General features: G+C 46.7%; 2 long non-coding RNA genes across 3 annotated transcripts; both read right to left on the bottom strand.

Moving 5' to 3' along the window:
• Positions 1 to 33,048: 33,048 nt before the first annotated feature.
• LOC123167649 (uncharacterized) lies at positions 33,049 to 38,041 on the bottom strand. Of its 2 annotated transcripts, XR_006484023.1 has the most exons (4): positions 37,733 to 38,041; positions 37,197 to 37,268; positions 36,938 to 37,119; positions 33,049 to 33,141 (listed from the first exon to the last, which is right to left on the bottom strand). It is a non-coding gene; the product is annotated as an uncharacterized lncRNA (long non-coding RNA). The 2 variants fall into 2 exon arrangements; XR_006484022.1 differs by lacking the exon at positions 33,049 to 33,141 and having other exon boundaries at positions 35,865 to 37,119; positions 37,733 to 38,040.
• A 1,537-nt stretch (positions 38,042 to 39,578) lies between these two features.
• LOC123165351 (uncharacterized) lies at positions 39,579 to 41,008 on the bottom strand. Its single transcript, XR_006482936.1, has 2 exons — positions 40,384 to 41,008; positions 39,579 to 40,296 (listed from the first exon to the last, which is right to left on the bottom strand). It is a non-coding gene; the product is annotated as an uncharacterized lncRNA (long non-coding RNA).
• Positions 41,009 to 72,089: the final 31,081 nt, after the last annotated feature.

The following is a 72,089-nucleotide window of genomic DNA, read 5'->3' as shown; positions in this document are numbered from 1 at the left end:
TCATTGTCAAACCAAGTAAGGATCTCCTTCAACCTGGCTAACTTTGCCTGGTCGCCACCGGCGATCTGCCTGATTCGCTGCTGCATCCCCTCCATAGATGTCCTTCTGAGTGGTCCGGTGCTAGCTTTGGAAGATGGGAGGAGAGACGATGGTCTTGCAATAGAGAAGAGGGAGAGGCGAGACGGTGGTTTTGGAATGGAGATGATGGAGAGGAGAGGGGGTGGTTTTGAAATGGAGAAGAGGGAGAGGCGAGACGGTGGTTTTGGAATGGAGATGATGGAGAGGAGAGGTTCCCCTGCCTTTTGGTCGCTGACAGGTGGGCCCAGCGCTTGGTGGGACCCATGTGTCAGTGTCTCAATGGCAGGATGGGCTACGTCAGGAGATCCTCGTCCGAGGGGAGAGGAGGTGGATTTGCAATGGAGAAGAGGGAGAGGCGAGACGGTGGTTTTGGAATGGAGATGATGGAGAGGAGAGGAGGTGGTTTTGCAATGGAGAAGAGGGAGAGGAGCGTGCGGTGGGGATTTAGGATTGGACGAGAGGGCCGGCGTGCTGTGACTGGATCAGAATCAAAATCAATTTACCCTTCAATTAAGAAAGCGACCCCACATTAACTAGTCTCCCTTTTATTCTGGGTCATAATTGACCATGATTTTCGCAAATAAAATACATGTTATACGTTGCAAAAATAATATAATTTGAAAGTACATTCAGATACGAACCAAACGATACAATTTTTGGTGACATGCATTCACATTTTGCTTGTCAAATACAGTACATGGTCAAACTTTGACCCAAAATACGCAAAACAAAAAAAATACTTCCAAGACCAGCGCCGCTCTTCTGCTCTTCTCCTCTTACACCGCCGCCACTCCCCTCCTGTTCCAATCTAAATCCAGCGCCGCTCCTCTCCTCTTCCATTTCAAAACCACCGCCCCTCCTCTCCTGTCCCAATCCAAAACCAGCGTCGCTCCTCTCTCGTTCTAAACCAAAACCAGCGCTGCTCCTCTCCTCTTCCATTAAAAAACCACCGCCGGCGAGTGAAGGTGCTGTGGAGAAGTAGATCGATGGAGGAGTACAACCGATACGTGAGGATCACAAACGATGACCCTGTGAAGCTAGCTAGGATGTTGGAGATACAGTCTTGGTTTGACAACAAGGACCAACTAGCGGCGACGGCGACATCCATGGCCAAATATCTGCAACAGAGCGAAAAGGTGGCGATACTCCCAGAGGGAGTCGTGCGGGAGTACATAGAGCTGTTCCTCTGGGCCATGGAGCAAACAGATTCACAGAATCCGACCGTGAGGGAGCGGTGGTGGGAGTATCGATCCCAGATGGAGCATCCACCAGAGATTGAAGGATCGCGCATCTACAGGGTGCCGTTTGTGAGGGTGTCGTGCCAGAGCGACCGGTGGAGTCTTCGTCGACCAAACCCAACTGCAAGAGGAGAAAAACAGTTGGCCCGACGACACTTCCCCGCCATCCTCTCCCTCGCCGTTCACATAGTCTCACGGGGTGGCCGTCTGCTGCCGAGGAATAGGAGGGATTGCCCCCCCCCCCCAGACCAATAGTCGGGCAGGTTGTGAATTGTCAGGAGGAGCATAGGGTTGATAGTATTTTCAGGTTGTGAATTGTGAATTGTGTTGTGTATTTTGAGAGTACTTTCAGATATGAATGTCTTTTGAATTTCAGATTTGTAGTATTGAGCATATGAAGTATTTTATGAATTCTAGAGATCTATTTTTAGCACTTAAAAAAATGTAGTTTCATAGGAGTATAAAAGTGCAGACAATGTGATTCTCAGAGAAGAAAATGCAAGTTTCAGTTTCAGATAAGAAACTCCAAGTTCAGTTTCAGATAAGAAACTGCAACTTTCAGAGGCAGAGCATTTATATTAACACGGCCTTTTCAAACAGTGTTAACATCATGCTGGAAGTTTTATTCATGGTCAAAACTAGAACCACCAGCCAGTTAACATCATGCTGATCAACATTCATGCATAGCACATCTTCATATGATGCACAGTCAAAAAGATATGCTATTTTCAAGATGCCCACACAATGTCGAGTGTGCGAAAAACAGAGAAAACGAGGGATGAAGTTTTGGCAAGTGTTGGACGTGGTGTGCGTAGATGACAATTGGGACCCACATGTCAATAAAGGCAGAGGCAAAAAATTTGGAGATATTTTCTCTGCACAGGTGGAATCGAACTCGGGCGGAACAGCTGTCGGGTAGTGTCACTCGGCCACTAGGCTAGTTCAGTTGTTTCGTTACTAATAAGGCACTTCCTCAGGTGGTCGGATATCCTCCTGCGCCTTTGTGCGCTCGCCGCGATGCCGCTGTCTGCCGTTGTGAACATGCAGAACAAACAAGAGGAATCTGGAGAGGACTGTACGTGGAGAGGCGGACAGTCGGGTCCACCAGGTCTATGGCCATACGCAAGCAAGTGCCTCATCGAAAAAATACTTCCTCCTAATGCTATACTGACGTTGGGGCCCACGGGTTTGTCAACATAGTTACATTTTTAGGTGCTTCAACGTAGTTACTATAGGAGATAAATTCACAACGAAGCCGGGGAGCTGGCAGGTATCATTTATTATCACTAGCAAGTATCAGCTGCTGCCCCGTCTAGGCTTTCTTTTTTAACATGCGCTGCCCACGACCTCGGATGGGAGGTCCATAGGCCTGTTTGTATTTTCTTGAGGGCCGTCATGTATCGACCGGCCTATGGACCTCCCATCCGAGGTTTTATTTTTCCCGAAACATCGGCAGCCCAATTTATGTATTTTTTTGAAGAAAACACAGAGGTCTGTTCTATTTTTCTATATAAGAATAGGAACGCCTGGTCCAACTTATGTTTCCCTTCTAACTATATTATATATATTTAAATAATTTTATATGTTATTATGTATTATTGTTATTGTCATCATATATTTAACAAATACTTACATATGTAAGAAAACAATATCCCACATCTTATTAACTTATGAAATAATTTCTTAACAATAAAATCCTGGATTTTTTTGGCAACGAAAATCCTGGTGATTGTGTACAAAAGCTTGGTAAGATTTAAGGACCAATGTAATAATAAATCACTTATTATTTAAATATATAAATATATATATATAACAAAATGCTCAGCCCATGTTTATTTTTTGATAACATTGCTGCGCCCACCCCAACATTATAATTAGAATAAGCCCAACAAAATCGTGTATTTCGAGAAAGTGCAAATGGCCTGTAATTTTTTAGGAAAAACATAAATGGGCCGCATGGACGCTACATTATTTGTTCACCCAGCCCAGCCCAGCCTCGCCGTCGTCCACCACCTTGGATGTGCTCGGCGCGGAGTGGTCAATGAACGACACCATCGAAAGTAGACTGTGCATGGAGAGGCTGACAGCTAGGTCCACGGCCGCACGCAAGGAAATGCCTCCTTATTACGTGCAAAATAATGATTCCTCCACCTGACAGCTGGGACCCACCGGAAGGGCCTCTGTATTTCGTGAATTCCCACCGCTGACAGGTTGGACCCACCAGCTATATTTTCGCACGCAAGGAAGTGCCTCCTTATTACGCACAAAAAAACGAATACCCCCTGCTAGCTGGGACCCACAATAGTGGGAGGCTGACTTGTGGGCCAACTAAGTTGACGGGGACGGAGGGCTTTGTCAACTTAGTCAATATGAATGATTCTAGCTCCAGTGACCGTACGATGTCCATCCAACGGCCGTAGTGCTTCTTCAACCTATGGTCTTCTTGCTCCAGCCGCCCAAAGCAGCGCCAGTCGTGCCTCGTGCTCCTGCCTCCCGTGGCCGGCTGCGATGCCACGGAGGCCTCACCGCCCCCTACTACTCCCACCGCTGGCCAGGCCATCCCTCTACTCACCCACACCCCCTGTTATTCTGCGGCGACGGCAGCCTCACACCACAGCAAACTAGTGAACCCTCATACTCCTCTACTCGTGGGCATCCACTGCCGCGTCTTCCCCGGCTCCATGTCGTCCCCTTCCTAGGACTCTCCGTCGTCCACCGCCCTGGTGCTCTCTGCGCAGCGTGGTCAACGTGGTCAAGGAACGGCTTCCATCGGACGTGGACTGTACGTGGAGAGGCTGACAGCTGGGTCCACGGCCGCAGCAAGGAAGTGCCTCCTTATTACGCGGAAAATAATGATTCCTCCACCTGACAGCAGGGACCACTACTAGAAAAAAGGCTTTTTGCTATTAATGGCGCACTATAGGTGCGCCATTACTAGCACGCCATTAGTAACTGTTAGTAATGGCGCACATTTGGTGCGCCATTACTATCTGACTTAGTAATGACGCACCACATAGAAGTGCGCCATTACTAACAATTTTTTTCAAAAAAAATTCAGAAATTTTTTTTCAAAATTTTTTCCAGATTTTTTTTCGTTTTTTTTCTTAATCTCGGGTCAATATGCTTAATCTCAAGTCAAATCGCACTCCGTGGTCAAACTTTTCGGAAGGTCACCCATCCTCACACTACTCCAGCCCCAGCACGCTTAACTTCTCAGTTCTATCCAACCCTAGCACCAGCTCACTTAACAGGCACTTGTTGATATATCTATCATATCAATCCTATTAAACCTTGTTAATGTCTAGGACTTTGTTCATGTTCATGAGTGTGATGAAATTTTGAAAAAATATTTCAAACTTCCCGGTCATATTACGTATCATATTTTGAACATTTTTTCCAAAAAAAATCAAAACCAATTTTTTTCTATTACTAGTGGCGCACCTAGCAAATGGTGCGCCATTCTAAGTTTGAATTTTTTCCATTCCCCCCCCTCTAGATCTTAAAAGCTCCGTATCTTTTATTCTGTTAGGTTTTTGGGGATTCTAAAAATCTTCAACGGGGTTCCCCCGATTGAATTCGGATGTAACTTTTCGAGTAGATGATTTTTCATATAAATTTTTTTTAATCCGAGTTCGTATGCAAAAGTTATGCCCGTTTTACTAAATTCCAGAGAGATTTTGCAAATAAAATCAAAATTCATATTTGTAAATTTTCACAACAACTAGACCACATATCACATGGGAAACTTATTTTCTTTTATTTTTTTTGACATTTCCATCATTTTCTTTTATTTTTTTAAAATTGAAAAGGCGGTCCACGGGCAGGGGGGGGGTGCATTTAGTAATGGCGCACCTTCACAAAGTGCGCCATTACTATGTGTATGACTTGGTCAAACCTTGGTCAAAGTTAGTAATGGCGCACTTTGTATAGGTACGCCATTACTAAGTTTGACATAGTAATGGCGCACCTATGCGAAGTGCGCCATTACTAAGTTTGACCAAGGTTTGACCCAGTCATACACATAGTTATGGCGCACTTTGTAAAGGTGCGCCATTACTATGTCAACTTAGTAATGGCGCACCTATATAAAGTGCGCCATTACTATGTGTATGACTGGGTCAAACCTTGGTCAAATTTAGTAATGGCGCACTTTTCACCTGGTGCGCCATTACTGTTTTGGTTACTAATGGCGCACCTACACATGGTGTGCCATTACTATTTAGTAATGGTGCACCACATGTATAGTGCGCCATTAGTGTCCATATTGGCTATAGCTGTTTTTCTAGTAGTGGACCCACCGGACGGGCAACCGTATTTCGTGAAAAAAACGTTCCCCCCTGACTGCTGGGACCTACCAGCGACATCTTCGCACGCAAGGAAGTGCGTCCGGGCAAAAAAAATGATTCGCCCCCCTGACTGCTGGGACCCACCAGCTACATCTTCGCACGCAAGGAAGTGCCTGACAGTCGGGACCCACCTGGTCGAAGCGTATGTAGCGTTATCATTCTGGTCACGAACGTGTACGTACATACTGGTCGATGTAGAGGCGCGCACGTGTCGTAGTAGAGGCGCGCACGTAGCATGTACACGTACGTACAGCGGCCAGGGTGCAAGAAAGTAAATACGACCACGTACGTACATACGGGCGGGGTCTCAAACGCCTACTCGCGCGTACGTACGGCCAGGGCTCGTGTTCATGGCTGGGTCGGAACGGAGAAACTGCGTCGTCGTCATGTTCATGGGGAGGCAACGGAATGCGTCATGTTCATCGGGAGGCAACAGAACGCGTGGGAGCCAACCCGGCTTGGACGGAACAGCCAATGGAAACGAGGCCTGGCATACCGCAGAACGGAGGAAACGGCCTTGTGTTCGACCGGCCACGTTCGAAACAGGATCCTGTTCATCGGGAGGGGTCTGGTGTACCGCAAAACGGAGGAAACGGACCTCCTACGGTCGAAACGGGGGTCCTGTTGATCGGGAGGGGTGTGGCGTACCGCAAAACGAAGGAAACGGACTTGTGTTGGAGCGCTACGGTCGAAACGGGGGTCCTGTTCATCGGGAGGGGTGTGGTGTACCGCAAAACGGGACTCAACGGGATACTGTTCATCTCCATCGTCGACCCCCTCCAGCCTCCACGGGCTACTGTTCATCCACCGTCGACCTCCTCCAGCCTCCACCTGCGACTGTTCATCCATGGGCTCCTGTTCATCCAGCCTCCACCGCGCGCTACTCCACCGGCTACTATTCAACCAGCCCTCTCCACGGGCTCCTGTTCAACCACCCCTCCATGGGCTACTGTTCATCCAGCCCTCCACCGTCTACTGTTCATCCAGCCCTCCACGGGGTGGTCCTGTTCATCCTACCCTCCACGGGGTCTTGTTCATCCATCTCCAACCGGCTCGATCAATCAGGGTCCTGTTCATCCAGAGGCAACACCACGGGGTCCTGTTCATCCCCCCCCCACCGGGAACTGTTCATCCAAACCCCCCCAGCAACGCTCACTTTTCATCCAGAGGCAGCATCGATCGGCTTCAGTTAGCAGCAGTAGCGAAGGAATCGCTCGATCAGGTTCCGTTAACAGCCATCGATCGATCGCTCGGGTTCAGTAACGCATAGCCTGCAGTGCAATCGCTCGGGTTCAGTTAGAGCCCAACGCCTCGCTCGGGTTCAGTTAGAGCCCAACGCCTCGCACCCACGCGCGTGCGTGTATGAGAGAAACGCGCATCGCTCGGCCCCGACCACCCACCGTAACCGGGAACACCCCAATATTTTCCTCGCCCTCGCTTCTACCACGGTTTTTTCCGTCATGGACGGCCCAAAGAATGTCATGCAGCTGCGTCTCCGGCCCGCCCAGGACGAAAAGCTCATTTTCTTTCATGATTTTTTCATAGAAGTAGGACCCCACCACATCTATGATGATACCGTGTTTTGCCACAATTATTGTCATAGAAGTGTCATAAGTATGACAGAGAAAATTTTCGTTCGGCCCAAAATGTCACGGATGTGTCTTTTTTTTGTAGTGATAGGATCCCGCATACTTCAGAGTATAATGGCCACATTCATTCGCCCCTTGAAGTGGAACCTTCACAAACGTTGGTTTCTTTGCAAAAACCTCCCATTTGGGTTGCTTGCTTGCATTGTATTGAGCATCACCATACACAGCCTTCATTACTTGGACCAACCTGGAGATCTGTAAAAAAAGAGAAGAAACCACACATTTTCAGGTCTCAGAAAAGCAGAAACAAAGATGCGGAAAAATTAATCCAGTACAGATAATAAATGTCACTCACAATCTTCTCGCAGTCTTTATGATAGGTGTTCTTTGAAGGACGATGGTTCTTCAGATAAGGTAAAGAGTTAAGGATGTCAACGCTACTTCGGTACCGATTCATGACATATAAGGAAAAGTGGTTCACTTTCTTATCCTTTGGTAAAACCGTAGGCTTGAATAGAGGCATCATGATCTAAAAAATGACCAAAAAAGAGATGTTAAATATTCAAAGTAAAAACCATCATGACAACAAACAAATAAAACCAAAAATCAGCTAGTAGATCTCACAAGGTCAGCACTGAGCAAGTCTTCCTTTTCTTTAACATAGCTCTTGAAATCTCTCGCTGCACTCTCCACATTAAACACTTTATTTTCATCACCGTAAAACGTACAGTCAAGCACAACCTGCAAAAAAGCCAAAAAAGAAATAAACAGGGGAAAAGGATCAACAAACAAAGTATTATTAAAACTCGTAAAACAATAGGCAGTCTTGTTTAACAGAAACAAAGGATTTGATTGATTACCGTGATGAAATATGGACTCAGCAATACCCTTTTTCCATACGCAAAATCAGCATTTCTCTCGGGATCTTTCTTCCAATCATCAATGAGGAAGTCCATTACATCACCCTCCATCATTTGCCCAGGTGCAAAAACTTCCCAGATGCGTTTCCTAGTGGAGCTAGTTACACTATCATCAGACTGAGGTATCATTGAGAATGTATTCCTGCAGCACACACAAGAACAAAAAGCAGGGGAAGCAAGAAAGGCATTTATAGTAGTTCAAGTTGTACAAAAAGGAACAGTTCAGGTCATATTTATTCTAGCAGTTACAAACAACAGAAGAAAAGAAGAGGAAACATAATGAGAGATACTCACTCAGCATACTTCTCACATGCTTCATCACTAAGCAACAGATTATACAACTTGCAAGCCTTGTCCAGGTGAGGGAATTTATGAGGGTGAAGTTGCTGCACAGGGGAGCAAAACTTTATAGGAGCTCTGGGCGCACGCTTCGTGCTTACAACATTGCCAGAATCCAAAGCAGGATCCTTCCTAGCACCACCAGCTCTACGAGCCACAATTCCAGCAAGTGGAGATAAACCTTTGGCAGCAGCGCTCCTGGTGACTCTTCCCATGCCAGCAATCTTGTCAAACGCACCATCATCGCTGTCTATCAATTCCACAATGGGATTCTTGGGTGTAGTGGGGCTCTCTGCACAAGCAGCTGTAGAACCTTTCAGAGCTCCCAATCGCCCCTTCATAACACCAGATCTTGTCTTTTCAGGAGAACGCCCCTGGCTAAGATCAATAGCTACGCGCTCGAGCTACGAGAACTAGCTGCCAAAGATCCTGTAGTCGTGCTCACCAAGATCCAGCCACTCACTTGCAAAAACAAAAAAGAAAAGAAAAGACCGCATCAAGGGTAAGTTCAAATACATAATTCATGACAGTACTAATCAAGAAGTACAAGCTGCAAAAAATTATAAAAGGCCATGCATACGTACAGGGTTCGATGCCAAACAAACCCTGGAAGTCAACATCAAACACATCGCTAGTTTTGCAGGTATACAGCAAAGTCTTCCTAATGTCAAGAATGTCTTCGTGGTTGTAATCCAACATTTCAATCACACCATCCTCCCGGCAATGATAATTCTTGCAGTTTTGTAGCATAAAGAAGCCACAATCATGCATGTTAACAAAAGAAAATACAAAAGGGTACATCACAAATCCGAAAAAACAGGAACACCATCCCCCCAGCAACAAAAACAACTAACAAAAATCATTAAAAACGGATACTCACGTGTTTTCCTGCTGCGGCACCCACACAAACTCGCAAGAGAAACCATCATTATGCACCGGCGAGAACGGTTTGGCCTTGTCTACGCTGGACTCCCTCCAAAGCTTCTTTATGTTATTTGTCATATTCCTTAAGAATCTAACTGCATCACCCCAGGTTTCATCATGGAGTGAATCAAGACACTCGAAACGACGGAACCTCAAATTCAGAACAATCAAGCACCAATGCCTAGATTCTTCGCTAAGCTTCATGGTAGCCGCAAATGACGGTGGATCAAAAGTAGGGAAAAAAGCTGACAAAAAAATCGTAGAGGAAAAATGAATTCAACAAATCATAATGAAACAAAAAATTCAGCCTCCAAACAATTAAATAAAAGAGGGAAATTGAAATTCAGAAGTACAAACAAAAATCAGATAATCATAAGTTCTAATTTAGTAAGCAACCCACTACAAAAAATAAATGCTACTCAAGTTTATATCCACCGCCCAAACTTGCAACAAACATATCAGTTCAATTTCCTTGCAACAATAAGTGCGGCTTTAAAAAAAGAAGCACACATCATTCATAAGTACAGGGGTAAAAGCAGGCTACCCAAGTTCATTCCCCCACCTCCCAAACTTGCAAAAAAACATGACAGTTCTAGTTCATGAGTACAAAAAGTTCAAGTTCACCTACTTGGTCAAAACCATCAGCCCCTGATCTCGTGAACCAATTTAGCACATTGGAATCAATATTTCCATCACTGATCTTGGTCTGTTGTACAAAAAGAACAACAACAGTTAGAAAATTGCAAAAATAACTTATCATCCTATCTACAAAGCAAAATACTGACCGTCACCCATCTGGGAACTATCAACTTGTCAGTGTCTTGGTACTTCTACGTAGAGAATATAAAACAACGTCAGCACTGTCTGAGTTGAGCATGCCAGTCGGGACAAACGCTTTAGCAATAGAACCAACACTGGCATCACATTCTTTATTTTGAAACATCGGCTTGTCACTGAGAAAACACAAAAGATTACATGAATTAAAACTACTGTAATAACAACAATAGTCATATGAGAGAAAGAAAAAGAGACGAAAATGATACGGGCAAAATCCCAAACTAACCGTTTTGAACGGTTCGTGCGCAACCTCGTCACAGCGAAATAAAACAAATCAACCTTAACAACATTAGCACCTTCTGCTTGCAAAAAAAGAAGAAAAATAATAAGTTCAAGCACTACAAGTGAACATGTCCAAAATGCCATAAATGAGAAGTACGCCTCATTTACAAGTCCTTACCTGCACTATCAGCGTTTGACGACGGGAGTTCCTGTGATGACACCAATATGCCTCTAGTTTCAGGGTTTGACGATGGGATATCTTGTGAGGACACCAATATCGCTGTGCTTTCAGGGTCTGAAGAAAGAAAATCCTGGGGCGACACGAGCGCCTCCTGCGTCAAGGGGCCAGAAGAAATCAACAGAAGTAAATCATCATCCTCGGATGGCACCTCCTCCACACTAGACGCATCTTCCAATGCATCACCATAATCAAGACCTCCAGGCGGGAAATTCTCTAGCGGGAAATCTTCACAATCAGAAACATTTTCATTCCCAGCAATACCAACACCAGACGATTTGGCATCAAGTATGCTCACAGCACCAACATCCTCGTCAGCAACTTTGGTACCAACATCGCGCCCACTACTCAATGGAACACCATGAGCATCATCTCCACCACTAACGACAGCCTCACGCTCAACATCAGTCATCTGAAGAAATAAAAATTCAGAAAAAGTGAATAATATGAGCAAAACTAACAATCAAAAATAAGCTAGCAAGAGGTGCATAGAAAAACAAACCTTAGCAGCATTCACAGCAACATCATCGATCTTGTTGCTACTAACATTCAAAGGAACATCACCAACGGTCGAACAAGGCTCATCGCCAACAATAGGACCCTGATTCATATGTAATGAAGCAAAAAAAAACAATGATATTATTAGCAACAATAAACACAAGGAATTAAACCACAGTAACAAAAAGGTAGGTATCACCTGCAAACTCTTAACGGTATGGGATAGAAAAATGAACAAGGAAGGCACATTGGTGCGCATGAAAAATCAAGAAATATGTATAAACACAATAAAAATAAAAATAACCATGCACTTATCAGTAGATGGATCATTAACTCCACGGTCAACAGCAGCCTCAACATTATGACTGGTCTCCTACATGAAAAGAAAAAATAATAAAAAGATGAAGATGAGGAAGTTCAACTACAATAGTAACAGCAGAACAACATAGTAAAAACATACAAACACCGAGGACTGACTCACATCAACAACAGGGCGCTCCAAGCCAACATCATTTGTATGGTGATCAGAAACATTAGCCTCAGTACCATCATCAGCCCTACTGTCGGTGGCAGCAGCCTCATCCTACTCAATCTGCATGAAAGAAAAATTAATAAACAGATGAAGATGAGGATGTTCAACTACAGTACTGACAGCAAAACAACATAGTAAAAATTGCAAACACCGAGGACTGACTCACATCAACAACAGGGCGCTCCAAGCCAACATCATTCGTATAGTGATCAGAAACATTAGCCTCGGTACCATCACCAGCCCTGCTGTCGGTGGCAGCAGCCTCATCCTGCTCAATCTACCTGATAACAACATTTGCACTTTCTTCATATGGCTTGCGGCGAGAGTCTTGCATAGTTTTGAAACGCTTCATGTTGTTCAACAGAGGAACCGAGCTCTGAACTAGATCAGCGGCACCGTCATGCATATCACCAATTAAAATTCTCTCCATCTCAATATAGTCCGCTGCTTCCTCAGCGTTAAATTGATGACCTTTAGGAAGGATACCATTGATACATCATAGACGCTCAACTGTCGTTGGGACCTTTTGCAGCTCAGAACACACATTTATAAAAATATGCTCAGCCGCGCTCCAACGCAGAAACAACAACATCAATACCAAAACCCTGCCTCTGTGAAGTACTAACATTACTAGGGCCAGGGGAACATAACAAGCACCACGGCCTCAACTCATCGTGCAGAGATGAAAACTTGGGAACCTGAGACGGCGACATCTCCAGGACTGGCCGTTTATACACTCGGAAAAAAACAACCTCCTCTTGAGTTTTCCACTACAAACAAGGGGGGGAATTTAACTAATCAATGCAACACACAGGGAAAAATAAAACATGATATTAACAGATTTAAATCAACAGCACTATCAATCTTTAACTTTCAGTGCCAATTTGTTAGTATTTACCAACAGGCCAGTTGAACAAAGATAGTCAGTTCAACCACACATGAAACAACAGTACTAAACAGGTAACTCTGCGGGACACATGTTCACTCTAGCAAAAATAGCTATACCTAAATAAAAAAAGGTCTGCAAGACACGAAACAAATAAAACTCACCGGAAGCTTCCCAAACACCCAAGTCTTTGGATCTGTGTTGCCTTTTTTATCAAATCTGCATCAACCAGATCGGAAAGCTTGACAGGATCCATGAAACATATGCGGGGGACTCGCATGTCAGGCTCCGCAGTCTTGCCACGGATAAGGCAGTCAAGGTACATTAGTATAGGCCCTATAGCACAGCCTGTGATTGCCTTCCCCATGGTAACACCATCTTGGTACTTGACAACAGCCCTTCTAAGCTCATCAACCATCGACTGACAATAATCCATATTAGCCATGTCCTCAATGACGAGACCCTCAAACATTGCTGCCTCTCTGGAAACACGCGGGGCGGCACCAGGTAAAACAACCTTCATAAACAATATAATGAAGAACACTTTCAGAGCAAGGTCATCTTTGCTAGGATCCTTGACGAGCACCTTGAGCCTATTCCTCAAATCCTTTGTCTTGATATCTTTGTTCCTGCTAATATCAAGCTCCGATCTTAACTTCATCAGAGCATCGTCATATCCGTCCTCTGACGGCCTTGGTGCAGAACGACCACCACGAGGGAACCCAAATAATTGTTGTATACCATCACTAGTGATGCTAAGCTTCTTATTAGCCTCACCCATGTCAAGAGTCATCGTATCAGGATCTATCCTCAGGTACAAAGCTCCCATCAGAGGGTGGGAAATGTTAGACTTCACCCTCCACTTGAAGATAGAACCAAAACCAGTTGCATGAACCCTAGCCACATGCCGACTCTCAAGCAATTTAGCACAAGCTTCAACCTCTCCCAACGAACATCGCACAGTTAAGTTCAATCATTGTTGGTCACCTTCATCCAAAGAAACTTTTCCGGCATTGCCTCCCACCGGCTTGACCGGACTCATAACGCTAACAGGCTGTAAATGAAAATAAAGAAGCCACAGCTTAAATAAATGAATATAGAAAACAAAACAAGCATATGAAGGCAAGTAGAAAAAAGAAAAGATTGCACAAGTTCAACTCTTAAAACAACATCAGTACCACCCTCAATTGATGCAAACCATGACCAGCCTCGCCTGGCCAGCATACCAGCCCAAACACAATTAAATCATTGCAAGTACAACTAGTTAGTCACATACAGTACAAAACACATACCACTGCAAATTCATATTCAGAATCAACTTCTTCAGATACAGCATCTTCAGCTTTGACACGAGCATGCTTCATCACACCTTTGTTCACCTTCGCAGGAGGAACTTTACGCTTCTTATTTTCTTTCAACAAAGAGCGCTCTGGAAGAGGAGACGAAGAAGGCTTCTTATTTGTCAAAACTCGTGGACTCCGACGAACAGGGGAGCCACCAAGTGTGCTTGGACCAATCTTCACAGCAACACTATCCCCATCAGCTTTGCTATTACCAGGTTGGGAACCAGCTTTCACACGTGGGCTACACCTCTGTGTGCCATCAGCATTTCGATCTGACATCTTCCTCTTCAAAACAGCTTTCTTCTCCTTAACTGCATCACGAGTAAACACTTGTGTCAAACGAGTTTGCATCAGGTTTGTCTTCACAGGCATGTCACTTCCATGAGATCCACCATCAATAGTTGGAAAGGCCGCGTCACCACCTTCATCACCTACACCTTCACGAGCTTGAGCAACATCCCCATCACTTCGTTGCACACAGGCAGCCTTTTGACGCCGTTCCAACTCCTTTCTCCTCTAGAAATCACACTTCTTCTTTCTTATCCTTTCATCCTCGAGCTGTAACTGCATAGGAACATCCTCAGCCTGAGTAAGAGGCTCAGTGCCATCAACACTCTATGACTGAGTAACAGACAACTGCAAGCTGCCATCACCATCATCAATGTTAAGAGAATACATTCCATCATTAATATCTTTGACAACATCAGAAATGTCCTCAGGAGCACCATAGCTGTCATTAACTGCATAAACCAATAACATAAGCATGCACATATAAAATTAAAACACAATTAACATTGCAGAGATAAGATAAATAAAGCACATAGCATCAGACACAAAGAAAAGGAACAACTGATGTAGCTAAGCATATTTATGTATTCAAGGCTGGTAAAAAAGAGCAAGTATAAGGGAAACACCAGCAACATTCACAAGTTCTTCTAGAGGATTTGGTGTCTCAAAAATAACATTCACAAGATCTTGAAAGTGTTCTGATTTGTCAAAATCAGGATGCACCGGCACTCCAACATCTGCAACAACATCATAATTAGCAAAAAAGTACACGAACAAACAATCAGTTCAACTATATGAACACTACAAGTGCACCCAATAAAACAATATCAACCCACCACTGGCACAACAAACTTCAGAATGACAACTCTTTCAACATCATAATAGTTCTTCACTGACTACTACAACCTATTCAAATGCCAGGACAGCAGTTCAAACTACAGATGGTGATCAGTACTACAACCTGTCTGCAGGTCACATCAACCGCCAAAACTATACACACCACACATTCCAGGGCAAAATTAACAACTATCAAAATACATACAACTTATAAAGTCGATACGACAACACCTATACAACCTAAAAACCAGATCTGTTAAAACATCATCCAAATTACAGGGAAAATCACCTGCATTCAACTTGTCCAGACTGGATGATGTACCCATTGAGATCTACAGACCTAAAATCTGCCAAACCAGATCTGCAAGACACATGAACAAAAATTAGGGATCTGACCTATTTCAGAAACGAAGCACGCCATACAAAGCAAAACTCTTACCAGCAAACACAAAATCCGCCACGGAATCCAGTATCACTGTCGCCAACCGCTCATTCAAGAGCAAAGGAACCCTAGTGAATCCAGCCTGAGACAGCAAGAGAGCAATAGCTTAGAAATAGAGGGAAAATTGTACATAAGAGGATGCAAGGGAAGTCGATGGCAGAGCAAAAGGAGCAAACAGAGCACCCAGACCTCCACCCCTAAGGTTCAACCCGCCGGCCGATGCTCCCGCGGCGAAACAGGAGAAGCAACTTCTCTGCGAGAAGAGAAGAAGAGGGGAACGAAGAAGGAATCGATTTGGGAAGGGGGCCGAGCGGAACGGGGGAGAGGGGAGGTTAAAAGGTGAGTGGGAGAAAACCGACGGCTAAAGCCCACAAACGTGGCAAAGCCCACTATCTCTAGGCAGTTACCAAAGATAATAGCAAAAATTAAACACAATAAAGAAATTAATATAGAGGGAGAAAACAAACGGCTAAAGTACAAATAATAACTCACACAGTACAATAAAAATTACCAAAAAAGTACAAATGAAATAATAATTCATAACGGTGCTGGTTTTTCCCCTAAAAAAGATAAGATAATGGGGGCAAGTCATGTTACGGACTCGCCTCCGCATGCCCCTCGGTGCGGTGCGGTGCGGGGGCAAGTCATGTTACGGACTCGCCTCCGCATGCGACGCCGCGGCACGCCGCGTCGTCGCCTGCTACGGCTCGTTCCTGGCTCGGCCTCGCCGGGATGGGGTGGGGGGTCCCAACCCCCCTCCCCCCCGGCTCGGCCTCGCGCTAACATAGCAGTGCGCTAGTTTGACAGGCGCAGTGCGGTTATTCTGTTCCCCCCACACGCACCCACACACCCCTAAGATAGATAATGGGGGCAAGTCCATACAAGGAAGATGTGTCAGTACAACTATGCCCCTCGGTGCGGTGCGGGGGCAAGTCATGTTACGGACTCGCCTCCGCATGCGACGCCGCGGCACGCCGCGTCGTCGCCTGCTACGGCTCGTACCTGGCTCGGCCTCGCCGGGATGGAGGAGGGGGGTCGACTCCCCTCCCGGCTCGGCCTCGCCCTAACGCGGCAGTGCGCTCGTTTGACAGGCGCAATGCGGTTATTCTCCCCCCCCCCACACACACACGCACCCACACACCCCTAAGATAGATAATGGGGGCAAGTCCATACAAGGAAGATGTGTCAGTACAACTATGCCCCTCAGTGCAGTGCGGTGCAGGGGCAAGTCATGTTACGGACTCGCCTCCGCGGCACGCCGCGTCGTCGCCTGCTACGGCTCGTTCCTGGCTCGGCCTCGCCGGGATGGGGGAGGGCGGTCCCTGTTGGGAATCGTAGCATAATTTTAAAATTTTCCTACGCTCACCAAGATGCATCTATGGAGTATACTAGCAAAGAGGGGAAAGGAGTGCATCTACATACCCTTGTAGATCGCGAGCGGAAGCGTTCGAATGAACGTGGATGACGGAGTCGTACTCGCCGTGATCCAAATCACCGAACGGACGACACCTCCGCGTTCAACACATGTACGGTGCAGCGACGTCTCCTCCTTCTTGATCCAGCAAGGGGGAAGGAGAGGTTGATGGAGATCCAGCAGCACGGCGGTGTGGTGGTGGATGTAGCGGGATGCCGGCAGGGCTTCACCGAGCTTCTACGAGAGAGAGAGGTGTAGCAGGGGAGGAGGGAGGCGCCCAAGGCTGTGTTCTTTCTGCCCTCCCTCCCCCCCCTTTATATAGGCCCCCTTGGGAGGGGGGCGCCGGCCAAACCCATCTAGGGTGGGGGCGGCGGCCAGGGGGGTGCCTTGCCCCCCAAGGCAAGTGGGAAGCCCCCCACCCTAGGGTTCCCAACCCTAGGCGCATGGGGGGAGGCCCATGGGGGGGCGCCCAGCCCACTAGGGGCTGGTTCCCTTCCCACTTCAGCCCACGGGGCCCTCCGGGATAGGTGGCCCCACCCGGTGGACCCCCGGGACCCTTCCGGTGGTCCCGGTACAATTCCGGTAACCCCCGAAACTTTCCCGGTGGCCGAAACTTGACTTCCTATATATAATTCTTCACCTCCGGACCATTCCGGAACTCCTCGTGACGTCCGGGATCTCATCCGGGACTCCGAACAACTTTCGGGTTTCCGCATACACATATCTCTACAACCCTAGCATCACCGAACCTTAAGTGTGTAGACCCTACGGGTTCGGGAGACATGCAGACATGACCGAGACGCCTCTCCGGTCAATAACCAACAGCGGGATATGGATACCCATGTTGGCTCCCACATGTTCCACGATGATCTCATCGGATGAACCACGATGTCGAGGATTCAATCAATCCCGTATACAATTCCCTTTGTCAATCGGTATGTTACTTGCCCGAGATTCGATCGTCGGTATCCCAATACCTTGTTCAATCTCGTTACCGGCAAGTCTCTTTACTCGTACCGCAATGCATGATCCCGTGACTAACGCCTTAGTCACATAGAGCTCATTATGAAGATGCATTACCGAGTGGGCCCAGAGATACCTCTCCGTCATACGGAGTGACAAATCCCAGTCTCGATCCGTGCCAACCCAACAGACACTTTCGGAGATACCCGTAGTGCACCTTTATAGTCACCCAGTTACGTTGTGACGTTTGGCACACCCAAAGCACTCCTACGGTATCCGGGAGTTGCACGATCTCATGGTCTAAGGAAAAGATACTTGACATTGGAAAAGCTTTAGCAAACGAAACTACACGATCTTTTATGCTATGCTTAGGATTGGGTCTTGTCCATCACATCATTCTCCTAATGATGTGATCCCGTTATCAATGACATCCAATGTCCATAGTCAGGAAACCATGACTATCTGTTGATCAACGAGCTAGTCTACTAGAGGCTTACTAGGGACACGTTGTGGTCTATGTATTCACACATGTATTACGATTTCCGGACAATACAATTATAGCATGAACAATAGACAATTACCATGAACAAAGAAATATAATAATAACCATTTATTATTGCCTCTAGGGCATATTTCCAACAGTCCCGACCCCCCCTCCCCCCACGGCTCGGCCTCGCGCTAACGCGGCAGTGCGCTCGTTTGACGGGCGCAGTGCGGTTATTCTCTCCCCCCCCCCCCCCCACACGCACCCACACACCCCTAAGATAGATAATGGGGGCAAGTCCATACAAGGAAGATGTGTCAGTACAACTATGCCCCTCGGTACGGTGCGGGGGCAAGTCATGTTACGGACTTGGCTCCGCATGCGACGTCGCGGTACGCCGCGTCGTCGCCTGCTATGACTTGTTCCTGGCTCGGCCTCGCCGGGATGGGGGAGGGGGTCCCGACCCCCCTCCCCCCGGCTCGACCTCGCGCTAACGCGGCAGTGCGCTCATGTGACATGCGCAGTGTGGTTATTTTGTTTCCCCCCACATGCACCCACACACCCCTAAGATAGATAATGGAGGCAAGTCCATACAAGGAAGATGTGTCAGTACAACTATGCCCCTCGGTGCGGTGCGGTGCGGGGGCAAGTCATGTTATGGACTCGCCTCCGCATGCGACGCCGCGGCACGCCGCGTCGTCGCCTGCTACGGCTCGTTCCTGGCTCGGCCTCACCGTCCCCCCTGGCTCGGCCTCGCGCTAACGCGACAGTGCGATTATTCTGTTTCCCCCCGCCCCCCACACGCACCCACACACCCCTAAGATAGATAATGGGGGCAAGTCTGTACAAGGAAGATGTGTCAGTACAACTGTGCCCCTCGGTGCGGTGCGGTGCGGGGGCAAGTCATGTTACGACCCCGCCTCCGCATGCGGCGCCGCGGCACGCCGCGTCATCGCCTGCTACGGCTCGTTCCTAGCTCGGCCTCGCCGGGATGAGGGAGGGGGTCCCTCCCCCCTCCCCCCGGCTCGGCCTCGCGCTAACGCGGTAGTGCGCTCGTTTGACAGGTGCAGTGCGGTTATTCTGTTCCCCCCCACACGCACCCACACACCCCTAAGATAGATAATAGGGGCAAGTCCATACAAGGAAGATGTGTCAGTACAACTATGCCCCTCGGTGCGGTGCGGTGCGGTGCGGGGGCAAGTCATGTTACGGACTCGCCTCCGCATGCGACGCCGCGGCACGCCGCGTCGTCGCCTGCTACGGCTCGTTCCTGGCTCGGCCTCGCCGGGATGGGGGAGGGGGTCGGGATCCCGGCTCAGCCTCGCGCTCACACGGCAGTGCGCTCGTTTGACAGGTGCAGTGCGGTTATTCTGTCCCCCCCACACGCACCCACACACCCCTAAGATAGATAATGGGGGCAAGTCCATACAAGGAAGGTGTGTCAGTACAACTATGCCCCTCGGTGCGATGCGGTGCGGGGGCAAGTCATGTTACGGACTCGCCTCCGCATGCGACACTGCGGCATGCCGCGTCGTCGCCTGCTATGGCTCGTTCCTGGCTCGGCCTCACGCTAACGCGGCAGTGCGCTCGTTTGACAGGCGCAATGCGGTTATTTTGTTTCCCCCTACACGCACCCACACACCCCCAAAGATAGATAATGGGGGCAAGTACTAGATTCAAACAAACAAAAACAAAAAAAGAAAAAAGTAGCAGTCCAAGTTACTAGTGGAGTCAAGTACTAAATTCAAACAAACAAAAAAAATTGACCGCCCAAGGACCGGCGCAGGCTCTGAAGATGCTAGATACTTGAACTCGAGCCCGTGGGCAAATCCCTAGTAATCCGCACAATGCAAGGCAGCCGTCGAGGGCCCACAGGTCATGAGAGAGAGCGAGCGCCATGTATAAGCGCTCAGGTATGTATTCAGATGACTTCGACCGGTGAGCCTCGGCTGCGCTTATAAACAGGTCTAGAGCCCCCTCGACTAGCGAGGTGGGACTAAACCCATAGCGCACACGCATGCCGCGCTGCACAGCCGCGCAGACGAGCTATCTGGGCCGAAAACAACGACTCAGGCGGATGGCCCAACACAGTAGTTCGCCCCATTACAAAATTCCAGCCGATCACACACGACAAAAAAAACAAAATGCAGATAATTTAAAAAAAACCTCACAAGAAATCAGTTCAAAACAAATAATGTAAAAGGTTCAAACACATGTTAATGGTAAGAACTAAAAAAAATAAAAAATATTTTTTTTTTAGAAAATCAAACGTAGAAGATTGTAAATAAAAATTTTAGAAACAATTTTATAAAAAGTTCAACTACTACAATTCATAAGGTTCAAGTAAAAAATAGTATTATGAAGCAAAGATTAAATTATTTTAATTTTAAAAATTACTAGAACTATCATTATTCAACTATAAAAAGAAAAAATGTGCTCTAAAATTCATGTAAAAAAGTAAGAAAAAATGCTATACAGCAAACAAATTTGATTGGTAATTGACAACCTAAAATAGTTCAGTACTATCATTAACAGCATGTAAGTTCAGCAAACTCAAAACCCAAAAGGGGTTCTACAAACATCATCAGCGTATAGTTCCGTCTGCTAGCTATGTACATGAAAATATCCCAGTCAAAACAAAGGATGCCCATCAGTTCAACTATAAAATGTTCCAGTACAAATATAAAGAATATATAAATAAAACAGTTATACTTGAGCAAAACAATAGGAAAAGCATTACATAAATTGTTCCAAACCATCTGGTAATACCATAGAATTCAACCATCTCACATGCAAATGTTTTAAAGAAAAAATACTGCAACATAATCAAACACACACAAATCTCACAACCGGCGTCAGTTGCCACATTAAAACCTACAGCACATAAATTCTGAACATGAGAGAGTCATCTTCCCTGGAGAACATAACCATAACCACATCACCATCCTCAAATCCAGACTCTGCCACAAACTCCTTCCACCCAGTAGTTAGGTTGATGCAACCATCAAAGTCGATGTAGTAGGCAACTTCCATCAACAGATACCCATTTTTGTCTGAAGTCTCCATCTTCAGTATCCCAGAACTAGGAGCAACAATCCTGATCCTGGGTGACATTTTCTGCAAATGGGCATGGGAGTACAAAACAAAGTGAACACTTGACATAACTGAATTTTTACACAGATCTAGGAACGGTTTGCATAACAAACTGAAAAGAGAAAAATCTGAACCAAAACAATAACACCAAACTAACTAGTCATATGAACTGACTAAACTGAAGAAATATACATATCAATACACCTACAGTAAAAACATCTGACAAAAAACAGATCAAGGATTATACAAAAATGGATAAAATACTGTTAAGTAATGAACAAATACACACAAAAATCCCTACTGTTAAATTCTGACAAAACCAAATAAAAAATATAGACAAACTATTGATAAAAGTAAACTACAGATTCAGTCCATGGGATTCAAAAAGAGACCTACAAAAAAGTAGAAAACAAAACAAATAGAAACACATACCCATGATTCCTTCAAGTCCCCAACCGTCAAGCGACAAACATAGGGTGCACGAAACCCATGGTTGCTGTACAGCAGACAAGAAAGTTGCCCACGGCGCTGAGTCTGGGTGAGCTCCAAACCAGATTCGTACACACAGCCGTCAGCTATGCGCGCCATCTTTGCCAGGCATCCGCATGAACAATCCTCCATGGAACACACAGGAACAGGGAAGAAAACAACGGAGAGAAGAGGGAGGAACCTAGATCTGATTCTGGAAGAAGGAAGAAAAAGGAGGGGGAGACTGAGCCACACACCACACATAGATGGATAGAATTTATAGCCAGGGAGACTCGCAGATTATAAAAATAATAAATAGGCAGGTGGGCAGCCAGCTGGTAGGAAATAGTTATCATACAAGTCATGCAACATTTGACCGCAAATCAGTTCAACCTCAGATAAACCAGCAGTTCCAAAGTGCACATGACAAACATATGCAGATAAAACAACACATTCAGAGGTAAACAGTTGAATTCATTTAGTCATTCAAACATCTGCTCCCTCACAACAAAATCTTAAAAACATAATATTCACTACTTCAGTCATAACGATCAAAGAAACGACGCCATTTGGCCCTGCTGGATGGATGTGGAGTCGTGGCTGCTCTCGCCCTAGCCCAACTGATGATCTGAATATGGTTCCTTCCCCTGCCCTCTAGGAAAAGAAGCTCCAATTCATTGGAGTTGCAAGTATCCATCACCTCGCGCGCAAGCCGTCTGTTGAAGTCTGCCTCCAGTTCCTCCTCGGCAGCACGTCGTGCCATCTGCCTGTGCCTGTGCCTCCTCCTCCTCCTTTGCTCAGCTACTGCAGCCCTCACATCGATGGCATCCCCCTCCTCCTTTGTGACCTCTCCCAGCTCAGGATCCATCTCGCTTTTCTTTGGTTGCAGCTGGTAGAATGAAAGCGACAGAGGGCTCGGGCTTTATACTCAAAGTGCAGAGGTATCGGTAGGTAGCCAGTAGAAAATACTTATTCCGATGTCAACGCACAGTAAGACAACTTTGACATGGAGCAGTCCAACTACACATACGGCAGCAATTCAAACAACACTGAAAAACACGCAACTTAATTACACAGTTTGACCAAATTACAAGAAATCGCAGGCTACAATCAGCCGCCATACACCACCTCCGCCGACGACAAAATAACATGGGAATCAGGGGTAAACAACTCAAAGAAGCAAAATTGACAACACAAATATTTTCATACAATCCTCATATCTCTCCCTGCAACGCCAATTCGAAAGTAAAACAACAGAAAAAGAAGAACACATTTGCATGGCGGGCATGGAAAACGACCAAGAACACCAAAACTTGTAATCAGAAATTACAGATGAAATTAATCTCCAAAAACTCTAACATACCGATAATTATCACATCCAAAACAACAAACAGGACGTAGAATGAGGCCTACGAACACCACGGTAAACACCAACGCCCAAAACACGTCCGCCGCCAAATGCCCACGCCATCACCTCCGGTGACTCCAGATCACAAAACACGACCAGGTGAGCGCGCGCACGTGCGGAACCCCTTACATGTCTCCTCTGGCAACGAATGGCCCGCGGCACCGCGCCGGAGAACGCCCGGAAGCTCCACGCTGCATCCCCTGTTTCTGCCCGTCGTACACGCAGGAAGTCAGTTCAAGTAGAAAACCACGTCAGTCCAACCTATAAACTACGTCAGTTCAAGTAGGGTAACAGAATAATATTCTGTTACGCGAAACAGAATAGCCCAGATGTGTGTGTGTCTATATATATATATATATGTGTGTGTGTGTGTGTGTGTGTGTGTGTGTGTGTGTGTGTATCACCCTGGGTGAGGAATTCTTATTCCTCACCCCAGCCATCTCCCACGACCACACCTTTAAAACATAAGAAAACAAGAGCACTTGAGGTAAGGTTACGACCTGAAGAAGGAACCGGTCTCCATTACGAAAAGCAAAAGGTATTCGGGTAATATTACTTTCTGCATGCCAACAAATTACACCCTGCATGTGAGGAACCCGTGTAGCACATCAAAATAACACTATAAAATATTAATAACGTTGTTGTAATTTTACAGTGAGTACGAGGCGTGCCTGACTTTTTTTGTACAACAAGACTGCGTTCCTATAAATTGGTCTAAGTGTAATTCCTATTTGCATTACAGTGATGGTAACAGTCCAAAAGCCCAACCGATGGTCGGAGCTGATTGAGATGACAACATTAATATCTGAAAGAACCGAACAACATATCTATCATCAAGAACACGTTACAATCAACAACCTCAAGGAACGGATGGTACCCTCACACATATTTGAACATGGTTCTTCAAAAAAAACACATATTTGAACATGGTCTTCAAGCAGCTTAACAATTTCTCACATGTTCAACAATCCCTCAATGGACTGAACCATTCTTATCCATGGCCTGGAAGCAAAATAGTATCCTAAGAATAGCACTGAAGCCTTTAGGTTCACCTCTCTTCTCAGCAGTCGTAAATTTTGCTACGGATTATTGGTAAAAGGTCTAAATTTTGAATCTACCACTACTTGTACCCACCATACACTAAAATACGGAGACATATTCCAGAAAACTCATTTCTCTCTATCCCTCATACATTTGTTGTCATTCACTTGAAGGTAGAGGCCACCAACAAACAAGAATATATCACACTTGAAGGTAGACTGAGGATTTACTACCATAATCTGAAAAAAAGATTTAAAACCGAAGTTATAACAAGCGAAGTTTGGATGTACCAATTTCAGTAAAATCACATGAACATGCTGGCTACAGGTATGAATCAAAAGTAAACAGAGAAACAAGACAGAGAGGCGAAGCTTTTCCTTCATGTAAAAATTTCTTCCATAGTCAATCTGTAAATATTGGCGAACATCCTCCAATCTTTAGAGGTAGGTCTTTCTGTCATGTGTAGCCATAAGAAGCATGTAGGTTTCTTTGTCTCCAGTTGACATGAAAAGCTTAATTACTTCATGGTAATAATCATTAAACTTCTGAATTCTGACCAAGAACAAAGGAACCTTAAACTTCTGATTTATCGTCCTAAACAAAAGTGAACATAACTCTATAAGAATATGAGCTTCAAGGCTTTACATGATAATTTAGATCCATGACAAAATTTGTATAGCAATTTTTTTGAAGATAATATCATACACAAGGTAGTTTGTAAACAGGAACTTCAGTCAGTATGAAGGGAACGCAAGCCAATAGTCTACATCTGAACAAGCTAGTAACAGCCAAAAATCAACCATAGCAAGAAGCCACAAGTCAATTGTAACGCCCACGATGCGGCTATATCTCCCACGTGTCGAGGCACGACTTAGAGGCATAACCGCATTGTAGGTATTGTCGCAAGAAGGGTCATTTTCACACAATCCCATGTAATGAACAAGAATGGGATAACGAGAGTTGGCTTACAATCGCCACTTCACACAATACATACATTAATTCATACATCATCCAAAATCCACACATAGACCGACTACGGTCAAATCCAAATGAAAATAAGATAACCCCAAATGCTAGATCCCCGATCGTCCCAACTAGGCTCCACTACTGATCATCCGGAAACGAAACATAGTAACGACCACGTTCCTCGTCGAACTCCCACTTGAGCTTGGTTGCGTCATCTGCACGGGTATCGTCGGCACCTGCAACTGTTTTGGTAGAATCTGTGAGTCACGAGGACTCAGCAATCTCACACCCGCGAGATCAAGACTATTTAAGCTTGTAGGAAGGATGGGGTAATGAGGTAGAGCTGCAGCAAGCACTAAGCATATATGGTGGCTAACATACGCAAATAAGAGCGAGAAGAGGAGCATCGCAACGGGCGCGAAGCTAGAAATGATCAAGAAGTGATCCTGAAACTACTTACGTTCATGCATAACTCAAACCGTGTTCACTTCCCGGACTCCGCCGAAAAGAGACCATCATGGCTACACACACGGTTGATGTATTTTAAATAAGTCAAGTGTCAAATTCTCTACAACCAGACATTAACAAATTCCCATCTGCCTCATAACCGCGGGCACGGCTTTCGAAAGATAATACCCTGCAGGGGTGTCCCAACTTAACCCATTATAAGCTCTCACGGTCAACGAAGGATAAACCTTCTCCCGGGAAGACCCGATCAGTCTCGGAATCCTGGTTTACAAGACATCTCGAAAATGGTAAAACAAGACCAGCAAAGCCGCCCGATGCGCCTACAAATCACGATAGGAGCTCCACATATCTCGTTCTCAGGGCACACCGGATAAGTCAAGCTACGAGTAAAAACCAGGCCTCGAGTTTCCCCGAGGTGGCCCCGCAGGCTGCTCGGTTCGGACCAACACTCTAAGGAGCACTGGCCCGGGGGGGTTAAATAAAGATGACCCTTGAGCTCGCGAAAACCCAAGGGAAAAAAGGCGTAGGTGGAAAATGGTAAAACCGAGGTTGGGCCTTGCTGGAGGAGTTTTATCAAGGCGAACTGTCAAGAGGGTCCATAAATCACCCAACCGCGTAAGAAACGCAAAATCAAGGAACATAATACCGGTATGACGGAAACTAGGGCGGCAAGAGTGGAACAAAACAACAGGCATAAGGCCGAGCCTTCCACCCTTTACCAAATATATAGATGCATTAATTAAATAAGAGATATTGTGATATTCCAAAATATCCATGTTCCAACATGGAACCAACCTCAACTTCACCTGCAACTAGCAACGCTATAAGAAGGGCTGAGTAAAAGCGGTAACTTAGCCAAACAACGGTTTGCTAGGAAAGGATGGTTAGAGGCTTGACATGGCAATATGGGAGGCATGATATAGCAAGTGGTAGGTAGCGCAGCATAGCGATAGAGCGAACAACTAGCAAAGCAAAGATACAAGTGATTTCGAGGGTATGGTCATCTTGCCTGAGATCCCGCAAGGAAGAAGAACGGGTCCATGCAGAAGACCAACGGATGAAGTCGAACGAATCCTCACAAACGCGACGTTACTGGAACTAACCCGAAGAGCAACACCGAAAAGAAGCAAACAACATGGTAAACAACCATCACATGAACATGGCATGATGCACAATCAAGTATGATGCATGTCCGGTTTAGTGAGGCATGGCAAAGTGCACAAACAACACTACAAATTAAGTGGAGCTCAATATGCAACGACTTGCATATTGACGAGACACCACATTCAAGTTATTTAGTTCGCTCTCGTTTATGTACCCAACAATATTCAATGTCATTAAACATGGCAAGGAGTGAAGTATAAGTAAACTAACTATTTAGGCAAGTTTAAATGAGGCCGGAACAACAAACAACAATTCCGGAAAATCCTCATATGCATATTTTGGAATTGGTACTGTTCTGCCCTAAACCATATTTTAATGATGTTAATCAGCAAACAAAGTGCACCATGTTAATCTATACATTTTTCTACCCCATTTACATATAAAGAACATTTAAATCTGAGCTACGGTTATTTAGTTATGAAATAAAACATTTTAGCATGGCATTTATGCAAAATTAAACAAACAGCAAGTTTAAACATTTTAACATGGATGAAAACAGCATAACATGAAACTAGACAGAAATCTAAGCATTTTTCATATATATAATGTTTTTACATATGATGCACTGTTAAAGAGTTATTATATGCATGATGTTTGAGGGTTTTTCTGTAAAACTGCAGTTCTCTGGATAATGCTAAAATCGCAGACATGAAAAAAAAACACTACGTGGGCCAAAACTGTTGGGCGGTTAGGCTGCTCACCATGGGCCAAGGCCCAGGCGGTGGAGAGGTAGGCCGGGACGGACTGGGCCGCACGGGGACGTGGCTGGCGACGCGGGACGAGCGGAAGCAGAGGAGTGGTCAACCCGGCTGCGCGACTGCAACCTCCTCTCGAACAGAGGCAGGAGCGGGACTTGGCGGCGCCAGGCGACGACGGGCGCGGGACAGGTCGATCCGGGGCGGCAACTCCAGATCCAGGCGCGAGGTAGGCCGCCGGTGGCTTGGGCTTCAGGCTCCTGTCCATGGGCATGTAAGAGAGAGAGAGAGAGAGATGTGAGGAATAGAGAGAAGCACGGGGAGGAAGGGAGAGACAGGGGAGGAGAGGAGCGGGACAAGGATGAGCGACGAGGCTCACCGGAGATGGTGGTGAGGCCGTCGAGGATGGAGGTGCCGGCAGCGAGGTTCGATGAAGGCGGCGGAGGCAAGGTGCAGGAGCTCCTCGGCTCCATGGAGGTGCTCTAGCACGAGCAGATCGAGCACTCCTCGCTCGGGGATGCGCTGCTTGAGGAGGAGAACTGCAGATGCGGCTCGGGGCAGGGGAGGAGCTTGGGCGCGGGCGCGCTGAACCGTAGGCGCAAGGAAGGTTCAGATCGGGAGCTCCTCTCCCGATCGGAGTTGGAGGAGGAGGCACCGGCGAGGTGGATCGAGTGGGGTGCTGGCTCTGGTTGGCTGGGTTTGCAAATCGAGGAGGTGGCTGGATCGACTGGATGGATGGATCGAGGGGATGGCTAGGCGCGGAAAGAGAGGAGCAGTTGGATCGGGAGGAGATCCCGAGGTTGGAGGGAGGCTGTCGGCTGGCGGCGGCGGAGGATGGGACAAGTCCCTAGAATTTAGGGTTAGGCGGTGTATATAGGTAGGGAATTAGGGTAGGGGTTAACTCGGTCCGTCCGATCGTAATCGGGCGGTCGAGAATAAATAGGTAGGGAGTCTAAATAAGAAAACGGAGATGTTTTATAGATGTTAGGAGACGATCCGGACCCACCGGTAACACAATCCGGGTCGGGTTCGGGGAAGTTTCGGACACGCACGAGGGGGTCAGTGCACTGTGCAGAAAGGGCCAAACGGCCGGACCACAAAAGAACGGCTAGACTGAGAAAGGTCAACGGAGGCGAGGAGGGACGCGGCAACTACGAACGGATGCAAACTTTATGAAAACATGCAGATGCAATGTGCATGATGCTATGATGAAATGCAACAAACAAATAAATAACAGAGCTGACACGCAAAACAGGAAAGGCATCTGGAGCGTCGGTCTCGGGGCGTTACACCACTCCACCACTACAAGAGGATCTCGTCCCGAGATCTAGGATGGCACCGGAGGGAAAACGGGGGAGGAATAGGTAAAACAAAGTTGCTTCTTTGACAAACGAGTGAAACCCACAAACCTTGAGAGGTTGAACAAATCGAAAGAAAGAATACAATGGAGGTGAACGAGATTGCAAACACTGCGTTAGCAGAGAAGAACAAAGAACATGATGAGAACCAAGAGCTTAGGGACAAGATAGATTTTGAAGCCACTCCGGTTAAAACAAGATAGAGTAGGATTAAGAATGATATAATTTGGACAACACTCCGACTGAAAATGGAAGGAATTAACATGAACTTGCGAAGATGGGATGATACTTGAGAAATCAATAACACACTGCCTCCGGAACTATTGAAAAAATGGCACAAGGGGTAAGAAAGATTTCAGACCGCACTCTGGTTGAGGAAGGAGGCAAAACTTGATAAGATGAGAGAGCTCGAATGAAAACACAACACTCCGGTTAGATGGATAAGCAAGAAAAAGAACACGATCTTTACAAAACGAGGAGATGGGTGAAGAGAGCAACATCACAAAGCCTCCGGAAACAATGCATGATAGTTAGATAGTTGGAGTGAATAGAACGAAGAATGAAACCAACATCTCCTATCATAAATGAATTTTAAAGGGCATCCTTACGAAGTAGGATTGAACGGAGTTGTTGGAAAACCAACAACGAAAAGAATAAGCTTGTAGTGGACTTATGGAAAAACTTCTCAAAGCTATGAGGTGAAATTCTGCCACTAACGGAAACAATAGATTGGATTGATATGAACAAGGAGACGAGAAACTTATTTCACCGGAGGATAAATGAAGAACTTGTGTCATTTATAAGCACCATAAATAGCAACAATCCTTGAAGAAAGCTTTAGGTGAAATATAACCCAAGATAACTCCAATGAAGAGATTGATGGATTTAAAATATCTCATTCCTGACAACATGTGAATCATGAAAAATGAATGAAACTGTCAAAATGACATAACACCACCTCAAAAGATATTGTAGAAAGAATTGCACTTTGGAATGCAAGAGGAAGAATACTTGAACTCCTCAAAACAAAACATGTGTTGAGCACCATGTTTATTTTGAAGTATGGCTTGACGGATCATAACTTCGAGAGAAATCTTGAAGAACAATTGGAGAATGAAAAGAATCCTTAACGAACCACCATGTGAACCTTCCATGAAGAACTCCGGTAAAACAAGGATGATAGAAAGAGAGAGAAGTTGAAAACACAAGGTGAAGCCTTGCAACGATTTAGATGGGGCTTCGCGACGAGATAATGCGGAAAAAACTTGGAACTCCGGAAGAAGGAATTAATCACTTGGATGAAACAAGAACAAGAATTATGTTATGCGTATCCTTCACCAAATTAGATTGATGACAAGCAACGGATTTGGCATACTACTTATTCTCGTTGAAAAAGGATTGAAGAGAGATATTGCTCAACTTGGGAAGGTCTTCAACGAACCACCGGTAGGATTTGGGAAGAATGAATGAATTGATACGGTAACAAAGGAAGAGGAATCTTTGAACGAACCACCGTAAGAACTGAAAATGAAAATAGCAAAGGCACAATTCACCGGGAAGAATTATAAAAAGAATGAAGATACTTTAGAGAATTTAGATACATAAGAACGAAGAGATCATGAACTAATTAGCGGATATTTGAACGATGCACCGGTAAGATTTGGAGAATGAGATCTGAAAGTTGAGAATGAATAATTCTGAGATGATGAGTTCCAGAGAATCAAACTGAAAAGACTCCCGAATTGCTTCGGATGGGTGAAAAGAATTCTCGCAGTCAAAAACAATTATGAGAGGATGGCAACAAGTTAGAACCACACATCTTCAAGAGAATGGACAAGATTTAAGGAAACTCTTCTTCGGTCTTCAAAATCCGAGAATGACGATGAGAAACACCACCATGAATTGTTGAGGCACTCCAGAATGAAAATTAGAAAGGTTGGACCAACAATGAAAAGAATTTGAAAGATCTTGGAGAAAGACATATGACTGATGATCACCCATTCTTACGTCAAACTTCGAAAAGAATTTGGAATAGCTCCGGGAAAATTAGAAGAGTCGGGTAAGATCCTGGGAAAAGACCTGTGGGTTAGGGCCCACTCAAAAGAAACACCGTTGAACGATTTAAAAGAGAGATTGCACTGGTTGAATTAAATGGCTTGAATGAGATAACAAACTCGAAATAGCTTGAACGGATTAGGAATGAAAACACGAATCTCCTGCAATATCTTCAGTACACCGGAACAAATAAATAGCAAGCGGGGAATGATTAAGAGATGCACCGGCATGAGAAAACATTTGAAACGAGGAAAGGATAAGATCAACAAAGCTTGAATTGAATCCACCGGAGAAGAAAAGAGAATGATGAACTTGAAGCTCCGTTAGTATCTTCCTGAGAATCAGCGGATTAGAACATTGATGGAAAAGAATGGAGAAACTTCACATCCATAAGATGGATACATGATTAAGAAATCTGAGTCCTTGAAGAAAGAGGGTGGGAGGGCGGGAAAACAAAGGCAACTTGGGGCAGATGGAATAAACACCGTTGAGAAAACTTATAATTGATCTTGCGGATGGGGAGAATGATGGGATCATCTCGAAGAGAAACGCACCGGTTGGAAATAGAGTTAAGATGGCAATCTCGATGATCAAGAAGGATTAGTATCTACATTGGAATATGAGAACACCACTTAGAAAAGGTATGGAATCCACATTTGACTTCGAAGCAACTCTAATACCACAACTTAAAACAAAACAAAGGATTTGGCTTGCGGAATAAGCCGGAACAAACATGATAGAGATTTCGCCCGAAGTTTTCGTGATGGGGCCCACACGGGCTCGATCGCACAGCACCATCATGTACAAGGCAGTGCACATGACATACGAAGCGTCCCCGAGTCGGCATAGCCAAGGACTCTTTAAGACACTACGAAACCACTGTAAAACCAACCGTGGAAAGGCGAACCACTAGACGTTGAACCCCAATCTCATATCATGCATCTGTCGGAAAGATATCCTAGAAGCTACTTGAATTCCCACTTATAAACTCCCGAAACTTTCTGGTTATGCAATCAGGTGTTGGGGATACAGGGGACACAATATATCTCACCCAAACTAACAATACCTAGATCCAGCTGTATCCATCCTTCAACACATAACCAAGAAATCTTCGAAAATCATTTACCTCAACCTTCGAAAAGCATCCGTTATACGAGTTATGGCAATACTCCCGAACTCCCGCCCCAGTACTGGGTGGCGTCGAGGTGATCTCACCAATAACTGCATAAAAGAGATTTTCGATGTCGGCGAAACTCAGGTATTCCAGAACTGCAACGATAAAATTGTGACGACAACACCTCGGAGCTCAATTCCCCGGGACACTGCCACAACCCCTAAATGTCAGGAGGCACCAAGAACAATGTTCTCGTCACAAAACCATCGGAACGATTCCAAGATACCCGCGTGATCCTAATTTTTTTATTGAAATTTGAGGAGAGGAAAGTCAAAACATCTGCGTCAGGAGGCCTCACCAGAGCGACGAAGGGACTGAGGAGTAAAAAGAATCCTACTCTCCGATATATATAATCCTAAGACTCAAAACATTTTTGTTCTAGACTCAACAACGCCAGCGATTCGATCAAGCAGGGGCTCCTAAGTCGGGGATGGCTCTGATTACCAACTTGTAACGCCCACGATGCGGATATATCTCCCACGTGTCGAGACACGACTTAGAGGCATAACCGCATTGTAGGTATTGTCGCAAGAAGGGTCATCTTCACACAATCTCATGTAATGAACAAGATTGGGATAACGAGAGTTGGCTTACAATCGCCACTTCACACAATACATAAATTAATTCATAAATCATCCAAAATCCACACATAGACCGACTACGGTCAAATCCAAATGAAAATAAGATAACCCCAAATGCTAGATCCCCGATCGTTCCAACTGGGCTCCACTACTGATCATCCGGAAACGAAACATAGTAACGACCACGTTCCTCGTCGAACTCCCACTTGAGCTCAGTTGCGTCATCTGCACGGGTATCGTCGGCACCTGCAACTGTTTTGGTAGAATCTGTGAGTCACGAGGACTCAGCAATCTCACACCCGCGAGATCAAGACTATTTAAGCTTGTAGGAAGGATGGGGCAATGAGGTAGAGCTGCAGCAAACACTAAGCATATATGGTGGCTAACATACGCAAATAAGAGCGAGAAAAGGAGCATCGCAACGGGCGCGAAGCTAGAAATGATCAAGAAGTGATCCTGAAACTACTTACGTTCATGCATAACTCAAACCGTGTTCACTTCCCGGACTCCGCCAAAAAGAGACCATCACGGCTACACACACGGTTGATGTATTTTAAATAAGTCAAGTGTCAAGTTCTCTATAATCGGACATTAACAAATTCCCATCTGCCTCATAACCACGGGCACGGCTTTCGAAAGATAATACCCTGCAGGTGTGTCCCAACTTAGCCCATTATAAGCTCTCACGGTCAACGAAGGATAAACCTTCTCCCGGGAAGACCCGATCAGTCTCGGAATCCCGATTTACAAGACATCTCGACAATGGTAAAACAAGACCAGCAAAGCCGCCCGATGCGCCGACAAATCCCGATAGGAGCTGCACATATCTCGTTCTCAAGGCACACCGGATAAGTCAAGCTACGAGTAAAACCAGGCCTCAAGTTTCCCCGAGGTGGCCCCGCAGGCTGCTCGGTTCGGACCAACACTCGAAGGAGCACTGGCCCGGGGGGTTAAATAAAGATGACCCTCGGGCTCGCGAAAACCCAAGGGAAAAAAAGGCTTAGGTGACAAATGGTAAAACCAAGGTTGGGCCTTGCTGGAGGAGTTTTATCAAGGCGAACTGTCAAGAGGGTCCATAAATCACCCAACCGCGTAAGAAACGCAAAATCAAGGAACATAATACCGGTATGACGGAAACTAGGGCGGCAAGAGTGGAACAAAACACCAGGCATAAGGCCGAGCCTTCCACCCTTTACCAAATATATAGATGCATTAATTAAATAAGAGATATTGTGATATTTCAAAATATCCATGTTCCAACATGGAACCAACCTCAACATCACCTGCAACTAGCAACGCTATAAGAAGGGCTGAGTAAAAGCGGTAACTTAGCCAAACAACGGTTTGCTAGGAAAGGATGGTTAGAGGCTTGACATGGCAATATGGGAGGCATGATATAGCAAGTGGTAGGTAGCGCAGCATAGCGATAGAGCGAACAACTAGCAAAGCAAAGATACAAGTGATTTCGAGGGTATGGTCATCTTGACTGAGATCCCGCAAGGAAGAAGAACGGGTCCATGCAGAAGACCAACGGATGAAGTCGAACGAATCCTCACAAACGCGACGTTACTGGAACTAACCCGAAGAGCAACACCGAAAAGAAGCAAACAACATGGTAAACAACCATCACATGAACATGGCATGATGCACAATCAAGTATGATGCATGTCCGGTTTAGTGAGGCATGGCAAAGTGCACAAACAACACTACAAATTAAGTGGAGCTCAATATGCAACGACTTGCATATTGACGAGACACCACATTCAAGTTATTTAGTTCGCTCTCGTTTATGTACCCAACAATATTCAATGTCATTAAACATGGCAAGGAGTGAAGTATAAGTAAACTAACTATTTAGGCAAGTTTAAATGAGGCCGGAACAACAAACAACAATTCCGGAAAATCCTCATATGCATATTTTGGAATTGGTACTGTTCTGCCCTAAACCATATTTTAATGATGTTAATCAGCAAACAAAGTGCACCATGTTAATCTATGCATTTTTCTACCCCATTTACATATAAAGAACATTTAAATCTGAGCTACGGTTATTTAGTTATGAAATAAAACATTTTAGCATGGCATTTATGCAAAATTAAACAAACAGCAAGTTTAAACATTTTAATATGGATGAAAATAGCATAACATGAAACTAGACAGAAATCTAAGCATTTTTCATATATATAATGTTTTTACATATGATGCACTGTTAAAGAGTTATTATATGCATGATGTTTGAGGGTTTTTCTGTAAAACTGCAGTTCTCTGGATAATGCTAAAATCGCAGACATGAAGAAAAAACACTACATGGGCCAAAACTGCTGGGCGGCTAGGCTGGTCACCATGGGCCAAGGCCCAGGCGGTGGAGAGGTAGGCCGGGACGGACCGGGCCGCGCGGGGACGTGGATGGCGACACGGGACGAGCCGAAGCAGAGGAGTTGTCAACCCGGCTGCGCGACTGCAGCCTCCTCTCGAACAGAGGCAGGAGCGGGACTTGGCGGCGCCAGGCGACGACGGGCGCGGGACAGGTCGATCCGGGGCGGCAACTCCAGATCCAGGCGCGAGGAAGGCCGCCGGTGGCTTGGGCTTCAGTCTCCTGTCCATGGGCATGTAAGAGAGAGAGAGATGTGAGGAACAGAGGGAAGCACGGGGAGGAAGGGAGAGACAGGGGAGGAGAGGAGCGGGACGAGGATGAGCGACGAGGCTCACCGGAGATGGTGGTGAGGCCGTCGAGGATGGAGGTGCCGGTGGCGAGTTCGATGAAGGCGGAGGAGGCAAGGTGCAGGAGCTCCTCGGCTCCATGGAGGTGCTCTAGCACGAGCAGATCGAGCACTCCTCGCTCGGGGATGCGCTGCTTGAGGAGGAGAACTGCAGATGCGGCTCGGGGCAGGGGAGGAGCTTGGGCGCGGGCGCGCTGAACCGTAGGCGCAAGGAAGGTTCAGATCGGGAGCTCCTCTCCCGATCGGAGTTGGAGGAGGAGGCACCGGCGAGGTGGATCGAGTGGGGTGCTGGCTCTGGTTGGCTGGGTTTGCAAATCGAGGAGGTGGCTGGATCGACTGGATGGATGGATCGAGGGGATGGCTAGGCGCGGAAAGAGAGGAGCAGTTGGATCGGGAGGAGATCCCGAGGTTGGAGGGAGGCTGTCGGCTGGCGGCGGCGGAGGATGGGACAAGTCCCTAGAATTTAGGGTTAGGCGGTGTATATAGGTAGGGAATTAGGGTAGGGGTTAACTCGGTCCGTCCGATCGTAATCGGGCGGTCGAGAATAAATAGGTAGGGAGTCTAAATAAGAAAACGGAGATGTTTTATAGATGTTAGGAGACGATCCGGACCCACCGGTAACACAATCCGGGTCGGGTTCGGGGAAGTTTCGGACACGCACGAGGGGGTCAGTGCACTGTGCAGAAAGGGCCAAACGGCCGGACCACAAAAGAACGGCTAGACTGAGAAAGGTCAACGGAGGCGAGGAGGGACGCGGCAACTACGAACGGATGCAAACTTTATGAAAACATGCAGATGCAATGTGCATGATGCTATGATGAAATGCAACAAACAAATAAATAACAGAGCTGACACGCAAAACAGGAAAGGCATCTGGAGCGTCGGTCTCGGGGCATTACATCAATAAAGATTGAGACTTTTCGGCAGAAAATTAAGTCACTAAGTCTTTTCAGTTTCATAATTGAAGAGCTTCATCTTTTGAGAAAGCAAATTTTTTGGGCAAGATGTGCATTCTATGTGACAGTGGTGGACACTCTACCATCAACCATGGACATGCTGGGCAAAAAGTAAACTAATAATGACACGATCTATGTACCAACTGGGCAAAAAGATATTACGGTCTTGAGTATTTAGCTTGTAGGACAGCTATAACTAATACTAACAAATTGGGGGAGGAGATAAAAATTGAAACTGCAATACCTAGTTAGCCTATGCCTGTTGGGACATGATCTATTAAATTCAATTACTATACTTCTTTGCTAAATCAAACCATATTGGGAGGATAATTAGACACATACTCCTGCGAATTTATGGAGAGAGGGCTATACTTGAGAGCTCCAGCGGCTAAGGCCTGCTTGACGACCGTCTTGCTGGGAGGAGATGCAGACCACATCAACAAGCAAGCCAACGGTCAATGTAACCTGGCCACGAGGACTACAAGAGATGTTGCACGACTGGTAAGCCTACTGCGATCGACGACCACCCACCACCGTGAAAAAATGGAGTATTCCTGAGAAAATGCAGTCAAATAGTGTTAAGTACAAGAATACAAACACAAGGAAGCTTATACTGTAAAATGAAAATAACCTTTTTTGACAAAAGCCTCGATCCCTGCTTTAACAAAAGCAACAGTCTTCTGAGTACCAGCTCTTACAAGAACTGCTTAGCATAATATACCAAGTGCCAGCGAGCAGCATGGAAGAATAAAGGAGTTTAGTGATGAACTGAGCAGAAAAGACCAAGGTGAGCTGATACAGCTTTCTTTAACTGAAATTTCATTGGTTGCTTCTGTATCTTGTTAGGTTTCCCAATTTGAACAAACAAATGATCGTATTCCTGCGTACTCTCGGCAACGACTCCCAACATCCATCAAGACGTGCAAAATAAAACCCAACATCGCCTCGAGATAACTCCAACAACATAGAAAATCTAGTATCTGAACCACTCGTCAAAAGCTAAGTAACATGACCTACCAGATTCTTCTTCCTAGTTTTATTGAGCGAACCAGGTACTAATCAGAGATCAAACTATCTACTTGGGAAGAACATGACAAAGGGCAACTTAATTAAGTGGAAGCTAATTGGAATTTTGAAATGGAAATCACTAGAATTGGGGTTGCTCACCTCCCCTCGTGCACCAAACCAAATTTCAATCCAAACAACAGTACTGCCGACGCAATTGCCTGCCACAGCTTCGCGGACAGCGCCGCACTAGACCTAGGCAGACGCCGCACACCAGGCCGCCCCAATTCGCTGAACAACCACCCTAGGTCGAGACCACCCGGCGAGCAGCACAGCGCTCCACCAGGCAGGCCGCCCCAATTCGCCGAGCACCACGCCGCCGTCACCCGTGTTGTTCGTTGTCGATAGACGCGAATCGTCGCAACCTTTTTTTTACTCAGGAAAGAGAAAGGGATGGGGAAGTGGGGTGGACAGGAACATGGGGTAGCTTCGAGTCAAGCGTTACGGAAAATTACATACATACCGATGTAATTTTACAGCGTGGAACCAAGTGTGCTGCAGTACTCATACGAGTGAACTTCCCGTCGCAAAAGATTGCACTCTGTGTTTTCTTTACCTTATTTGCTCTAATTTTTGAACAATTAGTCAAAACGGGTGTGTAATATACCGTTGAATAGCTATGGATTAGGTGCTACTTTGACATGTTGAACACTTTTCGAGATTCCACACGGTTTAAGAGCAGTTTTGAAAATGGTGCGGCCCATGACAAGTGGCAGCGAGCCTTTTTTCGTGATTTCTCTAAACCGCTCGCCGGAATGAAGCAAATGATACACCATTGGAAAGATATCGTCGGGGCGCATCTTTTTCATATCTACTATTTTCTCTAATTCGTTACGGTTCAAGAGCAATTTCAAAATTACTAAATCGCGGAATTATGTTTTTCAATTTTTTTTCAAATTTGCGGTACTGTTTTCGCTCCAGTTTTCTAATCGTTTGTCGCAATGAGGCGTATGATACGCCGTTGGAAAGCTACGGATGAGGCGCAACTTTCATGTGTTAAAATGTTTTTGAGATTCCTTACGGTTTTTAGTTAATGTTTTAAATTGTGCGGCTGACGACGAGCGGCAGCGGCCGTTTTTCGCGAAATTTTTACAAACCGCTGGTCGAAATGATCCAAGTTATACGCCGTTGGAAAGATATCAATGAGGCGCAACTTTTTTATATAGAACACTCTCTCTGATTCCTTACGATTTAGGAGCAATTTTGATTTTAACGAAATGCGGACACTGTTTTTTCGCGACACCAAAATCGTCGTATGTACTGCATCAGAAAGAAAAACACACTTCTTTAGACTAAAAAGTGCACTTCATCGGAAAAACAAGTGCACTACATGATTTCTTTTTTGTGGGACGTAAAATTTCCTAAATGAGGTGGGGTGCACTTCATGTCGAGTGTTGGTGAACCGCAAGACTATGAAAAGTGAACCTCGAGACTACCGTAAACGGGCCGTACTGCATCAGACAGAAGACCGCACTTATTTAGACTAAAAACCGCACTTCATTGGACAGACAAGTGCACTGCATGATTTCTTTTTTGTGGGACGTAAATTTACCAAACGAGATGCAGTGCACTTCTTTAGACTAAAACTCCCACTTCATCGGACAGGCAAGTACACTTCATGATTTATTTTTTTGTGGGACGTAAATTTTTCCAAACGAGGTGGAGTGCACTTCATGTCGAGCGTTGGTGAACCTCAATACTATGAAAAGTGAACCACATTATTTTTCTTTTATCGCCTCCGTAATGCTTTTTATCAATGAGTATGCACTGCAGGGACGAGGTGAGTGTACTGCATCAATTGTTCTTTTCCAATTTTCTTTCTACTGCACACAAACAACAGAGTGAGCTGCATTAAAAAAATCAACCTTTTCCAATTTGTTTTCTTCCATTTTGTTTTTGCACATGGCAACATAGTGAACCGCTCGGAGATAGAAGATCACTACAGCAATGAAACAAGTGAGCTGCACTTAATTTTTTTTACTTTTCTTCTATGCATGTTTACGAGAGCCACAAACGAAACAAAGTGCATTAGAAAAAGAAGTGAACTTCTCATGGGCAAGTGCACTGCAGAATTTTTGCTAGACGGTACATTGGCGGGTTGCGAGCTGCATGCACTGGAAATACGGACTACAGCGCGGTGAGGTGAGTACTGCACTCGGCAGAAGGAGGCACAATGGCGTTGACCCGGAGCAGCACTCGTCGCCATCCTGGCCAAAGCACCGAACCGTCTGGCACATGTTTTTGAGCTGCACCGCAGCGGCTGACCGCCTGCCCCCGTAAAGGAGAGCACCCTATAGCAGTGCACTTCCCTCCCGCCGCCAGGGAACCGCAACAAGTTGAGCAGAGAGCTACTTCCGGAGGCTCGTTGACGCCAGCATACACACATTTGAATTTCACACCGCACTGCATCGGCAAAATCTGAACATTTTCTTTCTGAACTAAAGGTCAACGCTCCACTAGCTGAAGGAATTACACGAGCTGCCTCGCCAACACAATCGTGCTGCACGCGCGCGCATGCCGGACTGCATTACCATGCTGCCCCAGCGAGGATCCATGACAGAGGGAGGGTTGAGATCCCACGGCCGAAGCCCGTGCTCACTGGGAGGCGCTCCTTGTGCTCGGCTGCAGAGAAGATCGAGAGAGGAAGGTAGGTGGCCTCCTGGTGCCTGCACATCATGGTGGTGGGTGAGATGGAGAAGGGGGCATGGGGTAGGAGGGGAGGAGGAGGAGGGGTGGCCATGGCTTAGCCTTACCGGTGATGGATCTACCCGGGAGACGCAAGGTGGAGCTCCTCCCGCTCCATCCAGCCTCGGAGAGTCACAGGGGGAAGCAGGGCGCAGCGCCTGCAACGCCTCCAGGGCGGCGCCGCGGCAAGGATTCTGGGGTTGGGGGCGCCGGTTGCGGGACTCACTGGATCCGCACGGAACGGGGACAGGGAGGCCACCGTGTCGGGAGATTACGGCTGCCCTCGGCGGCGCTGGGGCTGGGGGCGGCCGCTCGAAATCCCTCGGCTGCAGGGGAACATGGCCGGCTGGATCTGATAGGGCGACGACTGGATCCATGCGCCGAAGTGCTATACGGAGGTGGATGCACCTCCTACACCCCATCTCGCCGACGGAAGCCTGGCGGAGCACTCCCTCCCCGTGCTAGTAGGTAGCAGCGGTGGCCGGCAGGAGGAGCTGCTGCGGTGGTGCGGGGCGGGAGGTGGTGCGATGGCGCGCGTGGGAGGAGGTGCGGCGGTGCAGGGAGGGAGGGGGTCCGGCGGCACGGGGGAGGGAGGTGGTGCGGTGGCAGGGTGGGATGTGGAGGTGGTGCGGCGTGGGTCGTGGAGCAGGGAAGAGGGGAGTTGGGAGGGGACGATAGGATTCGGTGAGGGGAGTGGGGAGGGGGCGATAGGATTAGGTGGGGGTAGGGGTTTTGTTCAGTGCAGTTCTGTCATCGTTAGTGTGTAGCTACGTGTGTGGTTCGTAGGTGTTAGCAGAATAAGCGTAGGTGTTAGCAAAATAAGGTCTTAAGTGTGTTATTACAATATATTCATCCTATAGAAAACAATAATCCCCTTCTAAGTCAAATTAACCTTTCTTGTGTTGTTCAGGCAAAAAGTAGTGATGGACCAAGCGGGCCATAGATGGAAAGCATCGATATCGCTGATAACCGTTTAAGTGGGTGCGAGAGGACAACCACCACCGCTTTACATGTGGATCAAACATATATATGTTGAATACCAAAAATGCACAACTTTGATGTGTCACGTGCCTCAAAAACCATAAATCATGCACCCACATAGAGCGAGGTTCATGAAGCATACTACATATGATGGTCCCCTTCCCCCCTCTTCACCGCATACTATATGCTCTTGCCGTCATATGTACAACCCAAAAGAATCCTCATCGATGGTGAAATTAATTAACCTCTCCTGATGTAGGTCAAAGTGATGCATGCATGTATCGACGATGGTCTCGTGGGCCCACAGATGGAAGCGTCACACGTGAGTGTCCTAGCTAGGATAACCACCGCGTGCATGCATGTGGCCCAAAGAGGTGTTGTGTGATGTTTGAATAGCCAATTTCACAATTTTGATGTGGCACGTGCCTCGGAAACCGAAAAGTCCCGACTGAGTGAGGTGTACTTGTTCATGGACGTGTACGTATAGTATATATGCTAGTCCCCTCCCACCTCTTCGACGCATACTATATACCACCATAACACAAACAAAAAAGATTCTACCTTGCTGGTCAAATTAACCTCACTGCCGTCTGTTCATCAAAGTGATTGACGACGACCTCGCGGGCCCAAAGAAAGCATCACACACGAGTATCGAGTGTCGTGTAGGACAACCATCGAATGCATGTGGCCAAAACATGTATGTATGAAAGGGTTGTGTAATGTTTTAAATAACGAATTCACGACTCTGATGTGGCACCGGCCTGCCTATAAAAAAGGCCAACCCACACGGTGGCTCACAACTCGTAGTGTACTGCGAGCCACCCGCCACCCCCAGACGCACACACCCACACACACTGCGAATCCACCGCAACTACGATGCATGTTAAATTAATTATCCCGCGGTGAACATATGTTACCAAAGGAGGGACGTCTTAATTACAAAAAAATTACAGAGATCATTAAGATGTTTTAGTACATTAATTGATTGATTTTCTATGGGTATAATGTGCAAAAATCAAATTTGAGCTATATGCACACGTGACAGTGCACCTAAATGGATTGCAAAAACACATGTGTCTCACTGGGTGCATGTTCACTCCCCCTGCAACAAATTTCAAACATTGAGAATCTTAATTTTTAAATTCTACTACATCCAAAACTTATTTGAAGTTCATGAAACTTATTGTGTTGTCATATGGACACCAATACTAGACCAACAATGGATACGTGCCATGCTTCGGTTAAGCAATAAAGCGACAACATTAATTATCCAAATAGAAAAACAATATACGTGCTGCCGCGCGACCCGTGTGTCGTGCGAGCAGGCGTGAGTTGATGGGACGCAGGCGAGCAGTCCACCGCGCAGGCAGACCGGGAGGCGTGCGTGCAGGTGTGTGAATTGACGGAGGCAGGCTCGTTGCGCAGTGTCATCAGGAGGCGTGCGAGTAGCTATGTGAAACTTTGGTAGGCATGCCAGCAGTCTGGTGCGCAGGCCCACCGGCAGGCAAGCCATCAGTTTGACCATCGCCCGCCTCTCTCCCACAACTCACACTACTCCATAATAATGGTGCGCCCGAGCGGTCCCACCCCCCATCCTCGCCACACACACAATCCTCTCTCTCCGCTTGCATCCTCGACGCCGCTCTCGGTCCTCAAAGCCGTCGGTGTATGAGGATGCCACCGAAGCGCCCCATCGGAGGGAGTGGCGACGCTGGGGCTGCTAAAGCACCGGAGCACGGCATGGAGATGGAGACAGAGGTTGCCGTCACCGCCGGCGAGTTATTGCTGCACCCTGACGTCGTCGACGGCGTCGAGCTTCCACAGCCGGAGGCGGAGTTCCACACCGACTCTGGTGACGACCCCAGTGACGACTCCGACGACCACTCCGGCGACGACTCCGACGACGACGGACAACTGGTTGGTCATCTATACCCATTTATGTGTCAAATAGATCATATGGTTTCTCTGTTTACTCCTGGCTCCACTTTTTGGAATAGAAATCCTATGGTTATGTTCTCCCAATCCATGATGTAGCGATCCGACCTCAAACGGTCAAATCTCTGTGCATAAGTGTCATCCCTGGATCGGTAATGCTGACACACACGGTACTGGAAGGATTTGTAGCAGAGCGCAATCACACACTTATTACATCGAAATGTCTCAAAAGAGAACTTACTACAATAATATGGCTTAAGGCCATCTAAATAGGATAACTGCGGAAGCATCGAAGGTAAATGAGTCCATCAACTCCAACGGCATAGCTGAGTGCACGACAAGGACCTAGCGCACCTTACTCTTTGTCTGAAAAGTCTGCAACATAATACGTAGCAGCCCAGAACGGGTCAACACATGGAATATGCTGGCAAAATAACACTGTAGAGAAATGAACAAGATAAATGCTAACACTACATGCATATATGGCTGGTGGAGGCTCTATGGTTACCATGTTTTTGCGAAAAGCCAATTTTACCCTACTGCAAAGGAATATATTTTATTTAACTACAAAGTTGGTTGATAAACATTGAGAAGGTTCCTCCAACTCAATCCCAATTAAACAGTATTAATAACCCAGCAAATTAAATTAAGAGTGATGAGATCAAATCAATAATTCAAGAACCAGATATTCAATATGTCCATAACCGGGGACACGGCTAACCATGATTAGTTTGTACACTCTGCAAAGGTTTGCGCACTTTCCCCACAAGACTCGATCTCCTCTGTTATATTTCTCGCACTACATGGCGTTTGAGAAACGGATGACCGAGACATAGTCTTTCCGAAGAGGTCCCCTTAACCGATAGATAGGCCGGTACACCTACAATCCCCTACATCATCTAGCCCATCATGGAAAGGATTCCCACAACTTACTCAACTATGCCAGAGCCCATAATTGCTTGTGGCTGCACACGGAAGTTTCTAGCATGAATAATCTTATGATCCCTTTGAGCCTGGGTGGCGAACCATAGGATGATCACACGGGTACTCCGGGATATCCCAGGACAGCGCTGGATTGCTCCAGGGTGCCTCAACCAATCCACCCAGATGTGTATTAAAGTAGCCACCTTAAGTTAACCATTAATTAACAACTCTCACATCTGTCATGAATACACTCAACCAATCCACGTCTACGAGTATAGCATAGCAGTTTAAGCATAACGTAAAATAACTCCCAGCGTTTGATATAAGGACAGTAGGTTCTACCTCATCATCTACTTCCCAAACCCACATGTTAATCAGATCCTACTCATGCAATGTTTGAGGATGGGAACTAATGCATAAAAACTGGGTAATAAAGGGGTATGATCAAAGTGTTACTTGCCTTGCTGACGATCTGCAAACCCTAGAGACTCGTAGTAGCACGCTTCGCACTCCGGAAATTCTGTCGCAAACAAACAATAGCATACATAAGCACTCAAGCATAGATGCATGGGTAAAACTCAGATGAGAAAGTCCAAACTGAAAATTCAACTGAAGTGCTTCGATATGCAAAACGAATCACTCGAATCGGAGCTGCGGAACTGAAACTACGATCAAAAGAAATTAGAATTCAAATCTGCTTGAAACCAAATTTTAAATTGTCAAAATCATGTTCAAGTTGGTTAACTGGAAAGCGGGGTTCAAGGCGAAGATTTTGGCGTTGGTTTCACTGGATTTGGACGAACGGTTACAAAGTTGCGAGGGTTTGAAGATCAGGGGCTAATCTGTGATAAAAATAATTGCGGATAGGTCCCTGGCCGAAAAATAAAATAAAAAGAAAAAGACTAACGAACGGACGTTCGTTATCAGAGACGAACGAACGAACGCGTTCGCGAACAGAGGCGTTCGGGCGAACGTCCGCTAAATAGAGTCGATCGGAAAAACCGAGAAAACCCTAACCCTAAAAATAAAACCGATCTAGATCTAAAACCGAAAAAAACAGCGGCGGCGGCGGTTTTTACCGGTTCTCTGAGAAAAACCGGCGGCGGCGGCGCGGCAATGGCAAGGCGGCGGGGCTGCGGCGGCGGCGCAGTGCAGCGGCGTGGGCGGCGGCAGGCGGTGGCGGCGCGGCTCGGCGGCGGCGCGGTGCAGCGGCGCAGGCGGCGGCAAGCGGCGGCCCGGCCCGGCGGCTGCGGCTGCGGGGCTGCGGCTTGGGGTGGGAGGAGAGGCGGCGGGGGCGGCGCTGGCTTGGGGAGGGGGCCGGCCTGGGAAGGAGTTCGGCTCGGACTCCCCTCGGCATCCCTGCGCGGCACGGCGGCGGGGAAGGCGGCGGCGCGCGGGAGTGGGCCGGCTGGGCTTCGGCCCAGTCGGTCCGAGATTTTTTTTAAATAAATTCCGCCGAAACAAAAATCCTAATAAAATAAAATAAAAATCTAAAAATGCCAAAAACAATTTTCACCATCTAAATAAAATATTTAGAACAAAGTGAACATTTTTCTGGCCTAAAAATGCAATTTTGAAAAATGCATATTTTCTAATTCAAATAAAATCTCGAATAAATTCCAACTAAAATATTTATTTGATTTTAAAAAATTTCCTCCAATATTCCTTTCTTTTTGAAGAAGTCATATTATCTTCTCTCTTTTATTTTGATATTTGAATTATTCGGAGAGAACAATATTAAAACAAAATGATCCTCTTTTCAAATTTGAGAAAATTCAAATATGAAAATAAATGAAATCCTCAACTCTCTCCGTGGGTCCTTGAGTTGCTTAAGATTTCTAGGATCACAAACAAAATGCAAATAAAATATGATATGCGTATGATGACCTATGTATAACATCCAAATTGAAAATTATGGATGTTACAAACCTACCCCCTTAAGATGAATCTCGCCCTCGAGATTCGGGTTGGCTAGAAAATAGGTGCGGGTGGTCTTTCCGTAGGTCTTCCTCTTGTTCCCAGGTGGCTTCGTCCTCGGTATGGTGGCTCCACTGAACTTTGCAAAACTTGATAACCTTGCTGCGTGTAACTCGGCTGGCAAACTCGAGAATCTTGACGGGCTTCTCCTCGTAGGTTAAGTCTGTCGGGTGGTTGGTGCGACATATGCCAACGGGTGGCTTATCATTGTGGGTGCCAATAAGACGTCGCTGGTGCCTGGAAACGGGATGAGGCGAAGACATGCACGCCGGCGGATCTTACCCAGGTTCGGGGCTCTCCGAGGAGATAACACCCCTAGTCCTGCTCTGCGGGGTCTCCGCATGATCACTAGATCAGTAAAAGTAGCTACAATCGCTCCTAGAGCTGTTGGGTTCAAGGGAGAAGAAGAACAAGGCTAGCTCTCACTTCTCTCTCTCTATGGTGTGTGTGCTATGCTCAGAAGCCAACCCTTTGCATGGGTGCTCCGGGGGGTTTATATAGGCCTACCCCCCGGGGGTACAATTGTAATCCGGCTGGGCTCTGGTCCCAGCCATCAGTGTCTACGCTCGTCGGCTTCTCCGCCGGTTGTTGGGGCCCGCCGGCTAGTGGGTCCTGCCGGCTGCCGGCCTCTTGGTCGACAGGCAGGCCCCACCGCATAGGATCTTGTCGGCGGCTGCTTACTGTAGCCTCGCCCCTGATGACGAGGGCGTTGTTGAGGTAATCGTGGCTACAGTGGGCCGCCTTGAGGGTCCTCACTGTAGCCTTACCTCGTCTTGTCTCCTTAATGGGGCGCATGCTTCGAGGGAGGGGGTAGCCGGCTTCTGGGGGCCGGCTATGCCCTTGGCCGACTGGGGGAGGCCGGGCCGCCTCCGCGCTTCTCTCTGGCCGAGGGGACCCGCCGCCCGTGGGCCATACGGGAGTCTGTCGTGGATGACGTTGAGGCTAGCATGGCTACAGTGCCGAGCCGAACGGGAGACGGCCGTCCCGTACGGCCTCCTATGGCCATGCCTGCCTCGGGCTTCGGGGGTAGTGGGCCGCACTGTGGCCACACCCCGTCTTGTCACTGTTATGTGGGTGTAGCTTTGGTGGTTGTGGTCTCGGCCGGCTTCTTGGAGTCGGCGCTCTTCGAGGCCAGCTTCCTGGAGTCGGCCACCCCGCGGATATCCTGGGGGGGGGAGGTTGCTGAGGCTGGGCCGCCTCCCGTGAGTCGGCTTCGGGGGTAGCCGGCCAGGGGAGGTGGTCCAATGCTTGGAGTGCTTGGAGGCCCAAAGGCCTGATAATTTTTCAGAAGAACCAGGGGCAGTCGGTTAGGCTACCCGTGGCCATTTACTCCGACAAAGTCACTATCCAACTGAATTGCTTCCAGGGGCACTGTATCTCTCAGAGGAATATCGGCAATCTCTGCATGGCACTTCTTCAACTGGGAAACGTGAAACACATCATGAACTCCTGACAATCCTTCGGGTAACTCCAACTTGTAGGCCACTTCTCCCATACGTTCCAGAACTCGGTATGGTCCTACAAATCTCGGGGCTAACTTTCCCTTAACTCCAAATCGTTTAACTCCTCGTAGAGGTGACACACGAAGATATGCTCTGTCTCCGATCTCATAGACTACCTCCTTGCGTTTTGAGTCTGCATAACTCTTCTGCCTGGACTGACTTACTTTTAGCCTGTCGCGAATCAACTTAACCTTCTCTTCAGACTCTTTAATCAAATCTGGTCCAAACAACTGGCGGTCTCCAACCTCATCCCACATTAACGGTGTCCTGCACCTTCTTCCATACCAACCTTCGAAAGGTGCCATCTTCAGACTAGCCTGATAACTGTTGTTATATGAGAACTCTGCGTAAGGTAAATTATCATCCCAACTAGATCCATAATCTAGCGCACAAGCTCTCAACATATCCTCCAGAATCTGGTTGACTCTCTCGGTCTATTCATCTGTCTGCGGATGAAAGGATGTACTAAACTCTAGTCTGGTACCCAAAGTCTGGTGCAACTGATGCCAAAACTTCGAAGTAAACTGTGTTCCTCTATCTGATACGATGGTCCTCGGAACTCCATGCAGACATACGATCCTGGTCATATATATCTTGGCCAACTTCGCACTCGTATAGGTGGTTTTCACTGGGATAAAGTGAGCCACTTTGGTCAAACTGTCCACTACTACCCAGATAGAATCATATCCCGATCGGGTCCTGGGCAATCCGGTGATGAAATCCATGCCAAGCTTATCCCACTTCCATTCAGGTATTGGCATAGGCTACAGTAATCCTGCTGGCTTCTGGTGTTCTGCCTTCACTCTCTGACATACATCACATATGGCTACATACTCGGCAATATCCTTCTTCATACCAGGCCACCAGAAATGCTCCATCAAATCCAAGTACATCTTGGTGTTTTCGGGGTGAATTGAGTATGGCGAGTCACGAGCTTCTTGAAGTATTGACTTCCTGATCTCTGCATTATTGGGTACATATACACGGTCCTCAAACCATAAGGTTTCAAGCTCATCCTCTCAAAAACCTTTGGCTTTTCCTTTGCTCATATTCTCCTTTATCTCAACAACTTCCTTGTCATCCTTCTGAGCTTCTCGAATCTTTCCCAATAATGTTGACGGAACCTCCATTGCTGCAACAAAACCTCTAGGAACTATCTCCAAACGAAGCTCCCAGAGATCTTCGGCCAACTCCTTTGGTAATCCTCCGCGCATGAGGGTATTGACATAGCTTTTCCGGCTCAAAGCTTCTGCTACTACATTGGCCTTTCCTGGATGATAGTGTAGCCTCATATCATAATCCTTTATAAGCTCTAACCATCTCCTTTGCCTGAGATTCAGCTCCTTCTGCGTGAAAATGTACTTCAAACTCTTATGATCCGTGTACACATCACAATGGTTTCCAATAAGAAAATGTCTCCAGGTCTTGAGCACATGCACTATGGCTGCTAACTCCAAATCATGCGTGGCATAATTCAACTCATGCGGTCGAAGCTGACGTGAGGCATATGAAACAACTCTTCCGTCCTGCATAAGTACACCTCCAAGTCCTAAGCGAGAAGCATCGCAATACACTTGGAAATCCTTGTGTATATCAGGAAGAATCAGCACTGGGGTTGTAACCAAACGTTTCTTCAACTCCTGAAAACTGGCCTCACATTCTTCGGTCCACTTGAACTTGGTGTCCTTCTTCAACAACTCCGTCATGGGCTTCGCAATCTTGGGAAAATTCTCAATGAATCTCCGGTAATATCCCGCGATTCCTAGGAAACTGCGGATCTCTCCAACTGAGGTGGGTGCCAACCACTCAGTGACTGACTGAACTTTGGTAGGATCTACTGCTATACCTTCTCCTGATATAACATGTCCAAGAAATCCAACTTCCTTCAACCAAAACTCACATTTGCTGAACTTGGCATATAACTGATGTTCCCTGAGCTTCTCGAGAACTAATCGCAAATGCTCCTTGTGATCCTCTTCATTCTTCGAGTATACCAAAATATCATCAATGAACACCACTACAAACTTATCCAAAAACTGCATGAACACTCTATTCATCATACTCATGAAATAGGTAGGGGCATTTGTCAATCCAAATGACATGATCGTGTACTCATATAGCTCGTACCTTGTGGTGAAAGCTGTCTTAGGTATATCATGCTCTCGGATCTTCAACTGGTGGTATCCTGATCGCAGATCGATCTTGGAAAATACTTTAGCTCCTTGCAGCTGGTCAAACAAATCATTGATCATCGGTAGTGGGTACTTGTTCTTGATCGTCACTTCATTCAATGCATGATAATCAACAACCATTCTCAAAGATCCATCCTTCTTCTCAACCAAGAGCACTGGGGCTCCCCATGGTAACGAACTTGGTCGAATGTAACCTTTCTCCAATAACTCCTCAATTTGCTTCTTAATTTCCTCCAAATCATTTGCGGGCATCCGGCATGGTCTCTTTGATATTGGTCCGGTGTCTGGCAACAGTTCTATCAAAAATTCTATGTCTCGATCCGGCGGCATGCCTGGTAGCTCCTCTGGAAATACATCCGGGTAATCCTTCACTACAGGCTCTTCCTCCTGAACAACTCCTGAGAGGGAATTAACTTGGGTCCTCTTCGGCGCATGCTGTGACACATACTTGATCCTTTTTCCCTCCGGGGTGGTGAGCAGAATTGACTTACTGGCGGAGGCATCTGATGGGTTTTAGAGGGGAGAGATTAGAATAGAATGAGGTCTAAGGACAAGACACTACCCATATGCACATGAGACAAACACAATCATATCACACCAGTCAAATTCAAACAAGGGCATACAATCAATCTAAACTACCGTTACAAAATACTCAGACTACTAATATATACATGGGGGAATACTACTGCTAATATGGTGGTCATCTAGAAATTTTGATCGGTGGAAGACTCCATGATATCCGCTCCAGCTTCATCTTCGTAGTCATCATCACTACTGTGGGGGTCGGAGTCGGTGTCGTCGATGATGATGTAGTCCTCGGGATGGTTGTCATCTCCTCCTGGCGCGGGGTCTCCCATGAATACTCCTAGCTTCTTCGTCAGGTCTTCATTCTTCTCCAGTAGCACTACGATTTCCTCCTCATATCCATCGCGTGTAGACTTGAGTTCCTCTTCAAGCTCCATGTTCCTGGTCATCACCTTCTTCAGATCTATCATGCTTGCGAACATTTGGTTCTCCTAGCGGCGAATGTGCTAGTTTAACTCCTGGATGAAACCTGCAATGGACTTGTCCCTCCTGGTGCTGATCATCTCCCATTGCTCATCTCGGCGCCCACATATCTGTTAGATGGTGTCCTTAAGATCCTTGTGATAAACTTCGCCGATGTGTCCCATGGCGATGTGGGCTGCCATGCTCTTTCCTAGACTCCAGGTTGGTGCATCAAAGGAAAACTCTATGGGCTCAGTAACTGGCGTGAATGTCCTTCCTGTAACATGAACTCGAATCATGCAACACTCCTCTTCTGATAAGGTGGCGGTGTAGGTCCCGGTGAAACTTGGTATTCCGATGTTCAGGTACCTAGTGACTTCCTTCAAGTATCTTCCAAAAGGTGTGTCTTCATCCGGTTGAGCAAACTTGTTCCTTGGGTCCGCCATCTATAGAGTGGAAAATGGAGAGGAGTCAGAAATGAGTAGAGAAGAGTGACCTATGGCTTATCTTAGTGGTCGCGTCCTACAATCAACATGTGCTCTGATACCATCTTGTAGCGATCCGACCTCAAACGATCAAATCTCTGTGCATAAGTGTCATCCCTGGATGGGTAATGCTGACACACACGGGACTGGAAGGATTTATAACAGAGTGCAATCACACACTTATTACATCGAAATGTCTCAAAAGAGAACTTATTACAATAATATGGCTTAAGGCCATCTAAATAGGATAACCGCGGAAGCATCAAAGGTAAATGAGCCCGTCAACTCCAACGGCATAGCTGAGTGCACGACAACGACCTAGCGCACCTTACTCTTCGTCTGAAAAGTCTGCAAAATTATCTTGCAGCACGGAACGGGTCAGCGAACGGAATATGCTGGCAAAATAACACTCTAGAGCAATGAACAAGATAAATGCTAACACTACATGCATATATGGCTGGTGGAGGCTCTATCATTACCATGTTTTTGCAAAAAGCCAATTTTCCCTACTGCAAAGGAATATATTTTATTTAACTACAAAGTTGGTTGATAAACATTAAGAACGTTCCTCCAACTCAATCCCAATTAAACAGTATTAATAACCCAGCAAATTAAATTAAGAGTGATGAGATGAAATCAATAATTCAAGAACCAGATACTCAAGATGTCCATAACCGGGGACACGGCTAACCATGATTAGTTTGTACACTCTGCAGAGGTTTGCACACTTTTCCCCACAAGACTTGATCTCCTCCGTTGTATTTCTCGCACTACATGGTGTTTGGCAAACGGATGACCGAGACACAGTCTTTCCGAAGAGGTCCCCTTAACCGATAGATAGGCCGGTACACCTACAATCCCCTACATCTGCTAGCCCATCATGGAAAGGATTCCCACAACTTACTCAACTATTCCAAAGCCCATAATGGCTTGTGGCTGCACACGGAAGTTTCTAGTATGAATAATCTTATGATCCCTTTGAGCCTGGGTGGCGAACCATAGGATGATCACACGGGTACTCCGGGATATCCCAGGACAGCGCTGGATTGCTCCAGGTGCCCAGACAATCACTGGGTGCTCTAGGGTGCCTCAACCAATCCACCCAAATGTGTATTAAAGTAGCCACCTTAAGTTAACCATTAATTAACAACTCTCACATCTGTCATGAATACACTCAACCAATCCACGTCTACGAGCATAGCATAGCAGTTTAAGCATAACGTAAAAGTAACTCCCAGGGTTTGATATAAGGACAGTAGGTTCTACCTCATCATCTACTTCCCAAACCCACATGTTAGTCAGATCCTACTCATGCAATGTTTGAGGATGGGAACTAATGCATAAAAACTAGGTAATAAAGGGGTATGATCAAAGTGTTACTTGCCTTGCTGACGATCTGCAAACCCTAGAGACTCGTAGTAGCACGCTTCGCACTCCGGAAATTCTGTCGCAAACAAACAATAGCATACATAAGCACTCAAGCATAGATGCAAGGGTAAAACTCATATGAGAAAGTCCAAACTGAAAATTCAACTGAAGTGCTTCGATATGCAAAAAGAATCACTCGAATCGGAGCTGCGGAACTGAAACTACGATCAAAAGAAATTCGAATTCAAATTTTCTTGAAACCAAATTTTAAATTTTCAAAATCATGTTTAAGTTGGTTAACTGGAAAGCGGGGTTTGAGACGAAGATTTTGGCGTTGGTTTCACTGGATTTGGATGAACGGTTAAAAAGTTGCGAGGGTTTGAAGACAGGGGCTAATCTGTGATAAAAATAATCGTGGATAGGTCCCTGGCCAAAAAATAAAATAAGAAGAAAAAGACTAACGAACGAACGTTCGTTATCAGAGACGAACGAACGAACGAGTTCACGAATAGAGGCATTCGGGCGAACATCCGCTAAATAGAGTCGATCGGAAAAACCGAGAAAACCGAAAAACCCTAACCCTAAAAATAAAACCGATCTAGACCTAGAACCGAAAAAAATGGCGCCGGTGGCGGTTTTTACCGGTTTTCTGAGAAAAACCGGCGGCGGCAATGCGATCTGGCGGCGGCGCGGCAACGGTGAGGCGGCGGGGCCGCGGCGGCGGCGCGGTGCAGCGGGGCGGGCGGCGGCAGGCGGCGGCGGTACGGCTTAGCGGCTGCGGCTGCGGGGCTATGGCTCGGGGTGGGAGGAGAGGCGGCGGGGGCGGCGACTTTTAAGGGGGAGGGGGCGGCGCTGGCTTGGGAAGGGGGCCGGCCCGGGGAGGAGTCCGGCTCGGACTCCCCTCGGCGTCCGTGCGCGGCATGGCAGTGGGGAAGGCGGCGGCGCGCGGGAGTGGGCCGGCTGGGCTTCAGCCCAGTCGATCCGGGATTTTTTTAAATAAATTCCGCCAAAACAAAAATCCTAATGAAATAGAAAAAAATCTACAAATGCCAAAAACAATTTTCACCGTCTAAATAAAGTATTTAGAACAAAGTGAACATTTTTCTGGGGTAAAAACGCAATTTTGAGAAATGCATATTTTTCTAATTCAAATAAAATCTCGAATAAAATCCAACTAAAATATTTATTTGAATTTAAAAATTTTCCTCCAATATTCCTTTATTTTTGAAGAAGTCATATTATCTTCTCTCTTTTATTTTGATATTTGAAATATTCGAAGAGAAAATATTAAAACCAAAATGATCCTCTTTTCAAATTTGAAAAAATTCAAATATGAAAATAAATGAAATCCCCAACTCTCTCCGTGGGTCTTTGAGTTGCTTAGGATTTCTAGGATCACAAACAAAATGCAAATAAAGTATGATATGCGTATGATGACCTATGTATAACATCCAAATTGAAAATTTGGGATGTTACACATGAAATCTGAGTAAGTTTCGTTAGATCCGTGTAGTGTATTGATTGTTTGAATGGTACAAGTGATAAGTGATTAGTTGTTTCATCTGTACAAATGATTTCTGCTAGTAATCCGACTAGGGTTAGTGTTCGTGCTAATAATTCCTAGCCAGGACTTGACAATTGATTTTGAATGACCTACATATGTTTGTGCCATTATTTTCTTCAAGATTGGTTTGTAAATAGACGACTGTGCTTAAAAATTGAACCATAATCTCTGGATATGTATAAATAAATAGCCATAAATTCCTAATCCTACTTCACGGCATGTAATCATTGATTTGATGCCAAATTTGTTTTACTATTTTTATAGGTGTTGTCTGACGATGTGGACAGCGAGGATGAAGATGTGCAGAGGAGGTACAAGAGGCAAATCCTGAGGGAGCTTTATGCGGGAATGCATAATAGGCGTATTAGGACCTGGAACGGCGGCTATCGATCCCCATGAGTAGGCCATCCTAAATATACTACATTTGGATAAAAGGTGCCACATGCACCATATACGTGAAAGGGATTTTCCCCTCTTCTTTCTATATTAGGCAAATTAATGATGCATTGTTCTTTCGATTACTCTCATATTTCCATGACATCATGTTTACCCTATCTGTTTAATTATAAATTTTTGTCCTTCAATTTCGTCTGCTGAACAGTTCTTTCAATTTGGGCCCATATTTGCATGTTACCATATTTTCTTTAACAATCCTACCATTTTCTCTAGCGCGTCCCTTGCTATGCAATAGAATCTGTAGTGCACAATCTTTCCCTTTACGTAAATCAAGACTGCAGGGATGTCATACTGCAGACAAACCATGGATTTACAATCGTTGCTACTGTAAGACTTGATGAACGTGGTGACCCCTATTTTGGCACTGGCCTTTGGAGAGAAATTGCTAAGTTTTATGAACTGCAAGCTAGCACTGGAATTGCACTGCACATAAAAGGGCCTGGTCATGAGATATATGGTAACTTCCTGTATGATATCATCCATCCAGACTTTGTTCGAAGTAGGTTTTCTTTTCAACTATCTGCATGTTGACTTACCCAGCAATATCAAATGAATTGTGTAGTATTTAAGCAACCAACTGTTATTCCCTTTTCTTACTGTATTCCTACCTAATAACTTCTAGTTACCAATACACTTTTCTATTGCCCTATTTTAACTAAATATTCCCTGTACTCCCATTTCTATCAGAAAGTGCCGCTGACAAGGAGACTCCGGAGGTGGAGAACGGGGCTTCCAACAAGCGGAGGCGGGGCGAGATAGAACCGCAAGCGATTCCAGCAGGCCTAGACTTCATCAGCAGCCTCCGCGATGATATGTTGACAGTCATCATCTCTCACCTCCCAATCAAATATGGGGCGCGGACAACCGTCCTTTCCCGGCGGTGGCGCCCCTATGGAAGTCCAGCCCATGAGCTCTGCCATGGCTATCGCAAAAGCTTGGATGCGTTCTCCAAGATCCTCGGCAGTCACCTTGGCCCAACCAGAGGCCTTAGAATGGGCAAGTTCCATTCCAACGACAAGGACCGAGCCAAGCTTGATGACTGTTTCCGATCCCCCGCCCTATATCGGCTCGAGGAGCAAACTTTTGATGATGGGCATATGCGGTCGCTGCCAACGTCCGCACTCCACCTCGCGTCCACGCTGCGCATTGCCAAGTTCAGGAACTGCCATCCCCTAATGACGCGCCCGCTCTTATTCTACCACGACTGAAGCACCTCGAGCTCGTCGCCGTCTGCCTCTCAAACGGTGACATGGAGCACCTGCTCCGTGGCTTTACTGCACTCGAGTACCTTTGTCTTCAGGCGTTCAATGGGTTGAGTACCTTCCACATCACCTCCATGACTCTCCGGACTATTTATGTGTGTTGCTGGTGCGGCAGGAAGACATCACAAGATGTGTACCACGGTATGGTCATTGAGGACACACCTGCACTTGAGAGATTACTTGTAGTTGATCAAGAAGGTCCAACAAGAATCAATGTCATCTATGCGCCGAAATTGACAGTGGTGGGCTACTCGTCTGACAAATACTCCAAACTTGTTATTGGATCCACACCCGTTCAGGTACAATAGTCGCCTTCTACCTCTCCTTCTACAAATTAACATTATTTCTAATTTTGAAGATGTTTGTTCGTCTGTCATTCAGAAAATGATTCCGACAAGCTTGACCCCGAAACTATGCACAGTGAAGGTCTTGGCACTTGAATCTATCAGCCCCAACCTGGAGCAAGTTTTCAGTTTCCTGAGATGCTTTCCGTGCCTGGAGAAGCTATATATCGAGGTGATGTTCCTTTCCTGTTAAATGTTAACCATAAGGGAGTTCAATTTGTGACACCTTTTTCCAAGTTTACAATGACAATGTACTACGATTTCTGAAGGATTCTTTTGGAGGATTTTAGCACATACATGCCCCCCCATATTGGTTGCTTGATCCATATGGTTACAATCAATAAGCATTTCTCCTTTGGATTCATCTGTACTAGTTTTCTTAGGGAACTTTTCATCCACTCCAACCTCTTGTGAAGAAGGCTACATTTTTGTAGAATGTAATCAAATGCCCACGTTAATCATGTCAGATCGAAGATGGCATGTTAGTGCATTTTACAAATCCTGCAAACCAAATAGGCCTGTAGTAATGTTCAAAACTGCATGTAGGCACTAACACGTTTTCTTCTTTTGAAGATACAATTAGGCCCAGTGGTGGATAATGTGATACAGTATAACAATCACATCAAATGCCTAGATCTGCATCTCTCGGAAATTACTTTGAACTCCTACCGAGGGACCTTACCGGAGATTATATTCGCCAGGTTCTTTATTCTCTGAGCAAGGGTGCTGAAGGAAATGAGGTTTGCCCTACATTTATTTCACAAAAATGAGCAGTTTGTTGATCAGCGTCAGCGCCTGCGGCAGAATGGAATAGGCTCCAAAAATGCTGATTTCATTTTGGAACTTCATATGACAGAGTAATCAGAAGTCATCGTGTCAACCCCATACATGACTTCTCAGTGGCTGACCCCTTTGCAAAAATTGTGAGGTTTCGAAACCAGACTTAGAAGTGGTAATATTAGTTTGAACCTCTCTGATATCCATGTTCAACAGATCAGCGCGAGCGTTTGCAGCTAATGAGCTGAATTTCATTTCTAATATCAGTTTGAACCTTGTAATCTTCAAATTTGAGCCATATAACTCTGGAATTTGAACCTTGTAATATTTCGAGCTTTTGTGGTACAACCGTTGAAATGGCATCGTATGAGACTCGTATATTGGTAGCACTATTTTGACCTTATATGCAATGGTCTTAGATTTTATTAACCATTCTCGAATTTATTTAGCTTGTCGATCTCACAGCACACGATCTATATAGCTAACTCGACAGCGATCTTCGACATTATTGCACACAGTTGGTTTCTTCCACCGTGTGCCATGTAGAGCGCAGAATTAATTATCGCACTCGAGTGTCCATCATCACCCTTCTGTGTAACTTTGACCTCATCACCCACGGGTAAACTTATGACCGAAGTCATTCCACACACTTCGTTTTTACAAATCTTTTTGCCAATAAACGCCCATGATTTGTCCCTCTCCTAGCTGACGCCTGGCCAAACTAGCCGGGCGGGAAGCTTGCGCGGTAGCGCGGGAACAGGCTCACCGACGATACATTTGGCGCCACTTCGAGCCCACGCATGCGGTGTGGTGTTGTCAAGCGTGCACTGGAATCCTCCGCTATGAACACCGTGACAAGACGTGACGATTACAGGCTGGCCGGCCCCCATTTATTACAACGGCCATTTAACCCTTGTGTGTCTTCAACCTTTCAATCGCGCCCCATCATTGCAAGAAGCACACCCACCATGATAAATTCTTCGAGGGTATCATGTGAGGCTCCAATGGCGCTCCGAGCGGCTCCTAGTTTAGTATGCATGTAATTGCTTACTTTGGTGTGTGGAAATGTTATGTGTGTAGTCACTTGTGTAATTGTATGCTTAATTTGGTTATGCAATGTTGTCTTTTTAAGTATATATGTTGATGCACTGTAGACAGAGCGTAGATGTTGTGCGGACAAAGAAAATCACATCGCGCACGGACTAAACAATGGAACCCGTCGGTGATGTTTTCATCAATCACTCACAATTGTATACCAGCAATCGTTTGCTCACAACACACACGGATTGTTAGCAGCAATCGTCTGTGTTGTTATCGGTCTTCGCTGTGACTCCCCTGATTTGACCATACACTAATCATGCACGCAAACGTGTACGATCAAGATCAGGGACTCACGGGAAAATATCACAACACAACTCTAAAACATAAATAAGTCATACAAGCATCATAATACAAGCCAGGGGGCTTGAGGGCTCAAATATAAGTGCTCGATCATAGACGAGTCAGCGGAAGCAACAATATCTGAGTACAGACATAAGTTAAACAAGTTTGCCTTAAGAAGGCTAGCACAAAAGTAGCAACGATCGAAAAGGCAAGGCCTCCTGCCTGGGACCTCCTAACTACTCCTCGAAGCCGAACTCCATGTAGAATCATCCTCGGGATCTCTAGCTCCTGGACTCCAGCATCTGGTTGCGACAACCAGGTATAGAAAGGGGGAAAGAGGGAGAAAAGCAACCGTGAGTACTCATCCAAAGTACTCGCAAGCAAGGAGCTACACTACATATGCATGGGTATATGTGTAAAGGGACATATCAGTGCACTGAACTGCAGAATGCCAGAATAAGAGGGGGATAGCTAATCCTATCGAAGACTACGCTTCTGGCCACCTCCATCTTGCAGCATGTAGAAGAGAGTAGATGGTAAGTTCACCAAGTAGCATCACATAGCATAATCCTACCCGGCGATCCCCTCCTCGTCGCCCTGTTAGAGAGCGATCACCGGGTTATATCTGGCACTTGGAAGGGTGTGTTTTATTAAGTATCCAGTTCTAGTTGTCATAAGGTCAAGGTACAACTCTGGGTCGTCCTTTTACCGAGGGACACGGCTATTCGAATAGATAAACTTCCCTGCAGGGGTGCACCACATAACCCAACACGCTCGATCCCATTTGGCCGGACACACTTTTCTGGGTCATGCCCGGCCTCAGAAGATCAACACGTCGCAGCCCCACCTAGGCTCAACAGAGAGGTCAGCACGCCGGTCTAAACCCTATGCGCGCAGGGGTCTGGGCCCATCGCCCATTGCACACCTGCACGTTGCATACGCGGCCGGAAGCAGACCTAGCCCCCTTAATACAAGTGCGAGCTTACGGTCCAATGCGGCGCGCGCCACTCAGTCGCTGACGTCAAAAAGAGCTTCGGCTGATACCACGACGTCGAGTGCCCATAACTGTTCCCGCGTAGTTGGTTAGTGCGTATAGACCAAATGGCCAGACTCATATCAAATACCAAGATCTCGTTAAGCGTGTTAAGTATCCGCGAACGCCGACCAGGGCCAGGCCCACCTCTCTCCTAGGTGGTCTCAACCTGCCCTGTCGCTCCGCCATAAAGTAACAGTCAGGGGCCGTCAGGAACCCAGGCCCACCTCTACCGGGATGGAGCCACCTGTCCTTTCAGCCCCCTCATCAGAATCACTTGCGGGTACTCAACGAGCCTACCCGACTTTAGTCACCACATGTGTCATGTATATAAAGTATATAGTATATACCCGTGATCACCTCCCGAAGTGATCACGGCCCAGTAGTATAGCATGGTAGACGGACAAGAGTGTAGGGCCACTGATGGAACACTAGCATCCTATACTAAGCAGTAGGATGGCAGGTAAGGGTAACAACTGTAGCAACAATGACAGACTATGCAGCAGAATAGGATTAACGAAAGCAGTAACATGCTGCACTACTCTAATGCAAGCAGTAGAGAGAAGAATAGGCGATATCTGGTGATCAAGGGGGGGCTTGCCTGGTTGCTCTGGCAAGTAGGAGGGGTCGTCAACTCCGTAGTCGAACTGGGGGTCGCCGGTAGTCTCGGGGTCTACCGGAAAGAAGTAACGAAGGGGGAACACAATAAATAACAGAGCAATCAAAGCAACACAAAGCATAACATGACAATACGCGGTGCTAGGTGTGCCCTAACGCGGTAGTAGGTGATACCGACGAACGGGGGAAACATCCGGGAAGGTATTCCCGGTGTTTCGCGTTTTCGGACAAATGAACCGGTGGTGAAATGTTACAGGTTCACTATGCTAGGGACGCGTGGTGGACGAACGGGCTGCCTATCTGGATTCGTCTCGTCGTTCTGAGCAACTTTCATGTACAAAGTATTTTCATCCGAGCTACGGTTTATTTTATATGAATTTTAAAAGATTTAAATTAATTTTTGCATTTATTTAATTAATTTAATACAACATTATCCAGAACAGTGCATGCTGACGTCATCATGACGTCAACATGACGTCAGCAGTCAACAGGGCGTTGACTGGGTCAAACTGACATGCGGGACCCACCTGTTATTGACTGTTTACCTAATCAGATAATTAAGGCTAATTAACATTGTTAACTAGATTAACTAGCAGGTTTAACTAAGTTAATTAATTATCTTAATTAATTAATTATTATTTTTACTATTATATTTATTCTTTTTTTTCTCTCTTTTTTTTAAAGTTCCAGGGGGTGGGGCCTGCCTGTCATTGGCCCCGGGGGGCCTAGCGGGTTCGTCGGGTTCGGGTGCTGGAGCGGGCAACGGGCGCATGGGCGCGCACTCGCCGGCAGGGAGTGCGGCGGGGCGAGGCCACGGGCGCGAGGTGCTCGCGCGTGGGCGCGGCCTGGGGGAAGCGAGGGCGCGGCGACCATGGACGGTGCGCGACCCGACGTGGCGAGGCACGGCCCTAGCACAGCCGGGCGTGGCCACGGGCGCAAACACAGCGCGGCCGGGCGCGTCGGCGAGGCAGGGGCGGGGCACGACGGCGACGCGCGGTGAGCAGAGAAAGGGAGGAGGGGAGGTGGCGGCTCACAGGGGGCCAGACGAGGAATTGCAGCGGCTCGGGGAGGAGTTGGGGTCGGCGCGACGAGGTGGAGCAGCTCCGGTCGTGGAGGAGGACGAAGATGGGCGGCGAGGTGCCGTCTTGGTGATGCTCCTGCTCGCTGGCGTTGGCATGGAGGTCGAGGAGGTCGAGGGGCAGCCCCTCAAAGTGTCGGCCTGCTCAGGGAGGCCGGTGGCCATGGGGTTCACGGCGGCGCGGGGTCGGGCGGAGGCGCTGGAAGGCGGTTGGGCGCGGGGACGAGCATGCGTGCGGGGTCGCGTGGGAGGCCCTGGAGCCGAGCTAGCGGCGGAGAAGAGGACCAGGGGCGCGAAGGCCCAAGGCGGTCGCCGGCAGCCATGGGGATCGAGGCGAGGAGCTCCTCTCCTGTGTGGGCTTTGTGTGTGTGGTGGCGGCGGGTGAGGGAGACGAGGGGAGAGGTGGGGATTGTGCGGGGGAGTGGGGTGACCGGGCTAGGGTTCGATGGGGAGTGGGGGGTTAGGCGCAGCTGGTGGGCTGGTGGCCTGCTGGGCCGTGGCCCAGTGGGCCAGGGGGTTTGTTTGTTTTTTTAATTTGTTTTTTTCCTTTATTTTTATTTATTCTTTCCTATTTTATTTTAGTTTTAGTAAAAATTAGCACTAACACCTAAATTGGTACTTTTAAATAAACTACTGCCACATTAATTCTTACCCCAACTAAAATAGTTTTAATATTTTATAAAATTCAAAAGGCATTTATTTTATTATTTAACCTATAGTTTTAATTATTTTGAACACTTAATCATTTTATTAAATTTAGTTTTCTTCGCCACTATTACCCAGGATTTATTTAACACATTTACAACATTTTAGTTTTCACTTTTGAAAACTTTTATTGGTTGTTTGATTTTTTATTTGGACTCGAACCGGTTTCGAACTAACGCGAGATTAACAACAGTAACCGTGGTGACATGGCATCATTAACATGGGATTACTGTAGCCTAATTATCCGGGCGTTACAATTCTCCTCCACTACAAGAAATCTCGTCCCGAGATTTAAGGGGTAGAGCAAGGGGAAAGATTTGGTTACGACATCCTAATGGATCTTCTCATTCATTTTTGGTCTCCCTGAAGTAGTTGACCCGCTTCGTTGATGTCCTTATTTCTCTGCTTCAGATCATCATGATGAAGTCGGCATCCTTTCTTCGGGAACTCCATCGTACTTACGAAAGAATAAGGGTGGTTATTTCGGAATAAGGGCGGAGACGTCTTGCGTGATCATGCAAGCAAGGCATGTCAGAGGGTAGCCTGTCAATTATGTCGGCAACAACGTCGATACCAAGGGCGAGGGACGAAGAGAACCATTTTCCTGCTCGTTGAACGAGGCAGACCAATAGGCAAAGTTCTCGTCCATCGGTGGTTACCGGAATGTCATCGACAATAGTAACAGGGTCTTACTGATAGAATTGTACACCGAGGTGTTTACATAAGCAGGAGAATAGTACTGCTTAGATCATATAGATCACCAGAAAGGTTAAACCAAACAATGGAAAGGAAAATATGATTATCAGATTAAACAGAACAATGGAAAGGAAAATGTGTTTAAACACATATTTCAAGGGTATATCCTTCCCAAGGACAAGCAAAGCATGATATCCATGACAGGATATAATGTAGAAAACTCTTTCAGGTACGGGAGAGAATTTTCATGACATTACCCATACAGCGGTGTTTGGATAATTGAGCAGGAAACATTTAGCATTGGGCTTCAAATGTTCCTGTTGAAAATCGGAGTACCATAGACATGCTTCGAGATAGCATTGACATGGTCAACAGGTGAAGATCGGACTTTGGAAACAAAAAGGATCCATCAGGAACAACCTATAGAATAAGTCTTACAATTTCCTCACGGAAGAATGACTAACCTTGCCAAAAAGGAAATTATAACAAAAGGTCCTGTGGCTAGGGGTGCTAAGCAAAGACACCACCTTACCGGGTTGTATAAAGACCAACGTTATAACTCTTGGAAATATGTTCCAACCATCATATCTGACCGAGATTCAGATCTGATCGGTGTTAGGATAACTCAGATTTAGGATGCCTGAGAAGAAAGCTGCAACACAAATTGTCGAAACGACATCAAAGATTCTCGGGAGATGAACTATGGAAGGGAGTTCCGAACAAGGGTTCATCATTAAGTCAAGGAGAGGTGAGGAGGTGACTGATTGACTCAGCGACAATCCATTGAGATTTCCAAAAGATGGATTTCCACAACTATGTGAACAAGGAGATAACATTAGCTAGATCGAATGACTTAATGCTGTATGCTCGAGGAAAACATACACAATTAAACATTAGTTGAAAGGTGCACCCGAATATGGGCTTAGCTAGCATGATCAATGTTAGAATGGTGATTCGATAACCAATACACAAGGAATGAAACTATCGTTCATTAACTTACAAGCAATAGGGTTGCTGGAAGTTTTTGAATTTTACACATCCCAGTTCATTTGTGGGTACTTCGGTTAAAATCAACATGGGGACCAAGAACTAAATGTAGACAGCAAGATGTATTACTATATCAAGAATTCTTAAGAGGTGGTGAAATTCTCACGACATTCTTGATATAAAAGATGGTAATACTCCAAAGTAAAGAAGAACAAATGCTGGATAGCAAGGATCTCAAGGTATAACACAAAATATGAACAAGTTTGTGTTGGGGGAGGCAAGAATGTTGTCGATGATAACACAATTCATCGAGGGGCAAGGATGGTATTTCTCATCCTGAATTTCGACACACAACTTGGAAGAAGTCAAATTGTTGACAATGATCTCGACAAATTTGTCGAGAGGTTTTCAAGAAGATGTAATTGATCGACGATGACATCAAGTCAAAGGAATGATGTAAGCGAAAGGTTATTGGAACCACGATTAGGACACAAACTCGAAATCAAGTTTGCTGTTCAAGGAGAAGTGATATGACGAGGAAGATCGATTGTAAGATTAGCTCACCGTCGCAATTTGTGCTCCGGGAAGAAGGACCCGGTAGCACAGTTAAAATTTAGCACGATAATGATATAGCCAATCAGGCTAGGAATGACGTGATCGAGTACAAACTCGCAAGTAAAGAAGATTACTGAGAGTTGTTTAATCGCGACGCGGACTCGATTCAGTTATCAATGTCCTTGAGTGTTTAATAACTCAAAGCCCGTGAAAAACTGTAATCAGTGAGAATGTAGCACTTGATGAAGAACTCATAAGAAGTTATGCAGTTCCATGATAATCTCGAGATACTAGGGGGTAATACTCGACGACAGATCAAGGTAGAGGTTGGACTAGGGTATTGCTCTGCAGAAGACAAGTGCTCAAACTTGCACGAGAAACGGAATCAAGGAGAAACATGGTCGGGACCACGTCCACGGATACCAGATGAACTTATAACAAGGGGATAATTATTTTAAGAGAAGCTTCCATGATAAGGTATACATCGTGTCCATGCGCATGAACACAGGGTTCAAGGTCGACTCCCACTTGTTCAACGCATAACCTTTCATTCACCTCTCGTATTTCGAAAATGACATTAGTTGTTGAAAGTTTTTACCTGGTGCAATACCAGATAAGTATGACCCGTGTAATCTTTCGGGTTCACACGGATTAGGGAAGGCGTAGGTTCAACCCATCAGGGCATCTTAGGAAAATATACCACAAACTTCGGAGTAAATATTACAAGCTCGAAAGTAGAGCATTGTTCAAAAGCAGATGATACAATTTACCAAAGGCATTATATACCCATGGAAAGGCTCACAAGGTTATTCAATATGAAGGACACTGCCGGATAAAATCCAACAAAGGAACCGATGGTCCACAAGGGATCTGATGTGAGCATCGGTACTCAACCAGAGGAAGAAGAATGCAAGGAGATCTGATTATAGAAACAACTGTCTAATTCAAAGTTCAAATGCATAAGAATCATGATTTCCAAATCAGGGGATCAGGAGCAACGCTCTGATCAAGGATGGATAAGTTAAGTAGGCTTAGGGGTACAATCGATGGCAAATTGATTGGTCGAGATCCAGCTCACGTTTAAAATGACGTCTGAGCCGGAAGGATGAATTCTAGGATCTGATTGAGGATTGCGAGCATTCGCAACAAATTGAATCAACGGACTCAAAATGGTAATGCAATAGATGCCAATAAGATTATAGACTTATGGGATTAACCATAATGCAAGCAAGTAAGAATTTCAAGAGCAATAGGCTACTCAGGATTTCGGAAGTTCAAATAGTATTTTGAAGACTTTTGTGAAATACATGAATCAAATGGGGATGAGCAAATATCCGGTGAGTGCTAGAAATTATGCATAGTGGTATTCATGTGGCAAAGAACAGCAAGGCGGTAAGCTCAAAGGATTCTCGGAGCAACAAAGAGAATTTCGAGGTATCTTGTAATAACAAGATCAACTGGGAAGCATTGTATGAATGGCGAGTATACGTGGTTATCCATAGGGGTTTATCGATGGAAGGGAATTGCAAAAGCGACACCATAAAGTCTCAAGAGAACATCGAAGAGTATCTTCGGATCCTTCTGGTGTAGAAGACGATCATCTGTAATAAGGGGCTCTCCGGGAGAAAGTATTATCGAGAACCTAGAGTCAGAGTTAGTAAAATCGTTTAATCCGAATAGAAGAGATGTCACAGTCCCAGAGTATAGGTTGAGGAATAAAAGATCCTACTACCACCCAATGGCGACGTGGGCCCGTAAGCCACACAGCCATGTTAGTAAAACAGTTTTCACTGACTAGACTCAACCTCGGCCAAGGAGTTGGAAAGGGGGATTCCTACAGGCCGTCGGCTCTGATACCAACTTGTGACTCCCCCGATTTGACCATACACTAATCATGCACGCAAACGTGTACGATCAAGATCAGGGACTCACGGGAAGATATCACAACACAACTCTAAAACATAAATAAGTCATACAAGCATCATAATACAAGCCAGGGGCCTCGAGGGCTCGAATACAAGTGCTCGATCATAGACGAGTCAGCGGAAGCAACAATATCTGAGTACAGACATAAGTTAAACAAGTTTGCCTTAAGAAGGCTAGCACAAAAGTAGCAACGATCGAAAAGGCAAGGCCTCCTGCCTGGGACCTCCTAACTACTCCTCGAAGCCGAACTCCATGTAGAACCATCCTCGGGATCTCTAGCTCCTGGACTAGCATCTGGTTGCGACAACCAGGTATAGAAAGGGGAAAAGAGGGAGAAAAGCAACCGTGAGTACTCATCCAAAGTACTCTCAAGCAAGGAGCTACACTACATATGCATGGGTATATGTGTAAAGGGCCATATCAGTGCACTGAACTGTAGAATGCCAGAATAAGAGGGGGATAGCTAATCCTGTCGAAGACTATGCTTCTGGCCACCTCCATCTTGCAGCATGTAGAAGAGAGTAGATGGTAAGTTCACCAAGTAGTATCACATAGCATAATCCTACCCGGCGATCCCCTCCTCGTCGCCCTGTTAGAGAGCGATCACCGGGTTATATCTGGCACTTGGAAGGGTGTGTTTTATTAAGTATCCAGTTCTAGTTGTCATAAGGTCAAGGTACAACTCCGGGTCGTCCTTTTACCGAGGGACACGGCTATTCGAATAGATAAACTTCCCTGCAGGGGTGCACCACATAACCCAACACGCTCGATCCCATTTGGCCGGACACACTTTTCTGGGTCATGCCCGGCCTCAGAAGATCAACACGTCGCAGCCCCACCTAGGCTCAACAGAGAGGTCAGCACGCCGGTCTAAACCCTATGCGCGCAGGGGTCTGGGCCCATCGCCCATTGCACACCTACACGTTGCGTACGCGGCCGGAAGCAGACCTAGCCCCCTTAATACAAGCACGAGCTTACGGTCCAATGCGGCACGCGCCACTCAGTCGCTGACGTCAAAAAGAGCTTCGGCTGGTACCACGACGTCGAGTGCCCATAACTGTTCCCGCGTAGTTGGTTAGTGCGTATAGACCAAATGGCCAGACTCATATCAAATACCAAGATCTCGTTAAGCGTGTTAAGTATCCGCGAACGCCGACCAGGGCCAGGCCCACCTCTCTCCTAGGTGGTCTCAACCTGCCCTGTCGCTCCGCCATAAAGTAACAGTCAGGGGCCGTCAGGAACCCAGGCCCACCTCTACCGGGATGGAGCCACCTGTCCTTTCAGCCCCCTCATCAGAATCACTTGCGGGTACTCAACGAGCCTACCCGACTTTAGTCACCACATGTGTCATGTATATAAAGTATATAGTATATACCCGTGATCACCTCCCGAAGTGATCACGGCCCAGTAGTATAGCATGGTAGACGGACAAGAGTGTAGGGCCACTGATGGAACACTAGCATCCTATACTAAGCAGTAGGATGGCAGGTAAGGGTAACAACTGTAGCAACAATGACAGACTATGCAGCAGAATAGGATTAACGAAAGCAGTAACATGCTGCACTACTCTAATGCAAGCAGTAGAGAGAAGAATAGGCGATATCTGGTGATCAAGGGGGGGCTTGCCTGGTTGCTCTGGCAAGTAGGAGGGGTCGTCAACTCCGTAGTCGAACTGGGGGTCGCCGGTAGTCTCGGGGTCTACCGGAAAGAAGTAACGGAGGGGGAACATAATAAATAAAAGAGCAATCAAAGCAACACAAAGCGTAACATGACAATACGCGGTGCTAGGTGTGCCCTAACGCGGTAGTAGGTGATACCGACGAAGGGGGGAAACATCCGGGAAGGTATTCCCGGTGTTTCGCGTTTTTGGACAGATGAACCGGAGGTGAAATGTTACAGGTTCACTATGCTAGGGACGCGTGGCGGATGAACGGGCTGCGTATCTGGATTTATCTCGTCGTTCTGAGCAACTTTCATGTACAAAGTATTTTCATCCGAGCTACGGTTTATTTTATATGAATTTTAAAAGATTTAAATTAATTTTAGCATTTTTTAATTAATTTAATACAACATTATCCAGAATAGTGCATGCTGACGTCAACATGACGTCAGCAGTCAACAGGATGTTGACTGGGTCAAACTGACATGCGGGACCCACCTGTCATTGACTGTTTACCTAATCAGATAATTAAGGCTAATTAACATTGTTAACTAGATTAACTAACATGTTTAACTAAGTTAATTAATTTAATTAATTAATCATTATTTTTACTATTATATTTATTCTTTTTTTCTCTTTTTTTGAAGTTCCAGGGGGTGGGGCCTGCCTGTCATTGGCCCCAGGGGGCCTAGCGGGTTCGGCGGGTTCGGGCGCTGGAGCGGGCAACGGGCGCCTGGGCGCGCGCTCGCCGGCAGGGAGTGCGGCGGGGCGAGGCCACGGGCGCGAGGTGCTCACGCGTGGGCGCGGGCTGGGGGAAGCGAGGGCGCGGCGACCGTGGACGGTGCGCGACCCGGCGTGGCGAGGCACGGCCCTAGCACAGCCGGGCGTGGCCACGGGCGCAAACACAGCGCGGCCGGGCGCGTCGGCGAGGCAGGGGGCGGGGCACGACGGCGAGGCGTGGTGAGCAGAGAAAGGGAGGAGGGGAGGTGGTGGCTCACAGGGGGCCAGACGAGGAATGGCAGCGGCTCGGGGAGGAGTTGGGGTCGGCGCGACGAGGTGGAGCAGCTCCGGTCGTGGAGGAGGACGAAGATGGGCGGCGAGGTGGCGTCTTGGTGATGCTCCTGCTCGCTGGCGTTGGCGTGGAGGTCGAGGAGGTCGAGGGGCAGCCCCTCAAAGTGTCGGCCTGCTCAGGGAGGCCGGTGGCCATGGGGTTCACGGCGGCGCGGAGTCGGGCGGAGGCGCTGGAAGGCGGTTGGGCGCGGGGACGAGCATGCGTGCGGGGTCGCGTGGGAGGCCCTGGAGCCGAGCGAGCGGCGGAGAAGAGGACCAGGGGCGCGGAGGCCCAAGGCGGTCGCCGGCAGCCATGGGGATCGAGGCGAGGAGCTCCTCTCCTGTGTGGGCTTTGTGTGTGTGGTGGCGGCGGGTGAGGGAGACGAGGGGAGAGGTGGGGATTGTGCGGGGGAGTGGGGTGACCGGGCTAGGGTTCGATGGGGAGTGGGGGGTTAGGCGCAGCTGGTGGGCTGGCCTAGTGGTCTGGTGGCCTGCTGGGCCGTGGCCCAGTGGGTCAGGGGGTTTGTTTGTTTTTTTACTTTGTTTTATTTCCTTAATTTTATTTATTCTTTCCTATTTTATTTTAGTTTTAGTAAAAATTAGCACTAACACCTAAATTGGTACTTTTAAATAAACTACTGCCACATTAATTCTTACCCCAACTAAAATAGTTTTAATACTTTATAAAATTCAAAAGGCATTTATTTTATTATTTAACCTATAGTTTTAATTATTTTGAACACTTAATCATTTTATTAAATTTAGGTTTCTTCACCACTATTACCCAGGATTTATTTAACACATTTACAACATTTTAGTTTTCACTTTTGAAAACTTTTATTGTTCGTTTGATTTTTAATTTGGACTCGAACCGGTTTCGGACTAACGCGAGATTAACAACAGTAACCGTGGTGACATGGCATCATTAACATGGGATTACTGTAGCCTAATTATCCGGGCGTTACATTCGCACACGTTTCCGATTGCAGACTTGTTTGCCGCGTATCACACACATCTTGTTAAGTTGAACCGTGTTTGTTCTCTTGTCTCAACGCAAACAGTTTGATCTGGCTGACCATTTCTGTTGTGTTGCCTAATCACAAACGGTTCATCCGAGTGAACCGTATGTTGTACATCGCACACACCTTCATCTGGCTGCCCGTTTCTTTTGTTCCTCCTCATCGCAAATAATTAACTGAACTGAACCGTATGCCCTGGGTCGCACACGCAAATAAAATTTGAACCATGTTTGATGCATCCTCCATCGCAAACGATTTGCATCTTTTTTGATGGTTTTTTACACCACCGTTTGCGATTATTGCATCGCACACAGTTTCGTCGAAGGGTCTCTGATCGTAGTGTCGCGTTAGCAGCATCCTGCAGTAGTGCATAGCCGTAGAGTTCGCAGCCGTACTTTCCAGGAGGGTGACTTAGTGCTCCGTCTAATACAAGAACAAACAGGTATGCATAAGCTTTCACCTCCATGGGAAGGGCCCTTCGTCATTAGCAAGAATCTCAACAATGGGTCATATTATTTCATCAACATACGTGAACACATCAAATCGCGTACCTCCGAAGAGGAGACCAACAGGCCTTGGAACATTCCTCGTCTTCGGCTTTATTATACCACTACAAAGAAAAGACACATCCGTGACATTTTGGGCCGAACAAATTTTTTTCTGTCATGCTTATGACACTTCTATGACGATAATTGTGACAAAACCCAGTATCATCATTGATGTGGTGGGCTCCTACTTCTATGACAAAACATCATGACAGAAAAATGGGTTTTCGTCCTGGGTGGGCCGGAGACGCAGCTGCATGTCATTCTTTGGGCCGTCCATGACGGAAAAAACCGTGGTAGAAGTGAGGGCGAGGAAAATATCGGGGAGTTCCTGGTTACGGTGGGTGGTCGAGGCCGAGCGATGCGCTTTTCTCTCATACACGTACGCGCGTGGGTGCGAGGCGTTGGGATCTAACTAAACCCGAGCGAGGCATTCACCTACTGAACCCGAGCGATTGCACTGTAGGCTACGCGTTACTGAACCCAAGCGATCGATCGATCTAGCTGTTAACTGAACCCGATCGACCGATTCCTTCGCTACTGCCGCTAACTGAAGCCGATCGAACCTGCTGCCTCTTGATGAACAGTGAGCGTTGTTGGGGGTTGGATCAACAGTTCCCGGTGGGGGTTGGATGAATAGGACCCCATGGTAGTAGAGGCCGTTGCCGCTGGATGAACAGGACCCCGATTGATCGAGCCGATTGGGGGTGGATGAACAGGACCCCGTGCAGAGGGCTGGTTGAACAGTAGCCGGTGGAGGGCTGGATGAACAGTAGCCCGTGGAGGGGTGGTTGAACAGGACCCCGTGCAGAGGGTTGGTTGAACAGTAGCCGGTGGAGGAGCGGTGGAGGCTGGATGAATAGGAGCCCGTGGATGAACAATCGCAAGTGGAGTCAGGAGGGAGATGCCGTGGATGAACAGTCGCAGGTGCAGGCTGGAGGAGGTTGACGGTGGAGATGAACAGTCGCCCGTGGAGTCCTGTTTTTCGGTACGCCACACCCTGTCGGATTTCGGGTTCCGCAGACCCTTGAGAGGTTCGAACTCTGGGGTGCGTGCGAAGAACTCAACCTCCCTAGTCTGCCTACTCGCCAATCTCACGGCCTAACTCGATGAACAGGAAGGAAACGAGACACAGCAGTTTACCCATGTTCGGGCCACCTTGCGGTGTAAAACCCTACTCGCTTTGTGGTGGATTGGCCTCGAGGGGCTGGTGATGAACTAGTACAATGGGAAAACAACCTCAGGAGGAGGCATGTTCTTGTGCTCGAGTGAGCTGGTGGATGTGAGGATGGAATGGATCCGATCCGCCGGTCATGGTGCTACTCTATTTATAGTGGCCTTGGTCCTCTCCCCAAATGAAGGCGGGAAGGGATCCCACAATGGCCAAATTTGAAGGGAGACAACTAGTACATCCTATCGTGACAAAAGTAGTCTTCGCCTGCAAAAGCCTCTGGTCGTGACGCCGTGGTGGGCTCGGCGATGCCCTCCGTCCTGCCGGTCTTGGTTTTGTTGCACGGGAATGGAAACCATTGGTTGATTCCTCGGGACTCCGCGCCTGCTCTTTCCTCTTTAGCACCAAAGAGGAAACTGATGTCCTGCACCCGCCGGCGCCCGCCTGGCCTTGGTCGTCATGGCTCACGTCATCCAAAGCTCACGAGGTGTGGCTTGCATAGGAATCTCTGCTCCTCAGGAGCCAACCTGAGGAGGCCGCTCTTGCTGGAGGTCTTGGTGTCGACTGCCTCGCAATGCTTGGCCCCTCGTGAGG

The sequence above is a fragment of the Triticum aestivum genome, chromosome 7D, assembly GCF_018294505.1.
Source record: "Triticum aestivum cultivar Chinese Spring chromosome 7D, IWGSC CS RefSeq v2.1, whole genome shotgun sequence".
Taxonomy (NCBI): Eukaryota; Viridiplantae; Streptophyta; class Magnoliopsida; order Poales; family Poaceae; genus Triticum; species Triticum aestivum.
Note: the sequence above shows the minus strand (reverse complement) of the source record. Positions and strands in the feature narration are given on the sequence as shown.